Source organism: Tarenaya hassleriana, unplaced genomic scaffold (assembly GCF_000463585.1).
Source record: "Tarenaya hassleriana unplaced genomic scaffold, ASM46358v1 Cleome1, whole genome shotgun sequence".
Lineage (NCBI taxonomy): Eukaryota > Viridiplantae > Streptophyta > Magnoliopsida > Brassicales > Cleomaceae > Tarenaya > Tarenaya hassleriana.
Window position 1 is genome coordinate 11758921 of NW_010960187.1, and position 61324 is coordinate 11820244.

Genomic DNA, 61324 nt, shown 5'->3' on the forward strand with positions numbered 1-61324 from the left:
CTTTGATTGTTCAATCCTCCAACTGTTGGTATTTTAGAGTAAACGGTTGATTGGTTTATTATCTCATGGGATTCATGATGCACGTGATTGTAGGAATTTAAATAAATAACAAACACTCATACGTACCCGATAAGATGACGACTTCAATCTGATCTGATAATCTTGTCTTCAACCTATCAAAACACGTATGAAATAGTAGGAAACCGGATATGACTTCAAGACGTGATATACTTTCCAAAAGCGTTATTTCATCCCTACCCGGTAAATGGGATTACAGGAATACACTTTTGAGATACAATGAAGCGACAATGATTTCGGTTTACCCTTCCGACAATCATCAAACAGAACCTTGTTTAACCAAAAATAAAAAGACCCTTGGGATAGTTTTTATGCAAAAAAACTATCCGCAAGAACACTCAAACTCTCAAACAATGAATTAGATATCATATATCTATTCTATATCATGTTAGGATGTCCAGGTGTCTTTATAAACACTCCAAAAGTCGAAAGGTGCAAAGAAATCGGAAGTTTTTCTCGAACGGTCGCGATTTTTCGCTCATTCAAACTGCTCAGAAAAAACAGGCTGTCCGCCCATGTTTTCGAGCTGCCATCCCATTTTTTCTGAGATCACCTTTCACATTCAAAACCGAACGTAAACTTTTCTGACAAATCCTTAATAACTTAGCCAATTCATGACACGTCTTTTACAAACATTTCGCTCCTCCACCATACTTGTAATACATGTGAAACATGAATCCTTTGGAGAGATTCAAACCAATCAACCGTTTACTCTAAAATACCAACAATCCTCCACTATTTTAGAGTAAACAACAAATGATTGAAACAACCAAGTGTTTTTCAAACAGTTTCCAATTTTGTGCATAAGTGAAAGTGTCGTAACGATTGAACTTCTACGTAGTGAAATATACTTCAATAACTCGAATTCCATAGGTGTCAAAAACGATTGAACCCACGTAATTCTGTTGAGCTACCGAGTACATAACACACACAAAATTAATACAAGTTTCTGTTTACCTTGACACTTTTATATGGCCATATGTCCATATCCCCTTCATGAATGCATAAACGCCAAACCTTAAAGCATTTTCTTAGCGGCCAAACTTCGCATTCATATAGGTAGATCTTTTAACAAAAATCATGTCGTGCAACTCGACACTTTTTCAAAAGATCTATTAAGGAAAACCTCCAGCCTCCTTTACGTTGCAATTCAAAGCACCGACCTTGGGATGATTTTTATTTGCGTGCTTTCAATCACAAGATAAAAGGTTTAACTCTTTGAACTCAAACTCTAACATTGTATTAGATGTTGAGTAGAGATCCTTTTATTTGTAATCAACAATAAGGTTTTATTTCCATCCCTAAACTATTTTGTGCAACATAATATTGACATATTCCGTCAACCTTTTCCTTTGCACAAAATGACCGATATACAAACATTTTTTCACATAGCTATGATTTAATATGTATGTCTTTTCATCATTGTACAATATATACATACCATTTCCAAAGATCTTATTCTTTGCGATTAACTTATAGAAACAAAAACTTTCTTTTTCCGAATGTCTTCAACATTATAGTTTAGACCAAACTATAATATATTTTCATTTTTCAAACGAAAAACGTCTATACAATCGTAATCGAAAAAAGATCTATCGTCGGTTTTTCAACCAACAAGACATAAGACAACATAAAGTTTTCTCTTTATGTCCAAAACACCATGTTCGATATATTTCCGATATCTTCAACTTGAACCGTTGAAATCTGATATCTACCGATCATAAACATGATCAGTTTTCTATCCACGGATTTAACCGAGACTTTGAGTACACTTTACACGTATTTCTGCCACATTATCACCATGAAGTCATAGATCCCAAATAACGCTTTTAGATTGTACAATAACCCATGGGCTGAACCATTCTGCTCCATAGTCCAGTCCTATTTCGTCCATGTGATCATTGATGCATATTTGAGCTTGTTCCAAACCTTGGTGAGTGATCGGAGATTGAGTCTGAGCTTGGTCTTGTCGAGGTTGATCATTTGGTTTAACATGGATCACATTCGAGCAAAATTAAATACATAAAACCTAATAGATTGTATAAGAAGTCAACATTGGATTACATTCAAGCAAATACAAACTATATGATACAATTAAGTACCTAACATAATACATTTATGAAGAAATTAATCTTGGGTCACATTCCAAGGATACAACTCTATGATGAGATATATGAAATTACATTGACTTATATATTTTTTGTCCCACGTTGTCTTATATATATAGGCATTCCCTCCTTCATTTGCCAAACTTTCAAGGGATAACCTGATTAGTCGCTCATGGATCGATTTTGATACAAAGACACTTCATTTTTTCTTAAAGTCGAATTGGATGAAATTTTATGATATTTTAATAAAAAATCGTAATAAAAAATAAATTCATCCATTTCACGTTTTCTCAATATGCAGAAGTCGAGGAAATCGTTGTCGGAGACATTAAAGAGAACGTTAACATCGATTGCAACAACTCGGGTGTTGATTTCCTTGAAGCAGAAGCTATTAGGACGTCATCCGCGACCACCAGAAAGAAGCAGGGGACATGATCGCGAGTGGGGAGTACGGTTTCTACATCTTCTCGAGCGCCTGTCGGTTCGGTCTTTACGAAACAGACTTCGGACGGGGAAAACCGACATGGGTCGGAGCTCCGTCTGTTCAACAGAAGAGCATGCCGCTTCTCCAAATCCCTGCGTCATCAAACCCTTTCTCCAAGTCCGAAGCTTCAGAGCAAATATGATGACGTGGGAAAGAGCCGAAATCAACTAGCCGTTGGAGTTGGAGGTACTATGATGACGTGGTAAATGAAATCATCCAGTAAAATAATAAATGAAAATTAGTAGTGCCTGTAAACATTTCCTCTCTATTTATCTTAAAAAGAGAGTTACAGTCATAATCAGAAACGGCATTGGGTTTCAAAATTCAAATTTCGAGATTGGAGCGGAGCCCAAGATCGATCAAGAATTGCAGTTTTTCCGGCGAATCGGCTCCATTAATCCAGAAGAATCGCAGATGCCTCTGGCGTTGCCCACATGCTTCAAGACCGAGATTCTCACGTCACCTGTTTCAGGGCATCAAAGATTCGCGAAGCGGGACACTGGGTTTGCTGTGCCGACAAGGATACAGCACAGTGTCCGAACCGACGATGACCGCGAGAGGCTGAAAACTCCAGGCTCTTTTACTTTCAGGCGATTCTGACGAAAAGAGGCCGAGACGCTCAATCAAGACCTTTTTGACGCCATCGCCCCCCTCGACCGCGGCGCCGCTGCCATGCCCGATGACAAGCTCCTTGTTGATCAGGTTCTCTTTTCCTTTCCTTTTGATTCACAGTGTGGCCTTGATAGACTGGAACAAGAACGTGTCAGGGTACACTACGATGATTTCCTCAAATTCGTCTCTATTGCCAATGCAATACTACTTAAATGTAGAGTGTATATGTTTTGCATATTATTTGCCCTCTTTGAAAAGCTCCAGAACCTCGTAGAACACTTGCTTGTTAGATTTTCATCACTGTTTTGATCTTGTATTGGTGTGTAGCCCCTTCCTCCTACGGTTTGATGGGGTTGATTAGCAAACATGTGGGTAACATGTGCAGAGGAAGATGATATCTGGAGTTGGGTACTTTTCTTTTTCCTCCTCTTCAAAGTTCAATTTCTTATTTTGTTAGGAGACCTGCCTTCTTCTTCCTCAGTTAGCTTCTGGAATATGATGATCCACAGGCAAACACCCTGTAAGTACCTCTCTCGTGTATTGGATTTTTCCCTTTCTGAGAACGTTTCGGTCTGTTTCTTTAATGATCATGATCATGCTGTTTTTTTTTATGCTTCAGATTATAAATAGTTGAGTTGTAACAGAAAGTAGATGACGAACCAACAAGAATCTGATTTAGAAAATGGCAAATCTTTGTACGTATTGAAAATGTATATATTTTGCATATATTTACCACGTGTTAAAAGCTTCAGAAACGCGTAGAACACTTGCTTGTTAGATTTTCATCGCTGCTTTTATGATCTTTTATCGATTTGTAGCTTCTTCCACCTAATGTTTTCATGAGGTTGAGTTTGTTGCAAAGAAAACAAAAGGGGCGAAAGAGGAAAGCAGACATGTGGGCCACATCTGCCGAGGGAGACAATATCTTAAGTTATGTACTTCTGTTTTTTCTCTTCAAAATTCAATTTCTTATTTTGTTAGGATAGACTATCCGACCTGTCTTCTTCCCCAGTTAGCTCCTAGAATCTGATTTTCAACAAGCAAATAACATCAGAATCTAGAAGCAAATAACCTGTCAGTAGGTGTCTCTTTTGTGTTGTCTTTACCTTTTTTGAGAAAGTTTTAGTCTTTTATTATGATTATGATCATGCTGGCTTTTTATATTTCGAATGACCTGTTGTTGAGTGATTTGATGGGAAGATAGAAGAGGACCCCACATGAATTTGATTTAGAAGTCGACAAAATTTTGTGTAGATTAACAGTTGAAAAATTTTTACATTTTATTTGCCCTATAGCTTCAGGGTAGAGAACTTGCTTGTTAGATTTTCATAGCTGCTATTCTGATAGTTTCTTCCACTTAAGGTTTTCTTGGGTTGTGTTTGTGGCAAAGAAAACAAAAGGGGCGAAAGCAAACACGTGGGCGGCAACATCTGACGGGGGAGACAATATCTGAAGTTAGGTACTTCTCTTTTTTCTCTTCAAAATTTAATTTTCTTATTTTGTTTGGAGTCAAGCCAACATATGTAAGTAACTCCCTCGTGTATTGGATTTTTTCCTTTTCCAAAATGTTTTGGTCTGTTTCTTTAATGATCATGATCATGCTGCATTTTATGATTCGGATTATACGTGGCTGAGTTGTAGCAGGAAGTAGATGAGGAGCCAACAAGAATCTGATTTAGATGTTTACAAAACTTGGTATAGATTGAAAATGTATATATTTTGCATATTTCATTGCTGCTGTTGTGATCGTTTATTTATGCGTAGCTTCTTCCACCTAAGGTTTTCATGAGGTTGAATTTGTTGCTAACATCGGCCGAGGAAGACAATATCTTAAGCTAGGTTCTTTTTTTTCTCTTCAAAATTCAAGACAAGTCGAACTGCCTTCTTTCTCAGTTAGCTTCTAGAAACTGATATTGAACAAGGAATTAACATTATATTCTAGAAGTAAATAACCTGTTAGTAACTCTCTTTCTGTGTTACCTTAACCTTATCAAGAAAGTTTGTCTTTTTTTATTCATGATTGTGATCATGCTGCCTTTTTATACTTCGGAAGATTGGTTGTTGAGCGGTAAAAGAAGGTAGAAGAGGACCCTACATGAAACTGATTCAGAAGTCAGGCAAAACTTGATCTAGATTTAAAACGTATAAATTTTGTATATTATTTACCCAATGTTAAAAGATTCAGAAACATGTAGAGCACTTGGTTATTAGTTTTTCATCGTTTTTGTTATGTTCTTGTACTGATGTTTGCTTCTTCTCCTATGGAATCTTGTATTGACATTTGCTTCTTCGTCCTATGGATTCCACGCGGTTGATATTTGTGCAAAGTAAACAACAGGTAAGACAGCAAACACCGACATCCGCAGAAGGAGACGATATCTTAAGGTAGGTACATTTATTTTTTTCCTCTTCAAAATTGAATTTCTTATTTTGTTTTGAGAGTCAAGCCAATATCTGTCTTCTTCGAAAGCTAGCTTTTAAAATATGATTTTCTACAGAGATAAATACCCGTAAGTAACTCTCTTGGTATTGGATTTTTCCCTTTTCGAGAATGTTTTGGTCTGTTTCTTTAATAATCATGATCATGCTGCTTTCTTTTTATGCTTTGGATTATATGTTGTGTAGTTGTAACAGAAAGTAGATGGACAACCAACAAGAATCTGATTTAAAATATGGCAAAACTTGGTTGAAAATGTATATATTTTGCATATTATTTTCCACATGTTAAAGCTTTAGAAACGCGTAGAACACTTGCTTGTTAGATTTTCATCGCTGCTTTTCTGATCTTTTATTGATTTGTAGCTTCATCCACCAAATGTTTTCATGGGGTTGAGATTGTTGCTAAGAAAACGATAGGGGCGAAAGACAAAAGCAAACATGTGGGCAACATCCGCCGAGGGAGACAACATCTTAAGTTAGGTACTTTTGTTTTTTCTCTTCAAAATTCAATTTCTTATTTTGTTAGGATAGACAATCCGACCCGTCTTCTTCCTCAGTTAGCTTCTAGAATCTGATTTTCAACAAGCAAATAACATCAGAATCTAGAAGCAAATAACGTGTCAGTAGGTGTATCTTTGATAAGAACACCAAAGTAATTCTTACGTATTGATATCAAAACCCAACACAAGATAACGGTTTGATTATTGAGAGTATCCTTCTCTCCCCAAAAAACCCAGACATTTACCAAAAGCCAAAACATGAAAAACCCCTCTCATATCTGTAGTTTATATATTCTAACCCTAGTCCAAAATGATGAGCTGGCATCAAAATAACCGACTAGAGAAACACCACAATATTAGATTCAATGAATCTCATATCACATGCGTGGCATGTTGTTAACGAACCCGGCCTCTATCAATACCCCCTCCCTAAAGATTCAGCTTGTCCCCAAGCTGAAGACGCAACCTTGAAGCCACAAACTGGCTAAAGCTAACAATGGCAAAATGACTTCGATAAAATTTCAGCCGATGGCTGAAGGCTGCATTAGCACCCATCTTCCTCCTCGGCCATAGACGATGGCCCGAACACGTTTGCACCAGAATTTTTAAATCATCCACAAGTGCGGTTGCAGTCCAATAAGTTCCACTCTCCAACACTATAGTCTCCTTGTTAACCATGGCATCATGTTCCACTACACGAGCCAACTCTTCCTCTCTTATTCCCCTTCCTGATTGCATTTCAGCTAGACCGCCACTTAATAGAAGTCGGAAAATCTCCCAATCCTGGCACTTTCCCCTTTGTTTCTGCTCATTGAACAACATCAATACTTTCCCAATCATACCTCTAGAATCTAGGCGAAACTTTGTCCTGTCAAATCTGCTAAACCTTCTCAAAGTTGAGCCAATGTTGCTGTGCTGTTCAGTAGCTCCAACAACGATTCCGTGAAGACAGACTTGGAGTCCAATCATAAGGATACCTAACAGGGTCAACAATCTGTCCAATATGACATTCCCCCTCATATCGAAGTACTCCATATATGCACCTCTGAGTCTAACCATCCATCCATTGGCTTCTCTTATATAAACCGACACCACAAATTTGACTTTTCGAGCCTGATATATCTTCCCACCGACATTGATTTTGGCAGAACTAGTATTGAAGAAAGTTTCAATTCGACCAATCCACTCACTAACCTTATCCTCTTCCAACACTGTATTCTCCATCGTCGTTAGACAAAGAATTTGATAGTAAGACATGACAAAGTTACGGTGAGTCACTGTCTGTGAATCCCGCACGTGACCAATGTCGGAACGGAGTTGATGTAGTGGCTCCACGTCATCTAAAAACTGAATCGCATCTTCAAGGAAATCCATCGTTTTAAGCTCCCTAAAGTGTTGAGAACCCAAATTCTTCTTTGCCGGTGTCTTCCAGGTCAGATCACACTCATAATCTTTATGTGCTTTATTCTTCTGATTTTCCTTCGCTTCTCCCATTTGTAACAATGCATATTGATCTCGATCAATACACATAGTCAATTTGGGCTTGCCACCACGTTGTGAAGACAATTCTTCAAAATTCTGGAAATATTCATTCAGAGATTGAATTGGGCACAAAGAGAGTAGCATATCACTTGTTGAACCAACATTCACATTCCCAAAATGCTCTAACAATCTTGCTTTGAAATCAGCCCAATCACGAAAACACTTTCTATTTATCTGCCAGTTAAACCCCTGCAAATCTTTTCCACCAGCACTCATCAAAACCAACCGATGTCTTCCTCTATCAGAACTCCCACCCAACTCAAAATGGTGTCCAGCACAAGCGATCCATCCCACAACTTTGGATGCACATGTTCCCACATATCGATTCTGGATATTCGACATTTCCTCGACACCCACACTAGACTTCGAACTACCGGTCGCTGTCGCTGCAGGTGAAATTAAAGGGTGATTGAGATGCGACTTACTGAGCAGAACATTCGAATCACGATTCTCGGTTGCCTGGTCCTCCATCGCGTTCGAGTCGGAATTAGGTCTAGGACCTTTATCTCTGGTTTTCATCATCGCATATAGCTCCTTCTCTCCATCCTCGTCACTAAAATACTTATAATTTCTCTGATATAGCCTGACTATATCTGTCAACACAAATTTGACTGACTTGGGCAAGTGAGCCTTCCTTCCAAAATCACCATCGTTCAACGGCTTCCTTTGACCTCCACCAGGATCTTTCAAATCTGAATCATATTCAGTGAAATGGCCAGAAACCACAGCCGTTGTAATCTGTCTCTGTTTTGACTCCGTATATTGTTCTTCGGCCATGTCTCGAGTCTTCAGGACTACATCGCTGTCGATCGGAGATTTACCGATCGGTGTCGTTTTCAACTCCATTTTCAGATCCTCTGCTTTTGTTTTGTCCTTCACCACCATTGATTCCAGCCCCACCGAAACCGCTGGCTCACCAGCGCTGAGCAACACCATCTCCCTCAGTTGAGCATTTTCACAAACACTTGGTAACCGCCCCATCGAATTCTGTTGTCGATCTCCCAACGGCGATTCGGCGGACAGTATCCTTTGCAACTTCGGATGTAGAATCTCTACTTCTAGTTTGTTTTCCACCGTCACCGGAACTGTTGCTGCGTCATCGTTGCTCGGCAAACGATCGACGAACAATTTCAACTCTAAATTCAGATTTTTTGCGCCAAACTCAAAAAAAATTTCATCTCGAGAAATCAATCGGCTCACCTTATCCTCGTCAAATACTGGTTTCTCTTTCTTCTGTAGATACCAAGAAGCCTGACCGACCAATTGCTTCAATCGATTCTTTTCCAGTACAGCCAGCGCCCTAGGTTTTTTCGGTGGCAAATGATGATCCTTAGAAATTTGTGTCATCCGATGTCGCTGGATATTCCCAACTCTTACTTTGTTCTTCATCGAAACCTTTCTTTTCCGCTGCGATTGCATGACCGTCACCTCTGTCGTCGTCGATTTCAACTCACTAGCACGATCCGGTTGCAAATCTGCCACCGGTGCGACAGGATCATCAACAATCGGTGAGAAACTTGATTTTATTTCTGCAGCATCGATCTTCATAGCTGAATCTGATTGCAGATTCTCCTCTTCTGCTTTGTGCTTCACTATCGTCGATTCCGGCTCTACCGAAACAGTAGGCTCGCCAGCGTCGCTTGGTGTCTGCTCCATCGGAACCTCGATTCCCATCATCGCACACATCTTCTTCAGCATTTCTTCCATTCTGTCCAAACATTCCATTCTTTGAACATGGCCTTCCATTTTTTTTTAACCGGATCGAAGTCTGCTCTGATACCAATTTGATAAGAACACCAAAGTAATTCTTACGTATTGATATCAAAACCCAACACAAGATAACGGTTTGATTATTGAGAGTATCCTTCTCTCCCCAAAAAACCCAGACATTTACCAAAAGCCAAAACATGAAAAACCCCTCTCATATCTGTAGTTTATATATTCTAACCCTAGTCCAAAATGATGAGCTGGCATCAAAATAACCGACTAGAGAAACACCACAATATTAGATTCAATGAATCTCATATCACATGCGTGGCATGTTGTTAACGAACCCGGCCTCTATCAATCTTTTGTGTTGTTTTTACCTTTTTCGAGGAAGTTTTAGTCCTTTTTTTATGATTATGATCATGCTAGCTTTTTATATTTCGGATAATTTGTTGTTGAGTGGTATGGGAAGGTAGAAGAGGACCCTACATGAATTTGATTTAGAAGTTGGCAAAATTTTGTATAGATTAAAAGTTGAAATTTTTTTGCATTTTATTTGCCCTATGTTAGCTTCAGAAACGTGTAGAGCACTTACTTTTCAGATTTTCTTCGTTGTTGTTCTAATCTTGTATTGATGTTGCTTCTTCCTACTAATATTTCCACGGAGTTGATATTTTTCAAGGAAAACAACAGAGGAAAATAAACATTAGGGCAACATCTTCAGAGGAAAACGTTATCTAAAGTTAAGTAATTTTATTTTATTTTTCTCTTCAAACCTCTCTTGGTAAAAGCATATGATCGAGTACCATGAGAGGTTTTATGGTGGGTGTTAGAGCGGAGAGGAGTATCCGTGAGATACATACAAGTATTGAAGGATATGTATGAAGGTGCAACCGCTGACTAAAGATATACAAAAGGAAGTACCGTGGTACATGATGTTTGCAGACGACATCGTGTTAATAGATGAGTCTAGAGAAGGAGTAAATGAACAATTAGAGTTGTGGAGGAGTACATTAGAGGCTAAGGGTTTTAGGCTTAGTGGGACGAAGACCGAGTATATGCATTGCAATTTTAGTGGGGGGCGTTCTAGTAATGTAGGAGTTAACTTATAAGGAGTATTAGTACCTCAAAACACACATTTTAAATATTTTGGCTCAATCCTTCAAAAGGATGGAGGTTGTGACGAAGATGTTAGTCACAGGATAAAAGTGGGATGGATGAAATGGAGACAAGACATGGGGTTCCTTTGCGATCGTAAAGTTCTTATATGGTTGAAAGAGAAATTCTATCGTAATGTCATAAGACCTGCATTGATGTATGGTAATGAGTGTTGGGCGGCGAAAGGACAACATGTGTCCAAAATATGTGTGGTCGAGATGAAGATGTTGCGATGGATGTGGAACATACGAATAGACCGAATTCGAAATGAGAGTATTAGAGAGAAAGTAGGAGTCATAACCATAGAAGAGAAATTATGTGAGAGACGTTTAAGGTGGTTTGGACACATAAAACATAGACCGCTAGATGTTCTGGTTAGAAAATTAGAGAGTATAAGAATGAAAGTGAAGAAACGAGGAAGGGGTAGGCCTAGACATCGAGTCATTAGAAATGACTTGGATATATTTCAAATATCGGAGAATATGACGCAAAACTGGAATGAATGGAAAAGAAAAATTCATGCAGACGACCCCAAATAAACTTGGGATTAAGGCGATGTTGTTGTTGTTGTTGATTCTCTTCAAACTTAATATTCTTCTTGTGCTAGGAAAGTCGGGCCAACATATGTCTTCTTCCTAAGCTAGCTTGTCGAATATGATGTTCATCAGACAAATATGAAATACCCTGTAAGTAACTCTGTTGTATTGGATTTTTCCTTTTTCGACAATGTTTTGGTCTTCTTAAATATCATGATCATGCTGATTTTATTTTATACTTCGGATGGTGTGTGGCTGAGTTGTAAGCCAACAGGGGAGACCACAAACATCAGGGCAACAATTGCAGAGGCCAACATATGTCTTCTCTTCAAACTTGAATTTGTTATTGTGTTTGGAGAGCCAGGCCAGCATATGTCTTCTTCCCAAGCTAGCTTGTAGAATATGATGTTCAACAGACAAATACTCCGTAAGTAACTCCCTCTTATATTGGATTTTTCCCTTTTAGAGAATGTTTTGGTCTCTTTCTTTAAAGATCATGATTATGCTGCTTTTTTTATACTTCGAATGATTTGCGGTTGAGTTATAACAGGATGCAGATTAGGAACCAAGAATCTGATTTAGAAATTGACAAATCTTAGTATAGATATAAAATGTATATATTTTGCATATTATTTGCAATGTGTTAAAAAATTGAGAAACGCGTAGAACACTTGCTTGTTACATTTTCATCGCTGCTGTTCTGCTAGCTTCTTCAACCTAAGGTTTTCATGGGGTTGAGTTTGTTGCAAAGAACACAACAGGGGCAAACATCTACCGAGGGAAACAATATCTTAAGCTAGGTACTCTTTTTTTCTCTTCAAATTTCAAGACAAGCCGAACTATCTTCTTCCTCAGTTCACTTCAAGAATCTGATTTTCAACAAGGAATTAACATCAGATTCTAGAAGCAAATAACCTGTTAGTAACTCTCTTTTGTGTTACCTTTATCTTTTCGAGAAAGTTTTATCCTTTTTTTTATGATTATGATCATGCTGCCGTTTTATACTTCGGATGATCTGTTGTTGAGCAGTAAGAGAAAGTAGAAGAGGACCCTACTTGAATCTGATTCAGAAGTCAGGCAAAACTTGTTATAGATTGAAAATGTATAAATTTTGCCCAATGTTAAAAGCTTCAAAAATATGTAGAGCACTTGATTATCAGATTTTCATCGTTGTTGTGTATGCATATTATATATATATATATATATATATATATAATATGTGTGTGTGTATATATATGTATATGTATGTATGTATATGTATATATATGTGTATGTATATAGATGTATTGCTATATGTATATATATGTGTTTATATGTATGTGTATATGACTATATGAGTATATATATGCATATGTATATGCGTGTATATATGTATATGTATGTATATATATGTATTGATATATATATATGTGTGTTTTATATGTTTATATGTGTGTATATGTATACATATATATAAGTGTATGTATATATATGTATTGATGTGTATATATATGTGTTTATATGTATGTATATGTATGTGTATATATATGCATATATGTATATGTATGTTATGTATATGTATATATGTATATTTGTATGTGTATATGTATATGTATGTGTATATTTTTATTATTTAATTTTTTATTTTTATTTTTTTATTAATTTTTTATTTTTTTATTAATTTATTAATTTTTAATTTTATTCTTACTTGGTGATGAAGTGACGGTAATTTAGAGAGGTTAAAATTTTTCACTACCGCATAGTATTTCTATTTGTCAATGTGGTAATTATTTGATGGTAAGAGTTTTTTGGATAATAATTTAAAAATATATAATTTGTTTTGGGATAAACTAATTGTAAAAGTATTTTATAACTAAAAAAATATAGGTAGACTGAGAATAGAAAAAACTATGGTATTTTCCGTCGATTACCCTTTTTAAAATTTTGTTTGAGTTTGATAGACTATAATTATAATTTATTTAGAAAAAAACAAATGAAAATATTTCTTTTGATGGAAAAAAAAACAAATTTTGATGTATATATATACGTTTTTTTCTATTAATGACTATTTGTTTGTTTTGGTAAAACGTTTTTTCCTCTTTTCAAGGACTATTTGTTTTAGAGAAATAATTTGGTATGGTAAGATCCAATAGCATGATCGAAATACTTTTTCGATGCATGTGATTTGTATACGAGAGAAGCGCGAGTTTATTTATAGTTTTTTTTCTTTATTCAAAATGTTAAAATAAGAATTTTTTTTCACTAAATAAGAAAGAATCTAATATATTTGGAAAGAAATATATTTGGAATCAATTGTATACCTAGCACATATATTTCAAAAGAAATCAACATGATCTATACTTGGGTTGTTCAACCGGTGAAATAGAAACGCAAAGCGTGTGTCTCATCTCAAGTTCGAATATAAAGTTTGGAGAAGAAACGTATAATCCAAATTAAATGGTTGGTTTTCGGCCATGGAATTAGTCTAATTTCAGAATATCCCATTACCAAAAAAAATCAACATGGATCATGAATGCGGAAATAAAATTCTGAACCGAAAAACATACCTCCAGCCATTGAGTATTATTGAGTTGAAATATGAATTCTTCTAAGTTATAGCAATTGCAAACGATGATATATTTGTTATGTCTGTTACTTAGTCTAGGGATCCAGATTTATGCCCTTTTAATAGTTTTTTTTCCATCAGAAAAAACTGATATTTGATAGTTAATCATGCAGTTAACATTGAGTAAAGTATTGGACCATTAGTCATTAACGTAGAGTTTTTCAATATGGGCAGTTATAGAAAAACTTCCAACACAGATCACATTAAAGCAAATAAAAACTATATGATACAATGAAATACCTAACATAATACATTTAAGAAGAAATAAATCTTGGATCACATTCCAAGGATACATCTCTATGATGAGATATACTTAATTACATTGACTTATATATTTTGTTGTCCCCACATTGTCTTATATATAGATATTCCCTCTTTCATTTGCCAGACTTTCAAGAATTAACGTGATTAATCACTCATGAATCGATTTTAATACAAAGACACTTCAATTTTTTTTAAAGTAGAATTGGATGAAATTTTATGATATTTTAATATAAAATCGTAATAAAAAATAAATTCATCCATTTCACGTTTTCTTAATATGTAGAAGTCGAAGAAATCGTTGTCGAAGTCATTAAAACTCACTTCTACCTTTTAATCAAAGGGGACGATAGAGATGTATCCTTGGTTCTCCATTTCTGAATCCTGATTTCTTCAGTTTGATATACATCTTCTCGAGCGCCTGTCGGTTCGGTTCGTACGAAACGGACTTCGGAAGGGAAAACCGACATGGGTCAGAGTTCCGTCTGTTCAACAGAAGAACATGTCGCTTCTCCAAATCCCTGCGTGATCGAACCCTTTCTCCAAGTCCGAAGCTTCAGAGCAAATATGATGACGTGGGAAAGAGCCGAAATCAACTAGCCGTTGGAGTTGGAGGTACTATGATGACGTGGTAAATGAAATCATCCAGTAAAATAATAAATGAAAATTAGTAGTGCCTGTAAACATTTCCTCTCTATTTATCTTAAAAAGAGAGTTACAGTCATAATCAGAAACGGCATTGGGTTTCAAAATTCAAATTTCGAGATTGGAGCGGAGCCCAAGATCGATCAAGAATTGCAGTTTTTCCGGCGAATCGTCTCCATTAATCCAGAAGAATCGCAGATGCCTCTGGCGTTGCCCACATGCTTCAAGACCGAGATTCTCACGTCACCTGTTTCAGGGCATCACAGATTCGCGAAGCGGGACACTGGGTTTGCTGTGCCGACAAGGATACAGCACAGTGTCCGAACCGACGATGACCGCAAGAGGCTGAAAACTCCAGGCTCTTTTACTTTCAGGCGATTCTGACGAAAAGAGTCCGAGACGCTCAATCAAGACCTTTTTGACGCCATCACCCCCCTCGACCGCGGCGCCGCTGCCATGCCCGATGACAAGATCCGTGTTGATCAGGTCCTCTTTTCCTTTCCTTTTGATTCACAGTGTGGCCTTGATAGACTGGAACAAGAACGTGTCAGGGTACACTACGATGATTTCCTCAAATTCGTCTCTATTGCCAATGCAATACTACTTAAATGTAGAGTGTATATGTTTTGCATATTATTTGCCCTCTTTGAAAAGCTCCAGAACCTCGTAGAACACTTGCTTGTTAGATTTTCATCACTGTTTTGATCTTGTATTGGTGTGTAGCCCCTTCCTCCTACGGTTTGATGGGGTTGATTAGCAAACATGTGGGTAACATGTGCAGAGGAAGATGATATCTGGAGTTGGGTACTTTTCTTTTTCCTCCTCTTCAAAGTTCAATTTCTTATTTTGTTAGGAGACCTGCCTTCTTCTTCCTCAGTTAGCTTCTGGAATATGATGATCCACAGGCAAACACCCTCTAAGTAACTCTCTCTTTTATGGGATAGTTTTAATCTGTTTCTTTAATGATCATGATTATGCTGCTTTTTTATGTCTCGGATGATATGTGGTTGAGTTGTAACCGGATGTACATTAGGAACCAACAAGAATCTGATTGACAAAACTTGGTATATATTGAAAATGAATATATTTTGTATTTTATTTGCCTTGTGTTAAAAGCTTCAGAAACTCTTAGAACACTTGTTAGATTTGCATTGCTGTTGTTATGACCGTTTATTGATGCATAGCTTCTTCCACCTAAGATTTTCATGGGGTTGAGTTTGTTGCTAAGAAAACATCTGCCGAGGGAGACAATATCTGAAGCTAGGTACTTCTCTTTCTTCTCTTCAAAATTCAAGGCAAGCCGAACTGTCTTCTTACTCAGTTAGCTTCTAGAATCTGATTTTCAACAAGGAATTGACATCAGATTCTATAAGCATATAACTCCCTCTGTTGTGTTACCTTTACCTTTTCGAGAAAGTTTTAGTTTTTTTTATTATTATTATGACCATGCTGCCTTTTTATACTTCGGATGATCTGTTTTCGTGAAAGTTTTAGTCTTTTAGACTTGCTTGTTAGATTTTCATCGCTGTTATAAGCTTCAAAAACTCGTAGAACACTTGCTTGTTAGATTTTCATTGTTGTTGTTCTGATCGTTTAGTGATGTGTAGCTTCTTCCTCCTAAAGGTCTCATGTGGTTGACTTTGGTCCAAAGAAAGCAAGAGGGGAGAAAGCAAACATACAAGTAAGTTTCTCTTTTCGGAATTTGGACTCGGTTTTATAAGTCCGAAAAAATTCGGGTTAACGTGAGCTCGAACTTGAAACCCTCAAACTGAGTACTGACTCGGGTTAGGTCGGGTTGATCCGTTTAACATCCTTAAAAAAAACTTGGTATAGATTGGGATGAAATTTATACGCAAAAGTTGAAGCATCTACCATCTTTGAGAAAGTTATATATGAAATGTCTCACCTATCTCTCTCTCTTTTTTACGTGGTTTGGATTTATAGTAGGGTGTCAATTTTGGTCGGAACCCCACCCTAATCTAGCCCAAAAAATAGCGGGTTTCAAGCACAAATATCTTGGTCCGAAAATTTTTGAGTTTTCGGGTCGGGCTAAATCGGGATTCGGACCCGAAAGCCTAGAATTTTTTTCAACAAAAATAAATTTCGAAGAATAAATTTAGTGGGGCAGTCCGAACTCAAATCCAAAATCTATAGGGTTGGATTTCGAGTTTGATTGTTTAGATCCGAAAAAAGTCAGATCGACCCGAGCCTCGGGCCTAGTGCGGGCTTGGCCAGGTCAGAGGGTCAGATAAAAATATCCAAATTTCAAATACCCATCCCGGTTAGAGGGTCAGATATTCAAAAATCGGATACTCGCCTTATAACAATATGTCTAAAACCCGAAAGTCGAGTTCGGGTTTGGGTTGGTATCCGAATAATAAAAAAAATAAGCATTATACCTGTAATATCGCGAGACCATTACAGAATGTTTCACGAGATATTTTAGTATTTTATGTAACGTTTCGAGGCCGCTAACGAAAGTTGAAACTGGTATCACACACCAACACGAGACTTTTCAGCGTTTTTATCTTCACTCGCATGCATATGGAGAAACACTTCCTTGTAAGTCATCCATCATTAGATTGTTCCAGATCAAATACACTTAACTTTGGAGTTCTTCCGAGATAAGCAACTGAAAAGGTAGATGCATCTTGTTGGTATGAGTAGCTCAATCAATTCGTATAAGTTATCCTGACTGTGCAGTTCCACCTACATAGCCTTCATATCTCTCTCATTCTAATGTTTCGATTCATTCATGTACCCCTCTAACCTAGTAGTACTTGGAGAGCCGCTCCTTGTCCATACCACTTACCCTGGCGATCACTCTTCACCCTCATCCTAACTCGGGACGTTACACGCTCACCAGTTTCCACCTGGTTTTTCATCGAACCACACCGTATTAGGAGAGTATCAACTCTGATACCATTTGTAACACCCCGAGACCATTACTGAAAGTTAAAACTACCCTCATACACTAACACGAGACCTTTCAGCGTGTTTTGTCCTCACTCTTGCATAAGAGACACTTTCCAGTAGGTCACTCATCCTGAGATTGCTCCAGAGTCAGAACATTTAATTTTGGAGTTCTTTCGGGATAATCAACAAAAAGTAGGTGTACATTGTTGCTATGAGTAACCCAACTAATTTTTTTATATTATCTTAGACCGTATAGTTTCATACATATATAGCCCTCGGATCTCTCTCACTCTGGTACGGAATTAGCGAAGAAATTGAAAATAGGTAAGTAATTGTGAAAATCTTATTTTTTTTCATGCACATTGATGGTTGTGGGGATTCAATTGATGAACAATGATACTTCTTCCACTTCTTTTCTTGTAATTGTTGATGTTTCTGAAGTTGTCTTTTGTACTATAGTATAGTAATAGATACGAGTCGGATCTGGGTTTTAGGTGTTGTTTTTAGAGTACCACAGTGTAATGGATCATATAGGTAACCTATTTCTGAAATTTAGAATATCAGTGTGTAATGGGTCATATAGATAACCTGCCACGATGGTCAACATGGATATATATGGGTCACAATGTACACACTGCACACGGGTCACAAGATCACAAGTTGCACAACAGTCGGGTCACAATAGACAGGAGTTGGTGACATGGCCATATGGTCACATAGTGACATGGTCACATTAGTCACGGGTCATAAGAATAACGATTCGCATAGGTCACAAGGATGACATGGTAATATGTTCACATGGTCACATGGTACTATGTTTACATGGTCATATAGTACAATGTTCACATGGTCATATGGTACTATGCAAATCATGTGACATGGTAACGCATTTTCACCGGGTTTAGCAACGGATTCTTTGTCAGAAGATTCTTCGGTTGTCTCATCCTCATTAGAAGATTCTTCGGTTGCCTCATCTTTGTCAGAAGATTCTTTGGTTGCCTCATCCTTGTCAGCATCACTTTCACCCCCATCAGCATTGGTGTCATCTTCTTCTTCTATGTTCTCATCCTCTTCTTCGTCATGCCAACATCATCTTCAGCTGCCTCGTCCCCATCATCGTTACTATCGTCGTCTTCAGCATCTTCTTCGTCATCCACATCTCCTCCAGATTTGTCATTCCCTCCCGAAGGTTCCTCGGGGACATGTCTTGAACAAAAATCAAGATATATACTCATCAGATTAAACCATGTGACCATGTAACCCTACAATTTAGTACCATGTGACCAAATGAATATAGTACCATGTGACCAAATGACCAAGTTCTCCTACTTGTGAGATGATAGTAACCACCATTTTGTCCAGGGGAGAAAGATCTTCTACTGTACCTGCATCTTTACGCGATGGATCTTTCTCCTTATATGATGGCTCTTTCTCCTTAGGTGAGGTTTTTTTCCCTTAAGCAAGGTCTCCTTCTCCTTGGGAGAGGCCTCATTCTCCTGTGTCTATGTCTTCTCTTTTTCTGACCCCAATGGAGTCACATCTCTAGGTGTTAACTCATAATCTCCAACATCTTGGTTGTAATATTCTTCAGTTCCCACAGAACCTAAATGAGGACTTGTCGTAAATCCTTCTTTCTCTACTAGACTTTTCCTCAAGTTCTCCTGCACTGTGGCCATTGGCGTAGATCTGTCCTTGTCTACGTACCGGATATGTCCCTAAGTTCTCCTGCAGTGTGGGACTTGTCATAAATCCCTCTTTGTCCGTCAGACCTGTCCTCAGGCTCTCCTGCTCTTTCCCAACAAGTCCGACCTCCTTTAAAAGGCATCTCACAGCATCATTGATTCTGATCTCGACTTCTTTTATTTTGGCCTTCAACTCGGTCTTTAAGTCCTTCTAGACTTGACAATCCCGCTACTCTTTGTCATCTCCCTTATAGTACTTGTTGTGGTTGGAGTCTTTGTTGCAGTAATTGTTGTTCTTGTTCTTGTTCTTGTTCTTGTTCTTCTCGTCGCTCATACTTTTCCCCTTCTTCTTCTTAGAAGACTTTCTGGAATGAATTTTCAATTCATAGAATTTCTTCCAGTATATGCTTTCTGAATTCCTATCGAGATATTGCATCCAAAACTTAACCGTTGGATCTGTACTTCCATCAAAATCCTCCAGATAAAAAAGAAGTGTTTCTTCTATCGCTCCATTCTTTAGTATACTCTTAATTTCCTGAAAATAAATGTCATTTATTGTTACTATATGCAATCATGTGACCATATGACCATCACACCAACCGACCATGGTACCATGTGACCGAGTGACATGGTACCATGTGACCATTTGAATATGGTACCATGTGACCATTTGAACATGGTATCATATGATTATATGAACATGATACCATGTGACCATATGAAAATAAAACTTGTGACCATGTGACAATGAAACTTGTAACGTGCACATGAAACCTTGACCAAATGACCATGTCTTATTTTGTGCGTACCTTTAGTTTAGTGTCAATCTTGTTTATTACAGTGTTGAATGTTCATCTGACATTTGATTTGATTGACTTCTTGCATATCCTGAGACACATCGGATCCGCTTCGTCAACATCTTTATACACTCTGTTGGCATCCAAGTTCGAGATACATTTGAAATGAAGTAACTGTAATAAAATATTTAAATATTATATCCCAAAACAAAGATCAAATTACAAGACAACTTTTAATTAATACTTGTGAAAATCACTTACCATGTCTTATTTTGTGCGTACCTTTAGTTTAGTGTCAATCTTGTTTATTACAGTGTTGAATGTTCATCTGACATTTGATTTGATTGGCTTCTTGCATATCCTGAGACACATCGGATCCGCTTCGTCAACATCTTTATACACTCTGTTGGCATCCAAGTTCGAGATACATTTGAAATGAAGTAACTGTAATAAAATATTTAAATATTATATCTCAAAACAAAGATCAAATTACAAGACAACTTTTAATTAATACTTGTGAAAATCACTTACCATAAAAGGTATTATATAAACCTCCGACAATGCCATTTTTTCTTCGGTGTTCCACTTGCGAAGCTTTTTTTTACTTGATCAATCATTTTATCAAATGTATGACGTCCCTAGGAAAATCTTTCACAGAAATCCAAATCATTTAACATGTCCACCAAATCATGGTTTATATATTCATTTGTTGTGGTATGATCCAATATTCTTCCAGGTAACATGACAATAGTCAGTTTCTTCCGATTGACTTGACGTCTTCTCTAGTTGTCTTATCACGCTTTCCTTAGACAACTTTCGCTTTCCAAAAGTCTTGACTGTAACGACCTGAGGCCGCTACGAATTGTCGAAACTGCCCTCACACAGCAACCCAAGACCTTTCAACATGTTTTGTCCTCACTCGCATGCATACCGAGACACTTCCCAGTAGGTCACCCATCCTGAGATTGCTCCAGAGTCAGCACGCTTAACTTTGGAGTTCTCTCGGGATAGTCAACCAAAAAGGTATGTGCACCTTGTTGCTATAAGTAGCTCAACTAATTCTTTTTATGTTATCTTAGACTGTATAGTCTCATACCTATATAGCCCTCGGATCTCTCTCATTCTGGTGTGTTCAATTCATCCCTGTACCCCCTACCCAGAAATTCGTCAGGAGTCGCCCCTTGTCCGTGCCTCTGCACCGGCGATCACTCCCCGCCCTCCTACGGTACTCTGGGTTGTCAAATTGACCTTGAACTGGTTTTTTCTCATATATTCTAATCCAACCGGATATTCACCGCATTTTAATTTGAAAATAAGAGCCTCGACGATGGAGTATCTAATAGGCACACCATTTATAACAAGCCATAATTCCTTATCGTCTTCTACACTCACAGCATAGTTTATGAGGAATGTCGTTGGAGCCATCTTCAACGTGTTATTGAATTATATGTGAAACAAGTGTTGGAATACGATTCATTACTGAAGTATCTCCATTCTTCGAGTGTTTTTTACCTTCGGGTGTTACTTCAGTAATGAATCGCAATTCTAACACTTGTTTCACATGCAATTCGATGATATGTTGAAGATGGCTTCAGCGGCATTCGGATATGTCCCTAAGTTCTCCTGCAAGAATTATGTTTTGTTATAAATGGAGTGTCCACCAGATACTCCATCGTCGAGCACGCTCTCATATGAGGTGAGTATCCGGTTAGATGGGAATATATAAGGAAAAACCAGTTCAGAGATAAGATTTTTGAAAAGCGAAAGATATCTAAGGAAAGCTTGATCGGAAGAGCTTGATCGGAAGAAACTGACTATTGTCATATTGTTTGGAGGAATATCGGATCATGCCACAACATATAAGTATATAAACCATGATTTGGTGGACATGGTAGATGATTTGAATTTCTGCGAAAGATTTGTCTGATGATGTTATACATTTGATAAAATGATTGATCAAGTAAAAAAAGCTTCATAAGTAAACCAGAAAAAAAATGTACCATCGGTGGTTTATAATACCTCTTATGGTAAGTGATTTTCAATACATGTATTAATTAAAATTTGTCTTATTACTTGATCATTTATTGGGATATAATATTTAAATATTATATTGCAGTTGCTTCCTTTCGAATGTATCTCGAACTTGGATGCCAAAGGAATGTACAAAGACGTTGACGAAACGGATCCGACGTGTCCCAGGATGTACAAGAAGTCAATGAAATCAAATGTCAGATGGACGTTCAACAGAGTAAATAAACAAGATTGACACTTAATCAAAGGTATGCACAAAATATGACTTGGCTAGAGGTTTCATGTGCACTTGGTTACAGGTTTCATGGTCATAGATTTTATGTTCATATGGTCACATGATACTATATGGTACCATGTTTTGTTGGTCTCATGGTTACATGATTGCATATAGTAACTATTTTCAGGAATTAAAAGTATACTAAAGAATAGATCGATAGAAGAAGCACTTCTTTTTTATCTAAAAGAATTTGATGGAAGTACAGATTTAAGTTTTGGATGCAATATCTCGACAGGAATCCGAAAAGCATATACTGGAAGAAAATTCATGAATTGGAAATTCGTTCCAGAAAGTCTTCTAAGAAGAAGAAGAAGGGAAAAAGTCTGATAGATGAAGAAGAAATAGAGGATGAGCGACGAGAAGAAGAAGAACAACAACAACAACGACAACAACTACCGCAACAAAGACTCCAACCACAATGAAAACGACAAAGAGTAGCGGGATTGTCAAGTCTAGAAGCACTTAAGACGATTTGAAGGCCGAAATAAAAACAGTCGAGATCAAAATCATCGATGTCGTGAAAGGCCTTTTAAAGGAGGTCGGGCTCATTGGGAAAGAGCCTTAGGACAGGTCCGACGAACAAAGAGGGATTTATGACAAGTCAGGAGAACTTGGGGACAGATCCAGTAGACAAGGACAGATCTGTGTCAAGGGCCACAGTGCAGGAGAACTTGAGAAAAAATCGAGTAGAGAAAGAATAATTTACGACAAGTCCTAATTTTGGTTATGTGGGAACCGGGGAATATTATGATCAAGATGTTGGAGATTATGAGTTAAGACCTAGAGATGTGACTCCATGGGGTCTGAAAAAGAGAAGACTCAGGAGAAGGAGACCTCGGCCAAGAAGGAGGAGGTCTTGCTTAAGGAGAAAGAACCCTCATCTAAGGAGAAATGACTTTCGTCTAAGGAGAAAGATACATCGCGTAAGATGCACAGTAGAAGATCTCCCCTGGACAAAATGGTGGTTACTGTCATCGCGCAAGTAGGAAGTAAGTATTTATACTTGATCACATTGCACTATGTTTACCCAGTCACATGGTACCATGTTCACTGGGTCACATGGTACTAAGTTGTAGGATCACATAGTTTAATCTAAGTGTATATCTTGATTTTTGTTTAGGAGATGTTCCCGAAAAACCTTCGGGAGGGAATAACAAATATGGAGGAGATGTGGATGACGAAGAAGATGCTGAAGACGATGATAGTGACGATGATGGGACGAGGCAGCTGAAAATGATGTTGGCAGTGACGAAGAAGAGGATGAGAACACGAAAAAAGAAGATGACACCAATGCTAATGGGGTGAAAGCGATGCTGACGAGGATGAGGCAGTCGAAGAATCTTTTGACGAGGATATGAGGCAGTCGAAGAATGTTTAACAAAGAATCTGTTGCTAAACCTGGTGAAGATGCGGTACCATGTCACATGGTTCGCATAGTACCATGTGACCATGTAAACATAGTATCATGCGAACATAGTATCATATCATCCTATGTGAACCGTTATTATGACCATGTAAACATAGTATCATGTGAACATAGTACTATATCATCCTTGTGACCTATGCAAACCGTTATTCTAATGACTCATGACTAATGTGGTCGTGTGGTCATGTCACCAACTCCTGTCTATTGTGACCCGACTATTGTGTAACTAATGATTTTGTGTGTAGTGTGTACATTGTGACCCATATATACTCATGCTGACCATCGTGTGGTCATGTCACCAACTCCTGTCTATTGTGACCCGACTATTGTGTAACTAATGATTTTGTGTGTAGTGTGTACATTGTGACATTACACACTGATACATTAAACTTCAAAAATAGGTTACATGTATGACTCATTACACAATGATATAAAAATAACACCTAAAACCCAGATTCGACCTCGGATCTATAACTATACTATACTACAATACAAAAGACAAAACTTCAGAAACATCAACAATTACAAGAAAAAAATGGAAGAAGCATGAAAAAGTTAGAGAAAACCGTATATAAATACCTGATCTTTTATAAAATTCCCAAATAAATATGTGAACTATAAAATTCCCAAACAAATACCTAAACTTTTTAAAACTTCCATATAAATACCTAAACTTTTAAAAATTTACCAAATAAAACCAAAATTCATTAACGACGTTAAAGTTGTAACGGAATCCGTCGGTAATTGATGACTTACCGTCAATGAATATTGTTTTATTTGGAAAAATTTTAGAAGTTTGGGTATTTATGTGGAAGTTTTAAATAGTTCATGTATTTATTTAGTAATGTTATAGTTCAGGTATTTATTTGAAATATTTGTAAAAAATTATATGCGATTTTCCCACAAAGAATAAGATTTTTAAATTTTTTTACCTATTTCCAACTTCTTCGCTAATTCCGTACTGATTTTGCTTTGATTTCTAATGATTTTGAAGAAACAATTGAAGGTTTCAGAGGAGAGAGAAAGTGCAGGAGAGAGAGAGGTCGAGATTGACGAGAGAGAGGAAAGAGAGAGAAACTGGAAAAACAGGGGAGAGAGAAACAAAACCCTAGATTTTAGGAGGAAAAATTTTTTTTATTAAAAAAATAGGGGATATCGCCAAAAAAACACTATACTCTTTCTCGATAAAAAAACCTTCCACTTTTTTGTTACTAATTAAATGCATACTTGGTGTGATTAGCCTATAAAATCCCGATTTTTTTAAAAATTTGTCGAAAACCTCTCCGTGTTTGACAGCTCAAACAAAAATGATGATATGGCAATGACATGTCTTCCAAATCATGCACACATCATCATAATTATGTCAAATCATCATTTTAAACAAAATTTATATTGAATAATTTATTTAAATTAATATATACATACACATTCACACATATATATATATATATATATTAAAAATAAAACTATTTATAATTAATAAAACACATATATATGTACAACATATATATATATATATATATATATGTATTCATACATATATACATTCATATGTGTATATATAATATATATTAGTTATAATTATTTTTAGGGAAAATCGACAAAAAAAACTTATACTCTTCAGGTGTCGACAAAAAAACTCTATACTTTTTTATTACCAAAAAAATCTTATACTTATAATTATTCGCCGAAATATACATATACTCTTCAGATGTTACACAAAAAAATGATGTATTTTTTTAATTACTAAACAAACCGTATACTTATACTTGTTCGTCGAAATATACATATACTTTATAAATCTAGCAAATAAACCCCTAAACGCAAACGCCAAAAAAATGTGGTAAAAAATCTAACCGAACCTAATCCAACCGATATATACTCGAACCGATTAAAATAATATACTACATTGGATATGAGTATTTTAAATCCGAAATAACTAAACCCGAAATAAACGAACCGAATCGAACTGATTAAAATAATATACTATATTAGATATAAATATTTCAAATTCGAGTGAAACCAGTATCATTATATTAATTTTTTGAATTAAATTTAGAATATATTGGATATTAATTGATGATATTGGTAGATAAACGGTTATATTCGGTTACGGTTAATTCAAGTTCGATTTATTCGTTTTACAGTTATTTTGGGTTCGGTTATTTCGGATTTGAAATATTCATATCCAATGTGGTATGTTATTTTAATCAGTTCGATTTGGTTTGGGTATATATCGGTTGGTTTAGGTTCGAATAGATTTTTTACCGCTTTTTTTTTGCGTTTACGTTTAGGGATTTATTTGTTAGAATTTATAAAGTACATATATATTTCGGTGAATAAGTATACGTATAGGGTTTGTTTGGTAATAAAAAAAAGTACAGGATTTTTTTGTTTGACATCTGAAGAGTACAAGTATATTTTGACGAATAAGTATAAGTATAGTATTTTTTTATAATAAAAAATATAGAATTTTTTTGTCAACATCTGAAGAGTACAAGGTTTTTTGGAAGATTTTCTCTTATTTTTATTTTATTATGTATATTAGTTGTGTATATATATATGTTGTATGTATAACTAATATATATACATATACATATTATTTTTAATATATATATGTATATATGTTAATTCAATTACTTTTATTTTAATATGTATATTAGTTGTATATGTATATGTATATGTATATGTATATATTGTATGTATAACTAATATATATATATTCTATGGATATATGTTAGTTATAATTACTTTTAGTTTAATATGTATATTAGTTATATATGTATATGTTGTATATATATATAATTAATTATAATTAATTTTATTTTAATACGTATATATGTATGTATATATATTAATTATAATATATATATATATGTTGTATGTATATATATGTGTTTTATTAATTATAAGTAATTTTATTTTTAATATATATATATATGTATGTGTGAATTTGTATGTATGTATATTAATTTAAATAAATTATTCAATTTAAATTTTGTTTAAATGATGATGTGACATAATTATGATGATATGTGCATGATTTAGAGACCATGTCATTGTCATTTCATCATTTTTGTTTGAGTTTTTCTGCGAATTTTTAAAAAGTTCGGAGTTTTATGAGCTAATAACACCAAATAAATGGTTTAATTAGTAACGAAAAAAGTACAGGAGTTTTTCATCGAATTGGAAAGAGTATAGGGTTTTTTTGACGATTTTCCTAAAAATATAAATATAAGATGGTATTTTAGTCGGCATTATATCAAAAATACCTTTCATATGCTATTTTAACCAGTTATGACCATGTGACCAAAATTATAGTTTGGTCACATGATGGTCACATTGATTATAACATTAAAATTATAATAGTTTTATCAAATAATTAGTTTGATACGTAAGGGATGAACATAGTGAAGTAGTGTGAACAGTATAAATTTAATGTTATGAATAATGTGACCACTATGTGACCAAACCGTAATTATGGTCACATGGTCACAACTGGAGAAGGGTATGAGTTGAAGTTAAAATAGCATATGGAGAGTATTTTTGATAATATCTCATTTTAGTCATTACATATTAAGAGTGTATAATAGAAGTTGAATTTTTTTTTAAAGAGCAAGATATGATTGGATGTTGATATAGCATATTGAGGGTAGAACAGAAATTGACCAAAAACCCACCGTTACTATTTTTAGCCTTAAAAGGTATGTATATTATATAATTTGATGTTCTTTTACCAAACATTTATTATTTATTTTTTTGCAAAGTTACCAAACATAAAATTCTATTTACATTACTTCGCATAAAATTTTACGGCAAATCATTTGAAATCTTCAAATTATTATACTTCATCGTGCCCAGTATTTTTTTCAAATAAAAAAATAACGTGCAAATGTTGCAAGATGTTTAAATTGTTGTCATACTTCTGTCCTGTGAGGGTTATAAAAAGAGTAAAAAGTATAAAAACAATTACAGAAAAAGATAAAAGAGAAAATTCCCAAAAAAAATACTTAGAACTTTCAAATTTTGATTAAAAAATACTAAATTTTTTTATTTTATCAAATAAATATTAAATTTTTTAAGTTTGATAAAATAAACACTTAACTCTTCTATAATTATCAAAATAAACAAAATGACTGATACAGCACAATAAGACTCATCAAATTATTTTACTTAGTTTGTTTTTACAATCGAAAAAAATTCATATATTTTTTTGGATCATTAAAAAAGTTCAAAGTTTTTTTTATAATCTCAGAAAAATTCATGTATTTTTTGACTCACTTAAAAAATTCAGTGTTTTTTAGATTCGTTTAAAAATTTTAATATTTATTTGATAAAAAATAAAATTCAATATTTTTTTTCAAATTTGAGAAGTTGACTGTTTATTTTTTAGATTTTCTCAATAAAAAATGATGACAACTGTGACGTTAAAAAGGCACAACAAATGCCCGATGCCAATTGGTCGGGTGGTCATATATAGATATCGGACCACGCTTTGTTATATCTCGCATTGGACGAAGAAACAGACGATATAACATGTCTTTAATGATTTTTTTAAAAAAAAATCGTAAATTTATAACCTTCTCTTGCATAAAATCGTAAATATGGTTGAGAGCTGGACCGCAATCCATTGAGCATTTTCTTAAATAAGGACTGATTATAATTTTAAAATCAAGATTAACCGACAAATTAAAGAAATTCAAATACGGTCACTATTCTCGTATGTCCAACGGCTGAAAACATGCGAGAAATGGTCCTCTAGGATTAGACAACTTAATCTATCGTCATTAGTTTAACCACTAATTACTTGCTAATGCAAATTAAGCGACCCACATTTAACAACTTACATATTTTTTAAAAACATTGAAGATATTGATAAATATCGATCTTTCGCCGAAAAGTATCACATTTCATGAATACATTTGGTTCTTTCTACTAAAATATTTGTACTTTTCTTGGTCACACAATACATACTTTGATAATTAAATTTTAATATACACAATGATACATGTATTTTTCCTGATATACTATACGGAATGTTTTCCAATGATTTTACGTATGACATGATTTTATCGATTAACATTTGTCTCGATGTCACCGGTCGAACCCACAATTATATACTCATCCACAAAGCGCGCGCACACATACATACACACAATTATAATATTATATATATGTATATATGTTGTATACGTAAATATGTGTGCGTGTGTGGATTTGACTCAATGAAATGTACTCGTATAACTAGAAAAAATTTTCTACTCTCATTTCCAGTTAGTGTATGTATGTATGTATGTATGTATGTATGTATGTATGTATGTATGTATGTATGTATGTATGTATGTATGTATGTATGTATGTATGTATGTATGTATGTATGTATGTATGTATGTATGTATGTATGTATGTATGTATGTATGTATGTATGTACTTTTAAATCAGAAACGTGGGGGTGGGTGTGCGCGCGCACCGACCAGCCAATAGTTTATGCAAATCGTACAACTTTGAGTCTTAATTTATCATTTTTGAATCGAGGGGAGAAGCTTCGGGAGCTCACTATTAAATAAGGAGAACTCATGTACACTATTTAGTATATACAAGGACATGCTATATGTACATATAAGTATGAGGAAAATAAAATAGAAGACAATATTGATAAGAAAATCCAAATTTGAAAAATAATATATAGTGATTGCATTTATTAATTCACTAATCAACGGTTAATTACTATTGGCTGAAGACCTGCACATGCAACACTCTGCTTAAGTTCATGACTCTGCTTCTTTTCCAAGCCACGGTCTACATGATTTGGTTTTAAAGGAATGCTAGAATACATGGATCACCACATCGATCTGCTGACATCATTCGCAAAGACATCCTCCGGTACACTAGGCGTAAAATTTCCTCTCTCAAAACTGATTTGGCGAGATCTAATCTGGGCGACTCGGCACTTACTGTCTGGTTTTGCTACTTTGATCCATTGTAATTGCATTACATCCTTTTGACTTTGCTCTACTCATGATGTAACAAACTCTTGTATTTTGTACATGGACAGTATAAATATATACGAGTTTACCGGAAAAAAAAATAATAATTAATTTAACTCTGGTTAACATGTATATATATGTGTGTGTATATATATATCGATGTTTAAATTACTTGCAATTAATTAGGCAACAACCCATCTGGAATCTTTGACCTTTGAAGCCCAAACCCTTTTTTGTTTAAGATTAGATGAGTAATTATCCTACAATCAACATTTAATTATTAATTAATAATAAACAAAGCCGCAAAATCTCGGCCTATGTCCTTGTGGTCTCTTAATTCCCAAGTGCCGGGAATCTCGCCGCTCTATTAAATACCCAAATCTCTGTCTCTTTCCACCAGCAAAAAACGATGTATTTAATTGCATTTATTAATTCACTAATCAACGGTTAATTAATCTTCAAAGCCTTAGTTACAATATTTCATGATAGATTACACATGCATACACAGATAAATTCAGAAAACGATCATAAATGAGTTAGAAGTATTTAATTTTTTTATCCCAAAAGGTCATAGCCGAATGGTATAAATGGTTGAAAAGAGTGGAGTGTTTTTGTCACATGTCCTATGTTCGAGCCGTGGGCTGGGGACGGAGGTCCGCATTTGTGGTACACAAGCTGCCTCCGGATCTTGGTAGATGTAGTCGGTTCGAAAGTTCGGGGAATTTCTTGAGTTTTAAAAAAAGTATTTAATTTATAGTGGTGATTAATAATGCTATAAATATTATAAATTATAGCAAGTTGGCTCGTGTCCACGTACGATAATATAATAAAGAAACGTATTCGGAATTGAGATGTTAATTTATAAACAAAAAAATGAGTAGAACCAATTGAAGCGTTTAAAATAGAAGAGTGGGAGAGTTAAGGATGAATAATTATGTGATGGCTGATGCCTAGTTGGTCCAACAACCAGTGATCATAAATGACCAATCAGCAACCTTCGTTTCGTCCAACGTTTTCTTCTTAAAAAAATATATCGACCGACCGAATAGAAAATTCGAAAATTTAATAATAAACATGTCCTAATAATCGTTCTCTCACCTCTTTCTCCCGCCGTTCTTGGTTCTCTCTCTCTCTATATCTCCTTCTCCAAATAATCTCTTCTTATGCCATGGCTTCTGCGTAATCTCTCTATCTCTCTCTATCTATCTATTATCTATCTGTCTACCAATATGTCTAGTTAACTTTCTCTCTCTTGCTCATTCTCTCTCTCTCTCATCTCCCAATGTTGGGAAGCCACGGAGAAGTGAGTACTATAGTTCTTCATATTGAGCCCTCTTATATATTTAAGAACATAAGGTTGTGTGCGGACAACTTGGTTATGATTGACGTGAACTCTTTGTTGTGTTGATAAAAGGTCATGTGGCCAAGACTGGTGGCCAACAAGATTCTAAGGAAGAGAGTCGGGAGCAATAACTTCGTCGCCGACTTCCCGACCAACTCAGAGAAACTTCTAGAAGCTTCTATATTAGACGAGCGGCCTTCCTTCTCAGCCAACCCCGCTTTCTTTGATCCTCGAAAGATCGCACACGACTACAAGTATATGACAATATTCATCCATCTCACATATAATAAGTTCATATCATATGAATTTCGTCAAATATATGATGCCCTAACTAAATATCCTATGATTTTCTTTTAGCATCTATATCTGTATGTATGGATCATATATATATATGAGTATCAGCCACGGTATGAACTCATAATATTTATTGTTCATGTTCAACGAGAATCTAACTTAAATTAGACCTAACTCGTGAAGTTCAATATTGATCATAGAGTTTTTGTTAGCACATGGAACGTCGGTGGCATCGCCCCGGATGATGGGCTTGACATGGAAGATCTACTGGAAACAAATAAAACCCCATGTGACATATACGTACTCGGGTAATTAATAATATACAATATACAATTATACGAAATAATTATATTGCATGATTATTTATCTGAGTTGTCTGAAATCGTAACTAAGGTTTCAAGAGATCGTGCCTCTGCGAGCTTCAAGCGTTCTCGGGTCGGAGAACAACAAAGTTTCTGCGGAATGGAACTCGATGATAAGAGAGGCTCTGAACAAGAAGAGAGTAGTACGTCGTCACCAGGAGAAGACTGGCGGCACTGAAAAAGAAGGCGGCTTGTCAGAATCAAAGGGCATTAACGGTATTTCTCAAGATTTCCGGTGTGTCATAAGCAAACAGATGGTCGGAATATTGATCTCCGTCTGGGTCCGGAATGATCTCCGGCCGTTCATCAGTCATCCTAGCGTCTCATGTGTTGGATGTGGGGTCATGGGTTGTTTAGGAAACAAGGTAAGCTTATATATATATATATATATATATTATGAATATAACGAGAAATATTTGCATTTTGTTTTAGTGATTTGTCTGTAGTTTTCATTAGGGTTTTTTTTAATTTAATTTATAGAATTTACTATTGTGTTTATTAAATTGATTGAGAGAATATATAATCAGGGAGCGGTGTCAGTCAGGTATAAATTGCACGAGACGAGCTTTTGCTTCGTATGCGGCCATCTGGCCTCCGGTGGACGTGACAAAGACGGAAAGAAAAGAAACTCCGACGTCGCCGACATCTTATCAAGATCGAGTTTCCCCCGAGGCCCTTCTCTTGATTTGCCCAAAAAGATTCTTGATCATGAGTAAGCTTTTTTTTATATATATAAATATTATTATTATCTATATTTAATTATATTTATAAAAAACACACACGAATAAGATAAAGATTTCCAACTTGTTAATAGTTAAATGTAGATATTGAAGCAACCGAAAGCATCGAAACTATTCAAAAATCGGTTAGAAATCCACGTAGATTAAGCAAGTTGACCTGCCGACTTTAGAACCTCGTAATTCATGACAAAAAAAATTAGATTTTTTTGTTAAAAATTATCAAACTTTTTGTATAATTTGATATATTAATATAACCATCTAATAGAACGTGTTCTTGTTTTTTTATTTGGATCAAAACGAAGCCGAGTGATTTTACTTGGAGATTTGAACTATAGAATTTCCTTGCCAGAGGAGAAGACAAGATTGTTGGTAGAAAAACAAGAATGGAACATCTTAATTGAAAACGATCAGGTAATATTATATATATATATATATATATATATAGTTTTAAAATGCTAATAAAATTTGGAGTTCGTGTGTGAGTTTATTGATATAAAATTTTTGTAAAATGAAGCTAAGAATGGAGATTATGAACGGCGAAACATTACAAGGATGGAAAGAAGGAAATGTGAAATTTGCCCCAACGTATAAATATATTCCGAATTCGGATATATATTATGGATGCATTAAACAAAGAAAAGAAGAGAAAAAACGAGCTCCGGCATGGTAAGTAGTAATATACTATAATAATCTGCAATAATTTATCTTTTATATAAAAACATTTTTAAAACTATATTTTTTTTATTACATATATATAGGTGTGATCGGATAATTTGGTACGGAGATGGACTGAAGCAACATGTGTATACCAGAGGGGAATCGAAGATATCTGACCATAGACCCGTTAAAGCAGTATTTACCACCAAAGTCGTAGTTTTGCGTTGTTCTAATACATTTCGCAATTTATTTCTTTCAGACAGATTCGATAAAAAAAAAACCGACCCACTTGAAATAGAATCGACAGATTACCCGTGGATTTCTATGTAACAAAACAAGACTTAAGTATCCGAATATATATTTTCAAAAGGCTTAATATATATTGTTATAAAATTTGATTTGTTGGTTATTCTATACGAAGAATATTACACTTAAAGAGATATAGAAACCATTTGAAAAGATTATAATAATATTATATAATGTTTAGATTTGATATTATTCTATATTTTTGAAAAAGTTTGGACCCTCAAAGAGTAAAACGGAAAAACTAACCAGTTCTATTCACTTGAGAAAAAGTCAAGTACAACTCACTTTTTGTTAGAGCTACTCAACACCCAGATGAAACTCCCCATGAGTTTCAACTCTCTCTCACAATGAATTCTACCGATCAAAAACTTTACCAGCTCAAACGCTCACCAAAGGAATAGAGATTTTTCCATTAAGTCTCCCCCTCATATCCACGCCTAAACACTCACCAGAGAAAAGAGATTTGTCCAATCGGTCTCTTTCTCATACACACACTCACTCAAAAGCGAGTGCTCACTCACTAACAGAAAAACTCTTTTAATAAAATATGTTTTGCTCTCCGTTAGAACTGATATGCACTTGCTCTCTCCTTTATATAGGCTCCTCCAGTTCGCCTTAGATCTCCACGAATTGATTTGATAGACTCCTCCTTGATTCTCTTTGATTTCATCTTTATCTCCAAGATCTCATCTTTATCTCTTGTTTGACTCTATCTCTTCAGCCTTTGACCTTATCTCCAAGATTTTATCTTTATCTCAAATCTCCTCAAATCTTCTTGGCTTTGATTCTATCTTCATCTCTTCAAGTCAAATCCAAACTTCGTGGCTATATCTCTTCAGATTGCTTTTCCTAAAATCTCTCCAAGTGGTTGTCATTGAGTCCATCTCAATCTGTCTTTGACTTTTACTCCAACTCTCCAGATTTACCTCAAAATATTTCGAGTTGTATCTCGTCGGATTTCTCTCCTGAACCTGCATTATCCACTTAACAACCAAAACAACACATGTGCAAATAATTGCACTAACAATCTCCCCCTTTTTGGTTATTTCAGATCATGCACACACACATAAAAATGTTCTCAATTCAGCACAACTTCGCATCAGGATTCACATCATGATTCAGACATGTTTGACTTTGATTCACTTAACAACACATTTTTCCACATTCACTCAGACAAGTTTGACTTAAATTTGAAGTAACTCTGACCACTTTGACCTTGTCTTTTTCTTTTGTTCCAGTACGTTCTCACTTCCATTGATAGAATCATTATCGTCTCATATTCTCCCCCTGTGTGCATGTATGAAATAATCCAAAATCTTGAGTGAGAAGAGATTTAAGACACTTACCTGGCTTGCAGAATTTTGAATCTTCCTCTTGGATCTAGGAGTGCACACCTTTTGTCTCACCATTTTTCTGTTCAACACTTAAAAACAACACTCGCAGTAGGATAATATGAGCGTCACCTCCTTTCTCATCACAAAATTGATTGCAAGTCTCTGATTTTTCAGCTCCACATTGTCCAATAACTTAGTCATTACTTCACCACTCAACTCAAATCTGGTTTATATTTTTTTTTTTGAAAATCAAATGAAAACACATGCGAGATTAATTAGGATCTTTCAAATTTTAAATCTAATAACATCATTCAGCAGATCATTAGAGTATAATGCTTGATCAGTTAAGTCAGAAATACCTCACTTTCCACCGAATATTTCACTGACTTTTCTCTCCTGAACTTCTAGGACGTTGAAACCGAGAATGCAAGTTTCACCATTTAAGTCCAGACTATCTCACTGAGATATACTCTTGTAATGTTTCAAATTACAGCGGAGTATGATGCATGAATATCATCTGCCCTTAGACCATCGTATAGACTGCATGTGGTTCAACTTAGACCCGAGTGATTCAATTTTCCAATCTACTCATATCAACTTTTCCTCCTTTCCTTTTTCTTTCTTTTTCCTTTTCCTTTTTCATCACTCTCTTTTTTTTCTTTTCCTTCTTTTCCCTCCTTTTTTTTTGTCATTCAGGAGTACTAAGTCAACAGAGGAGTATCAGGGGATGCCCATGCTTTTCCTTTTTCATCACTCTCTTTTTTTTCTTTTCCTTCTTTTCCCTCCTTTTTTTTTGTCATTCAGGAGTACTAAGTCAACAGAGGAGTATCAGGGGATGCCCATGTCATTTTTTTTTGAAGTATACTTGGCATACCTGTCAAGTATCACTGACTCTCCTTCACAATCATTGAACCAAATCACTTTCGAATAGACACCATTAGAGATAAAATCAGATTTCTCCTAAACCAAAAGATTTTTTTAAAAAAAAAACACACAAACTCATTCATATCAAGTGGTTTCGTAAAGATATCAGCTAATTGGTGTTCAATGAGTGCATACTCAATCAAAAGACCGCTCTAATTTGCTCTTTGAGAAAGTGGTACCGAATTCATACCTTCCACTTGAGTGTACCCTTGAGCCACTAACCTTGGTTTGTTGCGACTGACTCTTCCATCTTCATGCATTATCTTGAGGTAGTACTCATCATTCAAACCCTCGTGCATCTTAATAGATTCATCCTACGGAATAAAACACACAAACCTAGCCATATCTTGATAATTTAATCGAGGTGTGTCCCTTACCTGTCGTGGGTCATTCACACTTCCACTCACATCATTAGCTAGGTAGTTTCGACGAACAGGGGGCTCAAGATCACTTTTCATATCCTCTTCTAGCACTTCAGAATTCTGAGATGAAGTGAGATGTACCTGGTCAAGATCTGAGTGATCACTGACTGGTTCTCGAAGTATATCAGATATCTCGTAAGCTTTCCCTCTACTTTGATGCCATAATTCTGTCCTCGATTGATCATCCCAAGTATAACAGTTACTCGGTGTTCGCTTTCCTGTCAACACACACTCATTTAACGAGTTAGTGACTAAACATACATCTTTAGTGAAGTGTAATTGAAGTCCAGAGTCACAAAGTTGACTTATGCTAATGAGATTCGCCTTGAGTCCTTCAACCACATTCACATTAGTGAGGGTAGACGGTCCAGATGAGTCCAGTGTTCCTTTTCCAATGATCTTTCCTTTTCGTCCATCACCAAATATAACATTGTCACCCTTGTTGCTTTCTTCAAAAGTAGAAAGTCGACTCATGTCACCAGTCATGTGTTTCGAGCATCCACTGTCGAAATACCACTGACTTTCTCTTGAATTCAACTCTGATGTACAAGCAATATTGCACCTGTTGATATCTTTCCTCCTCCAGACTTGTCTCCATCTTGGTGCGAGTAGTACCTGATTTCTCCTCCAGTAGCAGTTCACTCTGATATGTCCTCTTTTGCCACAATGAAAGCAACTCCTGTGCTCACGGTACTGCTGTCTGGGATGAAGATCTATCTTGATTTTCGGAGTTTTCCTTACTCTTGAAATAACTTCATCTCCAAGCTTTCCTCCTGATACAAAGTTTCCTACTTTGTTAGCACTCCCTCCAGTATATCCAAGACCAGCATGTCCAGAATCAGTACGTCCAATCGTCAGAAGATGCTCAAGGTTTTCTGTACCACTTCCGAGCATCCTTACTTTCTTCATAGTCTCATCCAACTGACTTTGTAGTAAGGTGATCCTTTCTTCTTTTTCTTTCAGCTGCTTCTTTAAGTCAGTGGTCACTGACTCCTTCTCCGCTTGTTCTTTGATCAATTGTTTCTTCAGATCAGTGATTGTTGACTCACTCTGTTTCTCTTCCTTGATCAGCTTCATGTTGATGTCGTAAAGCTTTGTCATCTCTTTGTACAGATCTTCTTCACTAACCTCCTCTTCTTGTTCCTCATGTTCTTCTGTGTCACCAAAGAGTGCAACGAAATTTGAGTGTTCTTCTTCTTCATCTTCATCAGATTCAGTTTCCAACTCTTCGTGAGTGAGTGAAGATTTTCCTTTTGACTTCCCACCAGCGCACTCGTTCTTCATATGACCATACCCTTTGCACTCATAACATTGAAGATCTTTTAGATTCCTCAACATTGCTTCTCTCTTAGCAATGTTAGGACACTCATCTTTCCAATGACCAACTCCCCTGCATTCGAGACACTTTCCAGTGTTTCTCAGCTCAGATTTTCCAGCAGTCACTGGCTTTTTCTTGAAAAATCTGTTGAGCTTTTTGACGATCATTGTCATGTCGATGACGCGACATCCCAATATCATACGTGTCAATTTTTTATTTGGTCGAACCATACTCATCATCCACATCATCATTAAAATGACACCATATGACGACGTGTACGGTCAATAGTTGGGCTTAAAAATGATAAATTTTATAAAGTTTAGATTTTTTTTTTCAATTCAAAGAATGAGTTCGGGTTTTATTTGAAAAAATAGAGTTTATATTTTTTTGAAAAAATTGAAAAGTTGAGGTGTTTTTTTTTTTTTTTTTATTTTTATCTATAAATATTGTAATATTCTATTTTCAATAATAAAAAATCAAAGTTTTATTCGTATAGTTAATTGAAAAGTGCAAATACAATATAACCTGAATTGTATAAAAATATGTACGTTATTGTTAGAATCCAATTATACACATGCATCTTTTTTTCTTGATAATGCACAAGTTGACAAAACATTTTTTCCGATTACATCTCCTGTATAAATGGAAAAGTCTGGATGAATAGTTCTCTCTAAACTTGAATTTGAATAATCATCATTAGATCATCCAAACTTAGGTTATACACAGAGGCGGATCTACTTGATAAGGAGTGGGGGCATAGATCCTCATTCAAATTAAAAAAATAATAAAATTTGTGTATAAATTTTGTAAAAATACTAAGAAAACTGTCCAATATCTCCGTTAAAATGACATTTGGTTTTATAAAATTATATGTATAAAATCCATGCCCTTATTTATATTTTTTTTTCTAAATCCGCCACTGGTTATACATGCATATTTTAAATATGAAGAGTATATATACATATAGTTATTATTGTTAACAAATGGTACACTTACGTTTTTATAGTTCTTTTTGTTTTTTTTTTTATACTCTCTTGTCTATTATTATGGTGTTCAACAACTATATATATACGGTGCAGATTTTATTTTGCAAAAAAATCATAATTATTTCGACCAAGGTTATATGGAGGATGACTGCCCCACCAATAACATATGTTGATGATTAAGCAATCAAATCCCTTACAATGATTATTGTAATGATTACCATGCCAAAAAAAAACCATTGTGATTTGTCGATCGATCGTTAATAATTATTTTTTCAAAAGTTAATGGCTATTTTTTTTAAAAGGACTAAGATACGAATGATAATTTATGTGATAATAATGGAGTGGCTAGGGATGGATATGAACAAGTTATAGTTTTGGCATTATGTGTATGGCATCGAGCACGAGCAATTGGCTTTGGGTATATTTTATATGAATACTAAAAATAATAAAAATATCTTAATTTGTTTAATGTTTTCTTTTTAGTGAAAGAAATATATGTTTTCTTAATTAAAAAGCAAGTGGTTCTAGAAAATAGATACGGGTACCTAAAATCCTATTAGTGTATTTCTTTTTTTTTTTCCCTAAATTTTTCCGGTTAATGTTAGCCTTTCCATTTCTCATGAATTGGTTAAGTGGTATGTGTTTGTTCGGTAGGTTTTGGTGATAAATAGGCCCCATTATATTGTTTTGGTAGATTAATCCAATCAAAATTTTTAATAAACATGTCTAAGTTTTAAGACTATATGCATAAAAATATTTCAGTAATAGCATTTAGTAACAACAATAAGCAAAATTATACCATTAATATTTTGTTTTTAAATTAAATAATAATTAATAAATATATTATTCAGTATCGAAACTATTATCTACTATATATTTTGATATCAATTTTTCACACATTATAATAACTCAACTTTATTCAAAACAGGTTTTAGTAACCCATTTTTCTCTCAAAAAATTTAATGAAAATTTCAAATGCAACATAGCGGAACTAACATATTACCATTTTATAGATTATGTGAAAAAAAAATATGTGATAACGTATCAAAAGTTTAATTATAGGATTTTTATATTTTATTTTCAATTTAGAAATACATTTTTATATTTTAAATTTATTCATACAATCGTATCATCGCTTCATATTATATCTAATTCATCAGTTATTGAAATATGAAGTGAGAAATAATTTAGACATAAAAGTGAATTTGGCAGATTACAAATAACCTGAAGTTTTAATCATCCTGATGATTTAAAAAGTTACTTGGGCCGGAAGAACCAAAATCTTATTTGGGCCAAACCATAATTAAGCCCGGGCCCATTTAAAGGAACCGTATAAAGGGAAGGAAAACCATAAATTCTGCTTCACGGCGCCACTCCAAGAGTTCAAAATTCACCGACAACGAAATCGAGGAGAGAGGTCGACGGATATTTCCTCTTTGCAGCGGAGACAGGTAGAATTGCTGATCCGATCTCCTACAATATATTCTTCTTCTTTCCGAACAGTTTCCATTCGTTTTTCCATTTTGCCTCCCTGATTTTCTTATGCTTTTCATCTGGTTTTGGTGATGAATGCATCTCGAAGTTCCTCCGATCGACAAGTACTTAGCGTTTTCGCTTTTTTTCTTCGGTTTCTCCTTCTGTGTATCATGTGAATTCATATTTGCTTAATCTCATCATTTTGGTCTATAGGTCGTTGGTGTGGATTTTGGCGTTCTAACTTCTAGGTTTTGTGTAAAGGCCAACAATCTACGCGTAAATTGCTCATTATCTTTGATTTTAGTTCTTTTAATTGTGTAACTTGTTTGGTTCTTGGTTGATTTTTTACCAGTAATCTGTAGATTTTGTATTGGTTTTTGCTGTGGGGGATTTTTGGATTGATGGTGCGAATGGGTTTTTGACAGACATAATTGTAGACTGGTCTTGATGGAACACTTAATTGCGATTCAATAGTCCTTTTTGCTCTCTGGTCTATGGAGTATAACATCTCCAAGTCTCAGGCTTAGGCTCGTGCTGTTCGCAGGACTACTACTACGCGTCATATCATGTCGTGTTTGTGATTCTTCTTGGATCTCTAAGGAAAGATAATCCTTGTGTTCGTACTTCGTAGTTTCTTGCAGATAAAGAAAGCTGAACACTGGCTTTTGCAACCTTTGACAGAAAGCAATACAGAGCTTTGTGGGTTCAGAGTTTGAAACGCTTGAGCCATAAGCTCATTACAGAACAACACTTTGAACTTATGTTTTTTTTCAATGAATGATAAGATTCTTCCTACAGGTAACTCTCCTAAACATGGGATATATATAGATATATTTTTATATTAAAGAAGTTTGCTTGAACTTATTTTCCTTCTCCCTCACTGTGCAGGACAAGCAGGTGTTAAAATTTGAAATTGTCGCTTCAAATATAGGTTATGTTATACTTGAACACTTCTATATTATGTTCAAAAGAGTTATTTCATCTGTGTCAATTATCAGGTCTCTTACAAATGCTGCTTCAAACTTCAAAGTTAAATGGAAGCATGGATGTGATGGATCTTCTAAATGAAAAAGAAGCGACATCCATTCTTTATGGTTCTTCGACAACTTTGGCTGCTTCCATATTGGTAACTTTTTCACCCCGTTTGACCTCTGTTTATCCCTGATCCACAACATTCAATCGTTTTGCCTTTTAACCAGGTTTGTTTTTACATCGTAGTAGTTTCTAAAAAGCGGCGGAAATTTCCTGCTCTCCCATGGGGTAGGCTTTCATCTCTGTTCTCCTTTCATTAAACGTTGCCTACAATACGTAGTTTTGGCTTCTCCCTGATTTGCTCTTGTTCCGTTAGAGAAAGCACGCCAAAATAGTTTAACCATAGTTAATTAGACGCTTCACTTGTCATTCCCATTCGGTGTATTTGTTAATGTTAGTGGGCTTCAAACACGAACCTTAACTAGTCCTCTCTCTAATGTGGCTTGTGTAGCAACCAATCCATATGAACAATGAGGCCCATGTCCCCATTTCTCTTGCCTTTCAACCTTGTAGGACAGACCCTGATCCCACATCAAGACATGTTGCCCTACGAAACACGGCCATTGTTGTCCCCTGCCAAATTACCATCATCAGCTTTGTTAGAAAACAGCCACCAACCAAGGTTGACTTTATGGTCACCGGCCATATCGTACATCCCAATCTGTGGTCCTCGGGCAGGTTTTCTATTTTAACTCCGGTTCTGTCATACAATATCTTGTGTACCGGACCGTATAGTGTTGTTTCCTTTTGCTGTTTGTCACCCACCACGTCAGCCTATTTCCTTTTCCTTAAAAAAACCAAATCTCCACTACGGATTCTTCTTACTTTTCCCTTCCGTCCCTCTCTGTCGTGGAATTCTTAGCTGTATCCACATTAACTTCTCTATCCAACAGCCCCTCGCCAAATTTATTTTCTTCTCGCCTACCACAAAAATTACTAGTCTTGGACCGAGATTTTGTCATTTTTACCATTTCACTGTGCTTTGAAGCCATTCTTTGGCATGGTTGGGGTCCATTCTACCAAAAATATAGGTTTTGGGAAGGTAGGGGTACTGCTTTCTTTGTATAGGAAAACCTCACGTGGGTGGGAGTGGTTTGTAGATTTTTCTGTAATTAAGGTGGGGACAGAAATAGAGAATAGAGACAACAACTTCACAATATGATTTGAGTCATCAGAATAGTGGTCAATTAATACCAAGGACCCTACTCCTACCTACCATTAACCAATATTTGTTTTTTTTTTGTTTGCTTTCAAGGAAGGCTCGTCACTTTTTTTCCTACACTACAACAAACCTTACTGTACCAAGATGTTTGGTCAGTCCTTCCGTTCCCACTTTCATGTTTCTTTAATGGTTTGGGTCCTCTGTGTTCCCACTCACACCCGATCTCCGTATACCCCTCGAGGCTTATCCACCTAAACTTGGTGTTCTTTGGTCTCGTACCGGTTTTTGTTCTTTCGTCCCCCATATTGAACCCCCGGGCATTAATTTCGCATAGGTTCAAGTTTTAAATGTGGATGCTTTATTTAGACTAAACAAGGTTAGGTTTAGCAATAGAAAAAAATGTGAAAATTATTCCAAGTTAGGAGCTATTACATAAAAAAAATGCCTTTGTTTCTATTTTCTTCTTTGGAAAATGTTTAAAAATTGAGCCATCCCATAGTTATCACTTAAGGTCCTTGTCTTTATAGATCCAGGTCATTGGTTCTTGATATGTCTTGGCCCCAGGAAATATACACTCTAGCCACCAAATTATGTACTCATAATTCACCTGCAAGTTATTGTGGAAAATTAGAACGAGACAATAAAGAATTGATCTATGTTGGTTTTTAGTTATTTGTGTGCAGTTAAATTCCTGACGGCTTGCAAAGAAGACGAACTCCTGGTCCTTGTCAGACACATACTGGGCCAAGTCCAATGATCGTCGCATAGGGTTACGGGTACGCAACGACTATCCCATTTTCTAACACACACACAAAAAAAAAAGAAGCAAAAACATCTCGGTCATGTTGTTCTTTAACACGGACACCTAACACGAAAGGGTTTTAGAAGATAGACAGAACAATTAGATCTTTGATCTCACTGACTTATTATTCGAAATTACGTATATATAAAAAAATGAACAAAAAAAGAACAATATGGGCTCCTACCACACGGCCATTCACTCCCTTTTTCTAGAACAATTAAAAAAAAAGATGTGCCCTTTGAGTTGCCTTTCTATGCGGGAGATCTGTCGCCTTGTGACCAAAGGCAAAGAGATTAAAAACATTATCAAAAGCTTCAAACTTTTGATGCCCAACCATTTCTGGTATTTACTGGCGTCCATAATATTAAAAAAATATGGCATTTCATATTCCAAGTTAATCACTAAAATTTACCCAAACGTAGATGGTAGAATTGTAAAATAGGAAAATACAAAGTACCCTCAGTTCGAACCCATCTTAGGCTAAACTTTGCCCAAAAAAAAAGTTAATCACTAAAACTATAGGTTTTGTAGTTGTCGATTCGCTAGGTTGAGATGAATGATATTTTCGTGTTCACCAATCATTTCTAACATTATCCGTTGTTTTAATTATTAGTGGTTACAAGTTCCTTTTTTTTTTCTGTTTACATCTATAGGATAGTGATCAAGGATGGCATGCAATTAAGAAAACAATATTTTCTGGATGTTTATGTGATTTTATCTCTCATATACTATAAATTTTTGTGGGTTTTGGTTGAAATTATGTTTTATATAGTAACACACACACACACATATATATATATTGTTTTCATTGGGGTAATCATGAGACATGTGACACTAGATCTAGTGCAACCGTCACAAAAGAATTTATTTTCACGAGAGTATCGTGATTTTAAATGATCATGCTGCTTATAAATATTATTGCTTTAAATTCTGCATTTGACTCCGCTGATCTGAGCATTTAGATATCAATTTTCCCCATTTTGTTTCCTATCCTCTGTAGTATATTTAGGGTTCATCTTTGTTTACACCACCCAGTCCCTTGCCCCTTCCAAATGGGGGGGGGGGGATAACCGATTTAAATGCTATTCCAACTACAGTTATGGTCAATAGATCCAATAATTTATAGGATGATTGTTATGTGGTGATAAATTAATGGATGTAATGTTATTTTCAGCTCTTACACTGATTATCAAATCCAACAACTAGATAAGAGTATGATTAGACTAAAATTGATTAGACCCTTAACCACTTGTTTAAGGGCATTGATTCTTTAGATGCCCCTAAGGCACAAGGTACCACTGATTGCATGACTTTTTATTCTTTTCTATTACCAAAATCAAAATTTTAATATTATATTAGTGTAAATTAACAGCTTTGTTATTACTCATATGATACTGGAGTTTATATTTTGTAAAAATAAGGCTTTGGTGATTGTTTTTATTTTGAATTTTTTATTTTAGTTTTTGTATTTTGTTTTTTAGTTTCTAGTTTTTTTATTTTATAATATTTAAAAGTCCAAAAAAATTGTAGTTTTTGGTTTTTTTATTGATTTTTCACTACTTCCCAATATTTTAAGAAATTTTACAAAAATTTGAATGTTAGTTTTTTGAATTTTTGAATTCTAAAAATTCTAACTATTCACGACCTTAATCTTACACTGTTCATCGCCGTCTCAATAATTTTGGTGTGGTGTGATAAACTTTTCTTTCTTTGTTCTGATTCCGAGATTCGTTTGGACTTTTGCCCAAAATACCGATTATCCAGAAAAAAAAAATTCTTGCTTTGCATTTCTATGGCTTTTATGTAATAATATTGTGTTTCTACGCATCGAAAGCGTATTTTGTATAATAAAATGTTTCTCTGCAACGAGATCTTACTGTATCCAACATAACGTTGACTTTAAATATTTAGTCTCCCACACATGCGGGAAAACCCTTCCTGTGTAGTGCAATTTTGTTTTTAGTTAAAAGAAATTAATATATTCACCAATCCATAAAGCCTAAAATTGTGATACTTTAGTTCCAATGTTTTATTTTGTTTATAGTTATATGGTTAAATGTGTATAACTTAAAATCTATAAAAAAAAATTCTTAAATTAGTCATTCTTATAAGTTGTATGAACTCTTGGTTGCAATATTCTCTATTAATGTGATGTTTTCGAGTCTTTATGAATAGCTCTCCCCTTTTTAATGTGCTCATTTGGTTATAAAATTAGTTTTACAGACACATAATATATATATATATATATATATATATATAATGTACAACTTGACAAGATTGGAATCATGTAAGTATATTATTAGATTAATGTTGGATTAGTTTTGATTTAGACAAAAACTAATGTATACCTATACTTAAAGATAATGGATTATGTGTATTTTTTTTTTCAGACACATCCACTCCCATTATTGTTTTTGTAGTTTGCGACGTAATAAACTAGTATTACATATGATTGATGCCAATAAGGATATGGCATAATTGGCATTGACCTTGAACGTCTATCTATAGAAGAGGTTAGAACTAATAGTGTCGGCTAATAATTCATGACCCTCTTGCCCCACCTTTGCTCTATATGTCCATTTGTTTGTACTTGTCTCTCCCACACAACCACCTTAATTTTTTTTTTCTCATTTTTTTTTATAATGGGTTGATTTGGTGATTTTACATTTTTATTGTTTCTTTCCTTTCATTTTTCCTATTAAGAGCAGTGATTTAATGAAAAATTAGATGCTTAATGTTCTTTTTGTAAACATATTTGATGAGTCCCCTACATGCAAGGATGAAATTAAATCTTGCGATGCCTTTATTAAAGAAAAAAAGGAATGGTATTAGTCACATCAATCATTATTCTCATTTATTTAGAATTTAATCACCCTTTTCTTGACGGAAAGCATGTAATTATCAATGGAAAACAAACCTTTAATAAATTCGTGGATAATAGATCTTGATAACTCCATAATATGATGGGAAATTATGTGTGTGTTCAAATTAAAGATTTATAATATATGGCCTTAGACAATAGATTAATATATTGGGTTATGATTGCATATTTGATTAGGTGTCGGGCAGGGCAATACTAAATAGCATTTGGAGAGGATACTCTTTAACAACCTTGCCGAATAAAGGCATTCATCTCCATGGGAAAATTAGTGGAGAGGAGAGCCAATGGGCGCCACCACCACTACCTCACCCTCCCTTTCGATATGACCAAATTGGCATCTTTGTTGTGACCAAAGTGCACCTCAATCTAAAGAACATTATCTTAAATGCGAATGGAAAAAATAAAGGGACCGTGTAATTATTCAATTAAAAAAAACACTTCGATGGTTACGAATAGTCTCATGATTATTCGAAATAATTCGGTTGGTCCGTGGGGTCGATGACTCGATAGTTATCAACGAACGTCCGAAGAACCCCAAAAGAGACATGGAGTTAGTAATGGTACCGATCATGCATATGAACATAAATATGTGTTGGTATGCATATACATATATATGTATATATGTGCATGTATACGAGTTGGGTGCGTATGCGGATGATTGTGCACCTAATCCGCCAAAGCATCTACTATGCGACGTTAATCATATATTGACAAATTACGGAAAATGCTTGTATAAATCTAGATTAATATAAGATATAATTGGTTGTATCTCTCAGATTTTCCAGTTATACGTCGCATTTCTCTAGTCGTTGGAAAATCATATTCTAAAGTTTAATGAATTTGGAAAAAAAAATTAAAATTTCCGGAGGTTTAGAAAAATGGGTGAAGGACCACGTTCTCGTCCTCGGTATCAGATTCATATATAGGAACTTACATTTTAAGTATTTTTTAAAATAAAAATAAATATTTTTTATCAGAAGGATACAAAATAAGAAAATCTTTTACCAAAAATAAAAATAAAAATAAGAAAATCTTATCGTAAAGTTTACACTTCACCGTCGAAACAGCTACTTCTGTCAGCGACTCTTCTTCTATCAGCACTAAGCGACAAGATCCTTTCGCCACGCTCCGGTCATCAACAGTCACCTCATCTCTTCGTTTTTATTGGCTCGTGTCTCTCACGCGCAAGTACCGACCACGCGCCTACGTCCGTCTTTTCGCCATTTATCTCGCATTCCCATGAAAAAAAAATAATGAGAGGAATTTCATCAAAAATAATAATACGAGCAATATAATAATAGCAATGTAAATAATAAAGGAAGCTCATTTCATTACTATTCTCTCTCTCTCTGTTGTTGCTCGCTGTTCTTCTCTGTTCATTCCCTTTTTCAGCTTAAGCCCTTAATCAAACAATTATTATTCCTTTTTCTTTTTCCTCTCCGCAGAAATTTTTCTTTCCTGCAACTCAGTTCGCTTCCTTGCTTTGCTCATCGGTTTTTCCACCTCCCTGAAGAAGTGATGAGTGCGTTTTAGTTCACAGTCTCCGATTCTCATGAAAGCTTTTAGATCTGAGGCTTGTTCCTGCGAGCAGTGGTCTTTTTCTGTTCTTTGACTTCTCTGCAGCCATTGTAGTGGCGAACGCCAGTTCTCAGAGTAGCGGCGACGGGTAGCTGGTGTTCTTCCCCGCGATTGGGTTTGTTTTTTTCTCAAGATTCTAAGTCTGGGATTTGGGAATTGAAGCGAGGAAGGTCTGCTGAAATGCTGGAGGTTGGAAGCCCTACGGTCCTTAGTTTCCGTACGAACACTACTTGTAATGCTCTTCTCAGAGAGCTTCAGGTTTGTTCATCCTCTCTTCACTCTTTCACGCCCTTTTTTCGCCTCCTCCCATTTTCTTGTTCCGTGGGTCGTTTGCTTTCTTGGAAAATTAGGGTTATTCTTGATGATGGGTTGCTGGCAAAATCTCAGTGTTTTTCCTTGTAGGTTTTGTGTTGAGGACGAAAAAGGTTGAGTCTTTTTTAACTCAGAGTGTGTTTACCAGCGCTAATGACTTATAAAGTCGTTTTTATCTTCTTTTCTCTCTCCCCCTCCAAGTCAAAAGGTTCCTGTAATTGTTGAATTCTGTTCATCATAGATTTGGTTTGCTCTCTTTCACGCCTCAGTTTGTGGAAATCAGTCTACTTTTTGTAGGTCTAACATGAACCCATGCACCATTATCTTGTAAATGCTTTTTTGTTTTTGTTTGGGAGTTCCTCAAATTTCGTGATGTGATGGGAATTACGTTACTGGGTTTATGGCTGATGATGTGAATGTGGAGCAGCAAATATGGGATGACATTGGTGAGTCTGAGACCGAGAAAGACCGGATGTTAATGGAGCTGGAGAGGGAATGCCTTGAAATTTACAGGAGAAAAGTTGAAGAGGCCTCGAATTCTAAGGCACGGCTTCATCAGTCTGTTGCAGCCGTTGAAGCTGAAGTTGCTTCTCTAATGGCCGCTCTCGGGGTCTTAAACATGCAGTCACCGGTATGAGCTTCACTCATTTTCTCAAGAATTCAGGTTTCAGAGATGGACTTTGTGTTAATGTATGCCACATTTAGAAATGCTGGGGAAAGATATTCTGTAAGGTTTTTGTTGCCTTCTATGGGTTTTTTCGCATGCACAGATTAAAGCTGGGAAGGGATCAAAATCTTTGAAAGAAAAGCTCGAGGCCGTGAAACCTCTAGTGGAAGACTTGAGATTGCAGAAAGAGGAAAGAATGAAGCAATTTGCAGATATAAAGGCACAAATTGAGAAAATCAGTGGAGAAATCTCGGGGTACAGTGACCAACTCAACAAGGCCATGATCAGTTCCTTGACTCTCGAAGAGCAAGATTTGTCTCTTAGGAAACTTAACGAGTATCAGACACATCTCCGTACCCTGCAGAAGGAAAAGGTGAGGACTTTTCATCTAAAGCTATGAGAAGGGAACCAATGACTAAGGATTCTGTATGAGGTGTCCTATAAACTCTGTTCCAAATCTATGATTGTATGTTTGCTTACACTTTCTATCCTTTTTCGCTGCAGTCTGATCGTCTGAACAAGGTTTTGGATCACGTGAACGAAGTCCACACTCTATGCGGTGTTCTGGGAATTGACTTTGGTCAAACAGTTAGTGAGGTTCACCCAAGTTTACATCGGACAAACCATGAGCAATCTACAAACATTAGTGATAACACATTGGGTGGCCTAGAACACACGATACAGAAGCTCAAAGCGGAAAGGAGAGCCCGATTTCAAAAGGTGTCTGTGTATATACATGTTTCTTGGTTTGCAATGTTATTCTTCTATATATATATATATGTATGCAGCCTTTCTGATATCGTATTACCTTCAATTGTGCAGCTCAAAGATATAGTAACATCACTTTTTGAGCTGTGGAACCTGATGGACACACCACAGGAAGAGAGAATTCGATTTGCCCATGTCATTTCTGCTGTAAGATCATCTGAATCCAGTATCAACGAGCCGGGCATCCTTTCAACCAAGACAATTGAACAGGTTTAGAAAATGTTATCGCCTCTCTTTGATTCTCGTTTACACGGTTAACCACACCTGACATTTGAGTTCTTTGCTGCATCTGCATTAGGTTTCAGAGGAAGTAGACTGTCTCAGCAAGCTGAAAGCCAGCAGAATGAAGGAGCTTGTGATGAAAAGAAGGTCGGAGTTAGAGGATCTCTGCAGAATGGCTCATATTGAGCCTGACACGAGCACTTCGGTTGAAAAATCTATTGCGTTGATTGATTCTGGTATAAGGGATGGATCTTGCGTTCTTCCTGATAGAAGTATTTGCTTGTCAGAGTTTTTATTAAGGCCGGTCTTCTATATTTTTGTCTTTAGGATTGGTGGACCCTTCAGAGCTCCTGGCTAATATCGAAGTGCAGATTAACAAAAGCCAAGAAGAAGCACAGAGTCGGAAAGAAATAATGGATAGGATTCATCGCTGGCTCTCTGCCTGCGAAGAGGAAAACTGGTTGGAGGAATATAATCAAGTATGAAAAGCTTGGGATTTTCAGTAAAAAAAAAAAAGGTATGGTTCTTGTGAGAATGTATTTGAAAGTTCCTTTCTTTGATCTCAGGATGAGAACCGGTACAGTGCTGGAAGAGGTTCACACATAAACCTCAAGCGTGCAGAACGAGCCCGGGTTACAGTCAGCAAAATTCCATGTACTTTCCATCCTCATCATAAGCATCTTCAGATGGAATTAGAATGAAAGTCTTAGCTTATTATTTGGGTTGCTTCATTGGTTTTTGCAGCAATGGTTGACACTCTCATTAAGAGGACGCTTGTCTGGGAAGAAGAAAGGCAGAAGCCATTTCTATATGACGGTGTAAGTTAAAAGCTTTCAAGTACACATTCTTGACCAAGTCCTGTATCTGATTATTGTGACTGTTTCCTCCAGGTTCGGTTGGTCTCTATACTGGAAGATTACCAAATGACAAGAAAACAACGAGAAGAGGAAAAGAAACGATTTCGGGTCTGTAAGAATGGATCTTGAACTCTGAATATTCAGAGATCAAACTCCCATGTTAAACTACTACTACATTTCACTGCAGGATCAGAAAAAGAGTCAAGACCTGCTACTAACCCAGAGGGAAGCTATTTACGGGTCAAAACCGAGTCCAAGAAGAAGCAACAGCTTCAGAAAATCATACGGGAACGGGTCAATGACGGCTACCCCCCGCAGAAACTCGGTCGGGACGACCACTCCTGACCTCCTGACCCCGAGATCCTACTCGGGTCAGCGCCAGAACGGATATTTCAAGGAAGTGAGGAGGCTCTCTACTGCTCCAATAAACTTTGTGGCAATACAAAAGGAAGATACAGTCTCTACTTACACTTCTATTTGCGGTTCCGAGCCGGACTCCCCTCCACAGGGCTGACTCTCTCTCAATCAGACAAGACACCTTTCAGTAAATCCCTTTCCAGTCTTGTCAAGCTTCTTCAATGCAGTTTGTGTAACACAACAGAAGATGAACTCTGTTTGATTTGATGCAGGACGAGGAACCGCAGAGCTTTAGATTGGGAATGGAAGAGCAGAGTCAATGTGAATACAGATAAAGGGTTGTACACTGAAGTGATAGCGTGGGTGTGGGTGTGACTTTTGAGTGTTTCGAAGTGTTTTCCTCCTTCTTAGTACAAAAAAACATAACAACTGAGTTGCTGACGTTTTAGTGCTTTAGGACAAGAGTATAAAAAGTGCATAATGCATCTTCTTTTGAGTCGGCTTTGTTTGGACCATACCGAACTGAACCGAAAAATAGTTTTCGAACCAAAATGTCTAAAGTTTCTAAGCGATAGTTTTTTTTTAGAAAGCTGAATTTTCATATCTGAATTGAGACGAATACTAAAAAAAATTAAAAAACAGAAATTTAAATTTTTTTTAAAAAAAATCCAAAAGTGTTTTAACAAACTGAAATCGTACGGGATATAAAATAATAATTGATTGATATACATTTTTTTTTAGAATCGTAAAAAAATGAACTTGAACGAATCTGAACCGCGAATACTGAAACGTCCAAGTTCGGACTTATAGGCCCAACTCGAAAGATGCCCATTTATGTCAGCCCAAGTTGCTTCTCTTTTAGTCATTTCCAGACCTTGCTGCTTTTTTTTTCTTTTTCCCCGACACCAAACCTTTAACCGGGGTTCTTATCTCTCTTTTTTTTTTTTTTTTTTTTTTTTTGTATTATGTGTGCGTGAGAAAAAAATAAATAAATGCCAGCTGTACCACCTTCTTCATATTACATTTTTTTTTTAAAATTTCTCTGATTTGATTATTACTAATAATCATAAATACGTTGTCTTTTCAGGTTACCGACAGAAGAAAAAAAATTGGTCAAAATTCATCTGTTGTTCACTTTCCAATCTAAGAGAGAGAGAGAGAGAGAGAAGGGGTCAAACAAATTACTCTGTCATAATATTTCAGATTTAATAAAGAAAAATCGAGAGATTAGAAGTAAAAGCGTTTGTTATTATTGACCCAAGTCTTGAAAAGATAACGAGAGACGCCAATCCCGTCACAGAACATCTTAATCTCATCCCGAAGGCTCCTCTTGTCCCTCAGCGTCCATCCCAACCTCTCCGCGTACTCCCTCATCGCCTCCCTCTGCTCCGCCGTGAACTTCGACTTCCTCCGCCGCCGCATCATCACCGTCTCCTCCTCCTCCTCTTCCTCCGTCTCCGTCGCCGGAGGCAGCGGCGGCCCCGGCTCCTCCCTTCTCAGCCTCGCCAGCTGCTTCACGCGCCTCAGGCTGGTGAAGGGGTGACGCGGGTGGTGGGGGATGATTTCTCCGGCGGAGGAGGCGGGGATCTCCGGCGGATGGAGGCGGCGGTGGTAGCTCCGGTGGCATCCGCAGGCGGCACAGATGTCTCCGGAGGCGGCGGAGGGGAAAAATTCCCGGCAGCCGTCGGTGGCGTAGGAGCCGAGCCTAGCCGCGTGGTTACGCATGCATTCTCCATAGACGGGGCTCTGCATCTCTCTCTCTCTCTCTCTCTCTCCTCTCAGGGTGAAGAGAGGAAATGGGTTAAAAGACGAAGGTGGGTTTGTGTTTGAAGTGATGTTTGGGAGGCTTTTTGTTGTGTTGTGTCAGAGGAAAGAAGAGTGGGGAGTTACAAAGCAATCTTCTCTCTTTTATCAGAGTTGTGGTGCCTTTATTGTGTGTGTAATTTATGACCTAATCCTCCCCCCAAGATTTGTACTTTTGTAGTTATTGTCCCTCTTAAATGTGAACCCTCTTACCCTCCCGACCTCTTTATTTAAATGCTTTGGGCCCCACATCCCAAAATTTTATTTTGTATTATCATTTTACATGTACGAATAAAGAATCTGTCCGCCCGGCAAATAAAAATAAATGTTACCTCAAGTTAAAACCATGGTTACATCAGTGATTAGTGGGGGGGGTCTGTGGGCAGAATTCGTTATACGCGCTTCCATGCGCGTGTGCATCACGCCAAACAAGGGATAAGTTGTTCATTCGAGCTTTACATATGGGCTTTTCTATTCATTGGCCCATATAACTTTTATGGGCCTTACATTTTAAACCATAATTTGAGCCTAAAGTATTCCACGTGTGGAATGTCCGAGTGGTGACAAATTATGATTATTATTATTATTATTATTATTATTATTATTTATATAATTTGATTGTATTACTAAAAAATGGGTGGACATAGTCCAGGATTCGAAATCCACATTCCAAACCAAGTTTTTCAAACTATTGCTAAAAGACCCATAGCATAGCATGTGCCTCAAACACATATATGCACATATTGTGTTTTCTCCTCTAATTTTGTTATATTATTAAACAAAACAACTTGCATGATGCATTGCATAGACTGAAGTTGATACAAATAACCAACATTTCATCTTCTCACTGTTTCTCCATCTTAATAAATTTTTAAATTTTCGAATTTTTAAATAATGTTCAGTTCGGTTCCGTTAATGGAGGAATATTCAGTTTTCTAAAAGCATTATCCTTCAAAAATTTTGGACAATTCGATTTGAGAACCGTATGGAATTTTTTCGGTTCGGTGCTATAACCGTACCGAATCGCACACCCCGGAGTAGAAATGGGTCTTATCTGTTGCAGACAAAAATAGATGAAGACAACTGTCATAGTCATGATTATATAACAGAAGAAATCAAACAATGGAAAATGGCAACGGAATCAACAAACCTCGACTTCGTAATTTGTTGATCTCCGATTGGCGTTGCCGTTTCAATCTTCCGAACATCTCTTTACTTTTTTTCAAGGTTTACTTTGAATGATCGGAACATTGAAGGCGATGAAGCTATGGAGACGCACCGCCGGAGCTCTGAAGGACGGCAACAGCCTAATCGCGGCGGAAGACTGTCTAACGATCGCCGTCGTTAAGGCTACGAGCCACGATGAGCTCTCCATGGATTCCGGCAACGCTGAGTTCATCTACCGGTACGTACGGACCTCTCCGTCGAGCCTCAGGCCGCTCGCAGGCATCATCTCCTCGCGCGCGGGTCGCACTCGCAGCTGGGCGGTGGCTCTCAAGGGTTTGATGCTTATTCACGGTTTCTTCCTCCGGAAGGTCCCGGCGGCTGAGTCAATCGGACGGTTACCGTTCGATCTCTCCGGATTCGGCGTGACTCGTTCGCTGCTGAGCAGATCCTGCGGATTCAACCTCTTTGTACGAGCTTATTTCGTGTTTTTGGACCAGAGATCGATCCTCTTCCACGACGTGAACCTCCTCGATGAAGAATCATCGGTCATGATCCAGCTCACGATCATCCGTAAGATGCAAAATCTCGTGGATTCGTTGATGAGAATCAAACCGATAGCAGAAAACATGAGCACGCCTCTGATAAACGAAGCCATGGACAACGTAATCATCGAGATCCTGGAGATCTACGGTCGGATCTGCGTCGGAATAGCCGAAGCTCTGCCGAAGGTTCACTCGAAAACAGGAAAACCAGAAGCGAAAATGGCGCTGAAGATCGTGACCAAATCCATAAAGCAGGGAGAAGATCTCTGCAGGTATTTCGAATTCTGCAAAGATTTCGGGATCCCAAACACTCACGAGATCCCAGACTTCGTAAGGATTCCGGAAGCAGACGTAATGGTGCTCGAGAAGCTCGTCCATGGCGCTCCGGCGGCCGTGCGGAAGGAGAAAGATGAACAGCCAAAGATGGAAACGTCGACGTCAATGGCTCCGGAGATCGAGGAAGGCGAAGAGAGAGGGAGAGGGAGGAATCCAGATCTGATAGAAATGGATCATGACGAACCTGGGAATGTTTCTGCTACTAGAGATGAGATTCCCGACTTAATTAGACTCTAATTAACATGTAAAAATTATTTTTTTTAAATTATAATATCAAGATAACACATCCGTAAATATTTTAACAGCGCATTTTAAGATTCTAAAACTCGTTTAGATTCGTTCCAATTCTGCAAAAGATCTCTAACGTGAATTGACCCCATTTTGACCATTCTCTGGCCCCTTCAACATAAGATTACACTTTTTGTTGGGACAGATTGTTACAGAATGGCAGCCATTTTTAACACGTGCATTTAAATATAAAAATGGTTACATTTTTTTTAATAATCGAATATGTCCATCCAGACTAATCTTCGGAGATATTATATAAACTAGAGACAAGAACCAAGAGGTAGAATATATTTTCAATACAAACATTCAATAAACAAAGAACATCTGTTACAAGTCAGCGCACTTTCTAAGATTGGGAAAAGAACAAGGAACAGAGGACGAACTAAATCGACTAACATTTCGATCTACCAACAAAATCAAATCGGAAGCCCCAAGGAAAAATAAAATAAAATATATAAAAAAAAACCCTGCAGATTCTCCTCTGTCGTCCTCTCAAACACAGAACAAACAACAGAAACAGACATGAATTTTTTTTTTAAAAAAAAAGACCGTAAAACGAGAGCTTTGACGAAAACCCAAAGGCCAAGAAGTTACCTGAAACGATTTTATCCCACAGTTGCAGAGGAAATGTATGCCACAGATGTATGTATGTATGTATATATACACACACACACACACACACATACATACTTGATCCATGAGAGAGCGGGCACACGCACACAAAAAAAAAAACAGAGGATTATCTGATGGTGACGAACTTGTTGGTACCATGACGAGCCCAATGGCTCTTCAGGTCAATAGGGTTAGCAAAGTTGTAACCTTCAGCTGCAAGTTTCTCAAGAACTTTCTTAAAAGCTCCTTGGCTCATCTTCCGACCCGAAATCCTCGCCCCTCGCCTCTTCGTGCTCATCGGGAGAGGATACATCGATATATTTGTAGTGCAACAAGCAGATTGCCATCCGCCACATCCCCATCTGTAACACTGCTGAGGAGTTCCAGTACATGTACAGACAGGGACAGATAGACCGGAGATGTCCATGCTCACGCCATTGATGACCACATCCATGCTCTTCTTAGCCGGTTTCACCCGTTGAACGTTCCCGTTATGCTCGTTTCCGTTGTCATTCTTCGGTTTCCGAGGTTTCTTTGGCTTGGATCCGCCTTTCGAAGCCCCTCCCGGTTTTCGCTTCTTGTTCTGAGGGACTTCCTCTTCTCCGGGAACTGGGCTTGCCTCGACTCGGGACGAGCTCACGGCCGGGCGGAGAATCTGCATTGACGGAGCTCCAGAAGTTTCCGGAAGGACATTGCTGTAATTGGGCGGGTTAACAGGCAACATATTGAAAAAATAATCCTTCTGCTGATTGATCCAGCCATAGTTCATGGGGATCGGAGATTCGGGCACAGGGCAATCTCGTGGGTGATACGAGCCGTTTGGTCCGACCATTACGTTCGGGTCGCGACCCGGCAAGAACGGCTTGGTGTTCCGTTCAATGCTCGACATAAGCTGCAGGCCGAGATCGCCTTTGAAATTCGCAGGTTCGTAGTAGCCCCAGTTGCGAAACCCATCATCATCCATGAGAAGGAACTACAATTCCATAAACACGATTTGGTTGGTATGAGGGAAGCATAATGCATAATCCTTTCCTGTTTAATGTATTGAAATAAATGGATTGGAAAAATGGGGAATTACAGAACAATCGAACAGATCCATGGCCGCACAAGGCGGGATTCAACCAGTAGCAACAAAACCTAGACATCGATCGAATCGAAATCCAACCCAGGGATTCTAAATCTCTGTTTGGGTGCCGAGAAAATCTGATTCGCCAACTCGGGCTCGTCGATTTTCCGGTGAAATACTCGAGATCTATCACCGATTAAGCAAAACCCTTCCATTTCCCAGATCCAGGTGCGGGGAAAAACGACGGATTCGAAGAAAAAACACAGATATTCGATACACTCGGAAATAAAAAAATTAGGGGTCTTTATCAGATCGAAACACGGAATTGCATGGACTGCGAAAATTTTCAAAGGTTCTTCGCATTTCCTCCGGAAACCCACATGCAGATCCACGAGGGTCTCTGAAGATCTGCCAAATCCGGAGGCAGATCTAAAAGGATCGCGACACAAAGCGACGATCCATACAAACAAAATCACAAAAACTTCAAGCCATCTCGCGTATCTAACGAGATATTTATAAAGAATGTTTCATGGAAATGGAAATGGAAAGGCGGTACAGTACAAGGACCCATTGTATTTCAAAAATAAGAGAGAGAGAGAGAGAGAAGGAGATGGATTGATAGACAGATAGATAGAGGAGAGAGAAAACTTACGTGAGTTGGTCTAAACGGTTCTTTAAGGGCTTTTTTTTCCTTCCGGGGGAGAGAGAGAGAGGAGAGAGAAACCTGAGAGAGATTGAGAGAGAGAAAGCGAAAGAAGAGAGAGGAGAGAGAAAATAAACCTAAGAGAGAGAATTCGAGGAGCTGGAGAGAGAGGAGGAAAAGGCCACCCAGAATTTTGTGTGTTTTGTTGGAGAGGAGAGAGAAAGAACCTAAAAATTAATCATTTCTATTTTGTAAAAAAACAATAACGAAAAAAAATTATTTTACAAAATCCAAAGGCTTTCTTTTTTTTTTTCCTGTCCTAAAGGGTGGTGTGTTTGGTATCGTAGGGCACATGAGAAGGGCAGAGCCATGTGAGAACCAGACAGAGACTGAACAAAATCGGATTTCATCCTTATCCTCTTACAATAACATTTATTCTTCTTATGCATTATTTAATTTCTCTGCTACAAAATCATATATTATACACACCGGACCAAAAAAATCCATAACTCATACATACTATGTCATTCATGCTTAACCATTTAATGTGACTATTTCTACAAGATGAAGAAGGCAAATAGAAGTCCATTTGCATGCATGCTCCAATTTTAATAGACCCTCTATTTCATAATAATTGACGTTTTAATTTTTTTCATAAGTTTTATAAAACGGTAAAAAAAAAATTTATGTATACCCTTATTTAAAGTTGAAATATAATTAATATTCATTAAATTTATTAGAATTGATTAGTTTTAGTTAAAGATAAAATTAAAAATTATTTTAAAAAATTATATCTAAAATAACAACTATTTTGAAACCATTTTTTTTTATCTATAACGTCAATTATTAAAAAAATTGGGAAGTGTGTTTTAATTTTTAATTTCCAAAGGAATTAATTGAAATTGAATTATAGTTTTCAAGCCTACATATTTAAAAATGCCAAAAGAGTACTTTGGTGGAAAAATATAGTTTGTATATTTATGATATTTATATTTTTATTTTATAGGGGAAAATAAAATTGTGGTTTGATGGGCTTGGCTGTCAGTTGCAGTACTTTGGATAAATACCCAACAGATAAGGCTCACTTGTCATGATATATACGGCCCTGTATACATGATGGACCTTTAAGCCCAATGTGATAGAGAATTATAGAACAATTATTATCCTGCTCTCCATTGTTGGCAGCCTTTTATTTTATTCTTTTAATATCGGAAAACAATATTTTTAAATAAACCCATGTTTTTTTTTTATTTTAATCTTTTAATATTGAAAAAAAAATTAAAATAAACCCATGTTAAGGTTAATTCAGAATATCAACCCTAAGAGTTCATCTTAATTCTTATGCAATTCATCATGCGCGTTAATTTGCCACGAGAGAGATTAAAAACACACACACACACACTCTCTCTCATATATCCAAATCTTGAGAATTAAGACATGAAATCAAAATGTCCGAATAAATCACATGATGTTCTTTTCAGATGGGAAAAAAATATATTAAATAGATGGTATCACCTTTCCTTGTAAAATTATAAAGGGAAAAAAAAGATATGGAATCAATGGCGCAAATGGGGGAGATGATTGTTTTTTTTTTTTTTTTTTGGTGAGACGGCATTTCTTTGCTTTGTAACTAAGAACATGTGACTTCCCATTCTTCTGTCTCCCTCTTTCCAACTAAAACTCCTTTATTTGCTTGTCCCTTTAATTTTCTCTTTTAATATTTACAACAACAACAAAATTATTTTAAAAACAAAATTCATCCTCTTTATGAACATTCAATATTTTAATTGCGACGTTAATGATCGCTTTAGGTGTTCATTTGATGGGGTTTTTTTTTGATGGAAAACTACGTGCATGCATCCGATTAGGGGAGGCCATTTCGATTATTAACCGAATAATCGAGCCGAATCGAACCGAATAATATTTAACTGTACCCAACCGAATCCGATATCAAAATCGAACGGTTATGATTTTTTTAAACCCGAAAAAACCGAAACCAAACCGAACCGAATAAAAAAATAACCGAAAAATTCGATAATTCCTTTGAAAAATGAACTTTTTACCAAAACCGAACCGAAAAATAACCAAACCGAACCAAACCAAATTTTATATAAAAATCGAATGGTTATAGTTTTTTTATAACTGAAATAACCGAAATAACCGAACCGAACCGAACCCGAACCGAAACCCGAAATGACCACCCCTACATCCGATATAAGATCGATACTTCATATTTATTTATCAAAATTTTCAATATGTACGATCCGGATATTAATTTTTGAATCGGTTCTCCCGACAGCGACAAGCTATTGATAAAGAAAACGAAAGTATGTGGCTGTATATAGGCACACTCAATTTATACCGATTGCAATCAAATAGTTGCGCCAAACGCCGGTCGACCCATTTAACCGTAAATTGAACCGAATATGTGCTATATATACAGTGACGGTCACTGACAGTTTCTTTCCACCATATTTCGATTTATGAGTAAAACCTTCCACATGGCAAGGAGAAAGGGAAAATGAGAGAGGGAAGTGTGGCAAGAAAAGGGTCACGTGAGGTCACGTGAGAAACCGCATTTACTCGTGCAAAGCTTAGTGTCTAGGATTTCCATAATTAGCCTCTGCTCGTTCCTTCGGCTGCCTATATATATACATATTGGTTGTATTCGGTTGCCTATATATTATTTTTTTTTGGTTTAATGTGATTGTTATATTACTACCAAAAAATAACCCGAAAGTTTACATGAGTTTAACATGTACCACAGATCCTGAGAGATAATGATTCCTATTACAAGTGAACAAAAATAACGAAAACTTAAATCTCAGTCATAATATATAAGGCGATACCATTGTTGGAGGGGGTCATTTGATCCGGTAGAATCCGGTTTGTGCAAGGATATGAGTATGTTCTGCATTATCCTATCGATCTTGAACCGCAATTGTTGTGGCGAGTTTGCGACGTCTTTATGTGTCCGTCCATTACGTTCCTTCCAAATCTCGTATACTACTAGCTGCAAGAGAAGACTCTTGATTAGCTTTGTTGTCCGTTGGGTTGTCGTGAGATGTTGATTAATCCACGGCCCGGCGTCCACAACCACTCTAGGGGGAGAGCCTCCAAGATTTCCTGCAAGGGAGAGCCACACATCTGCACTATATTCGCAGTAAAAGAATAAGTGAGATAGGGTTTCAACTTCCTTCCGGCATAGTATGCATCGACTCGGCCCTTGTATCCCCTAGCGAGCCACTCTATCCGAAGTCGGTAGTCTTTGGTGAAGGACCTGCCATAAGAGGAATGCATGTCTGGGTATGGCTTTCTCAAACCATACCAGGCCAAACCATGAAACCGGAGCAGCCGGGGTTCTGATTTTGTCCCACGTAAGTCTTGAGACAAATGTCGGATGATAGTTGTCGTCATTCTTTCTCCAAAGCGGTTGGTCAAGCCATTGTCCGGGCTTGGGGGTTCCATTCTCGAGAGTATGGTCTGTAGTTGTTGAACCCGCTCGTTCCTTGCTCCTCGGATTAGCCAACTTCCCTCGTGGACTGCATCCTTAACTCTCGCTGTCTTCGGTAACCTCAGGAGGCGAGGTTCGGCCATCCCGATGAACTCAATGAGAGGTCCAATCTCCAACCAACTGTCATACCAAAAGGATGCGTCTCCTCCATCTCCAAGCTGGATCCTAGTGAACTCCCTGGCTCGTTCCTTCAGCCGTAGCAACTTCTTCAAATTCCATGTTGCCCCGACGTTTTGTGGGCATTCCCAGTAAGTCCTCCCTTTGAAGACGTTTGCTCTGATCCATACGACCCATATAGAATCTGCTTTACTCAAGAGCAACCATATTAGTTTTAACCGAAATACCGTATTTTGTACCTCCATCCGCCGTAAGCCTAAACCCCCTTCACGCTTAGGTTTGCAAACCGTGTCCTATGCTATACGGTGGCTAGGTTTCTTGTCTGGTCCTTGTTGCCAAAGAAAGCTAGAGCAGAGGCTGTCGATCTCTTTTAGTAGAAATTTTGGAAGAACAAAATGTTGGGTTCCCTTCGGGTTCCTAGCATGCGATCTCATCGATCTAGGGTTTGGATTCTAGGTTTCATGCAGCGGAAGGAAAGATCTAAACCTAGCCAAACGTCACACAAAACCAATTGTACAATAACCCGAACAATCGTGTATATCGTCGTGGGATTCGAATACTTACCTCGTTCTTTCAAGATCTGGAAGTATCAATCGATCCAGGGCCTGTTTTAATCACCAAGAGTTGAAAGCACAACCCCTCTACA

General features: G+C 36.5%; 6 protein-coding genes and 2 long non-coding RNA genes across 26 annotated transcripts; 6 read left to right on the plus strand and 2 right to left on the minus strand.

Annotated features, from left to right (window-relative positions):
- Positions 1 to 2407: 2407 nt before the first annotated feature.
- Positions 2408 to 12331, plus strand: LOC104824022. 12 transcript variants are annotated; one of them, XR_773395.1, is made up of 6 exons: positions 2408 to 3372; positions 3740 to 4741; positions 5611 to 5667; positions 6085 to 6201; positions 10153 to 11314; positions 11432 to 12331. It is a non-coding gene; the product is annotated as an uncharacterized LOC104824022 (long non-coding RNA). The 12 variants fall into 12 exon arrangements; XR_773396.1 differs by having other exon boundaries at positions 2410 to 3802; positions 4101 to 4741; XR_773391.2 differs by having other exon boundaries at positions 2411 to 2856; positions 2963 to 4741.
- A 1987-nt stretch (positions 12332 to 14318) lies between these two features.
- On the plus strand, positions 14319 to 24127 carry LOC104824035. Of its 3 annotated transcripts, none has more exons than XR_773402.2 (5): positions 14319 to 15939; positions 16299 to 16356; positions 22187 to 22349; positions 22614 to 23367; positions 23499 to 24127. It is a non-coding gene; the product is annotated as an uncharacterized LOC104824035 (long non-coding RNA). The 3 variants fall into 3 exon arrangements; XR_773403.2 differs by having other exon boundaries at positions 14319 to 14645; positions 14752 to 16356; positions 23499 to 24126; XR_773401.2 differs by having other exon boundaries at positions 14319 to 16356; positions 23499 to 24126.
- A 6772-nt stretch (positions 24128 to 30899) lies between these two features.
- LOC104824048 (type IV inositol polyphosphate 5-phosphatase 9-like) lies at positions 30900 to 33549 on the plus strand. 2 transcript variants are annotated; one of them, XM_010555956.1, is made up of 9 exons: positions 30900 to 30970; positions 31085 to 31094; positions 31206 to 31387; positions 31628 to 31735; positions 31821 to 32154; positions 32317 to 32501; positions 32832 to 32940; positions 33044 to 33195; positions 33288 to 33549. In XM_010555956.1, exons 1-9 carry the CDS (start codon positions 30960 to 30962, stop codon positions 33514 to 33516), a joined length of 1320 nt encoding a protein of 439 aa, XP_010554258.1. In that variant the 5' UTR covers positions 30900 to 30959; the 3' UTR covers positions 33517 to 33549. The 2 variants fall into 2 exon arrangements, with proteins under 2 accessions (XP_010554258.1, XP_010554268.1); XM_010555966.1 differs by lacking the exon at positions 31085 to 31094 and having other exon boundaries at positions 30927 to 30970.
- A 6300-nt stretch (positions 33550 to 39849) lies between these two features.
- Positions 39850 to 46329, plus strand: LOC104824061 (cyclin-J18-like). Of its 4 annotated transcripts, none has more exons than XR_773408.2 (6): positions 39850 to 39927; positions 40584 to 40750; positions 40841 to 41078; positions 41174 to 41212; positions 42816 to 42922; positions 46007 to 46329. XR_773408.2 is itself a non-coding variant. In XM_010555988.1 (6 exons), exons 2-6 carry the CDS (start codon positions 40726 to 40728, stop codon positions 42901 to 42903), a joined length of 297 nt encoding a protein of 98 aa, XP_010554290.1. In that variant the 5' UTR covers positions 39850 to 39927; positions 40584 to 40725; the 3' UTR covers positions 42904 to 44361. The 4 variants fall into 4 exon arrangements, 2 of the variants coding, with proteins under 2 accessions (XP_010554290.1, XP_010554298.1); XR_773409.1 differs by lacking the exon at positions 46007 to 46329 and adding an exon at positions 43602 to 44361; XM_010555988.1 differs by lacking the exon at positions 46007 to 46329 and having other exon boundaries at positions 40841 to 40849; positions 40951 to 41078; positions 41152 to 41212; positions 42830 to 44361.
- Positions 46330 to 47153: 824 nt separating this feature from the next.
- Positions 47154 to 51086, plus strand: LOC104824080 (65-kDa microtubule-associated protein 6-like). The gene is made up of 12 exons (XM_010556014.2): positions 47154 to 47665; positions 48147 to 48350; positions 48490 to 48759; positions 48891 to 49106; positions 49209 to 49364; positions 49453 to 49612; positions 49704 to 49855; positions 49943 to 50030; positions 50121 to 50194; positions 50267 to 50341; positions 50421 to 50777; positions 50863 to 51086. Exons 1-11 carry the CDS (start codon positions 47588 to 47590, stop codon positions 50745 to 50747), a joined length of 1800 nt encoding a protein of 599 aa, XP_010554316.1. The 5' UTR covers positions 47154 to 47587; the 3' UTR covers positions 50748 to 50777; positions 50863 to 51086.
- A 601-nt stretch (positions 51087 to 51687) lies between these two features.
- On the minus strand, positions 51688 to 52692 carry LOC104824087 (zinc-finger homeodomain protein 14). Its single transcript, XM_010556027.2, has one exon. It carries the CDS (start codon positions 52340 to 52342, stop codon positions 51818 to 51820), a length of 525 nt encoding a protein of 174 aa, XP_010554329.1. The 5' UTR covers positions 52343 to 52692; the 3' UTR covers positions 51688 to 51817.
- A 767-nt stretch (positions 52693 to 53459) lies between these two features.
- Positions 53460 to 54734, plus strand: LOC104824093 (putative clathrin assembly protein At1g14686). The gene has a single exon (XM_010556040.2). It carries the CDS (start codon positions 53632 to 53634, stop codon positions 54673 to 54675), a length of 1044 nt encoding a protein of 347 aa, XP_010554342.1. The 5' UTR covers positions 53460 to 53631; the 3' UTR covers positions 54676 to 54734.
- A 263-nt stretch (positions 54735 to 54997) lies between these two features.
- LOC104824100 (protein BASIC PENTACYSTEINE2-like) lies at positions 54998 to 57171 on the minus strand. 2 transcript variants are annotated; one of them, XM_010556060.2, is made up of 2 exons: positions 57057 to 57171; positions 54998 to 56311 (listed from the first exon to the last, which is right to left on the minus strand). In XM_010556060.2, exon 2 carries the CDS (start codon positions 56300 to 56302, stop codon positions 55466 to 55468), a length of 837 nt encoding a protein of 278 aa, XP_010554362.1. In that variant the 5' UTR covers positions 56303 to 56311; positions 57057 to 57171; the 3' UTR covers positions 54998 to 55465. The 2 variants fall into 2 exon arrangements, with proteins under 2 accessions (XP_010554362.1, XP_010554354.1); XM_010556052.2 differs by lacking the exon at positions 57057 to 57171 and adding an exon at positions 56417 to 57047.
- Between the last annotated feature and the right edge of the window lie 4153 nt (positions 57172 to 61324).

Excerpts from the sequence above, each read along its gene's own strand:
- LOC104824093 (XM_010556040.2), top strand. The coding sequence starts at position 53,632 with ATGATCGGAACATTGAAGGCGATGAAGCTATGGAGACGCACCGCCGGA.
- LOC104824061 (XM_010555988.1), top strand. The coding sequence starts at position 40,726 with ATGAATGATAAGATTCTTCCTACAG. Across the intron at positions 41,079-41,151 it reads CTTTGGCTGCTTCCATATTG|GTTTGTTTTTACATCGTAGT; the intron begins GTAACTTTTTCA and ends CCTTTTAACCAG. Across the intron at positions 41,213-42,829 it reads ATTTCCTGCTCTCCCATGGG|TTAAATTCCTGACGGCTTGC; the intron begins GTAGGCTTTCAT and ends ATTTGTGTGCAG.
- LOC104824100 (XM_010556052.2), bottom strand. The coding sequence starts at position 56,437 with ATGGATCTGTTCGATTGTTCT. Across the intron at positions 56,312-56,416 it reads TGGATCTGTTCGATTGTTCT|TTCCTTCTCATGGATGATGA; the intron begins GTAATTCCCCAT and ends ATGGAATTGTAG.
- LOC104824087 (XM_010556027.2), bottom strand. The coding sequence starts at position 52,342 with ATGCAGAGCCCCGTCTATGGAGAATGCATGCGTAACCACGCGGCTAGG.
- LOC104824048 (XM_010555956.1), top strand. Across the intron at positions 32,155-32,316 it reads TGGGTTGTTTAGGAAACAAG|GGAGCGGTGTCAGTCAGGTA; the intron begins GTAAGCTTATAT and ends ATATATAATCAG. Across the intron at positions 32,502-32,831 it reads AAAAAGATTCTTGATCATGA|CCGAGTGATTTTACTTGGAG; the intron begins GTAAGCTTTTTT and ends ATCAAAACGAAG.
- LOC104824080 (XM_010556014.2), top strand. The coding sequence starts at position 47,588 with ATGCTGGAGGTTGGAAGCCCTACGGTCCTTAGTTTCCGTACGAACACT. Across the intron at positions 49,107-49,208 it reads GGAGAGCCCGATTTCAAAAG|CTCAAAGATATAGTAACATC; the intron begins GTGTCTGTGTAT and ends TCAATTGTGCAG. Across the intron at positions 50,031-50,120 it reads TACAGTCAGCAAAATTCCAT|CAATGGTTGACACTCTCATT; the intron begins GTACTTTCCATC and ends TGGTTTTTGCAG.